General features: G+C 38.6%; 1 pseudogene; it reads left to right on the top strand.

Annotated features, from left to right (window-relative positions):
- Positions 1-30,771: 30,771 nt before the first annotated feature.
- LOC148012613 (uncharacterized) lies at positions 30,772-63,457 on the top strand (annotated as a pseudogene).
- Positions 63,458-72,089: the final 8,632 nt, after the last annotated feature.

The raw sequence follows: 72,089 nt of genomic DNA, 5'->3' as shown, positions 1-72,089 counted from the left end.
CGGAGGATCATGAACTCAAGGAAGGTTTTCTTGGACGACCTCCAGCACGTATGAACGCTGCAAGCTGGTACGAGCTGAAAATGGTAAACCCGGAATCACATCCAAATGGAATGCGACGGTTCTCAGTTTTCTACGAGTTGCCATATTGGACCCACTTACAGGTCAACCACTTGTTGGATCCCATGCATATTTTCAAAAATGTGGGCAGCTTGCTATGGGACCACATCACAGGAAAGAGAGACACTATAGGGTCACGAATGGATTTAAAGGAGGTAGGTAAGATGGAGGCGCTTTGGCCGCAGTCGAGTGCTGAAGGGGGAGTGCAGCTTCCTCGCGCTCCCTGGGTTTTATCTACCAAAGAAGAGCGCATTGTGAAGCAAGTAATCAAGTCTATCCGCACTCCGACAGGTATGATGCGTTCTCTCAGGTCCGCATTTTCTAAAGATGACCAAATGTCTGGGCTAAAGTCCCATGATTGGCATAAGATATGTCAGGTTTGTGAACAGAATGGATTTTAATTAGCGTGGACATTTTGAAATTTGAAAAGTGATCATTATTCTTAATGCTTTCTCATTTGTGGCAGTTTGTCCTATCGATCGCGATCGCGGGATGTCCAACTCTAGAAATTCGCGGGGCCATTTACAAGCTGTCGACTTTGGTGCAATGGATCTCACAGAAAGAGATTAAGACATCCTCTATTGAATCCGCAAGGCGGGGAGCAGTTGAGACGGTCTGTCTCTTTGAGAAATACCTGCCCACTAGCATGCTCACGATACAAGTTCACCTTCTTGTGCATCTTGTGGATGAAGTGGAGATTGCTGGACCTGTCCATACGCGATGGATGTTCTTCCTGGAGCGCTTCATGAAAACCCTGAAAGGCTTTGTGCGACAACGAGCTCGTCCGGAAGGTAGCATGGCGGAAGGTTGGTTGGTGTCAGAGGCGTTAGTGCATATCTCACAATGGCTACCAACGGTGGAACCAGACAATGAAATGCTATGGACGCTGAAGGACGATGACAGGCTGACTGGAGATGTGGTGGTTGGAAATGGGGTAGAAAAAAGAATGGATGCCTCAATGGAAGAGAAGGTGAATCGCTTTTGTATGTTGCACCATGCCTCCATGGAGACGTGGCTCACCAAGTACCAGATTGCAAGGCAAGATCGAGAGGAAGCGTGAGCTGAATTCCGACGTAGTACGCGTCACCGACCGATTCGATATCCCGAAGGCATGGAGGAGATGCCGCGGTTTATGTCAACACGATGGTTGCATGGAGCCTTGACCGCAGCATCCAGCAAAGGGACAGAGGTCTCAATGGAGGAGTGGGAGTTCTCGAGGGGATGTAGTCCAAAGGTAATGAGGGGTTTAGAATGTGTCGTATCTAAATTTGCTTGCTACATCTAATTTGAGTGTTTCAATGTGCAGTACAAAATATATAGTGCAGCGTGGTTGCGCGGACGGCATTTTCGGGTGGAGCGTATTGACAAAATGCACTCCACAATGGACTGTGGTGTCATGGCAAGGTTTGAGCAAGAGAGCCGGCGACGAGCAATGGATCCGAACACGGTTGTGGATGAGATGGAGTATTTTGGGAATTTGCAAAGTATTATTATGGTGGATTACCGTAGCTTCTCCATGATAATATTCGATGTGCAGTGGTTCAAAGTGGTACTTGGAGGAGCTGGCGCAACAGTTCGACGAGGTCCATCTGGATTTCTCGAAATAGATTCCAAAAAAAAATGGATGGATTTGCGCGACACCTTTGTGTTGCCGGCCCATTGTGAACAGGTACAACTAGTCATTTGCTTGCTAATTGTAATAAGACATGGTTTATGTCACAATGGTTTGAAGACGGTTTGTAAGTGTTTGTGAATAGGTAATCTTCTATCCAAATCCTCGACAACCTCGATGGTGGTATGTTATACCTTCAACTCCTCGAGGTGCGAGAGTATACGATCAAAGCGATGTTCTAGGCATAGATGAAGAAAATATGCAAATAGAGGGATCGAAATTACAAGGGGTGGAGGCCACCGCAAGCTTGGAGCCCGCATCGGCTAACAATGATGGAAATACAGAAGTCGTAGAATTTTTTGAGAACAAGGCAGACTCGTTTTTTTATGGTGACATGTCTATCAACCTTCCAGTGTATGCAGAGTTATGTCAGGAGATTAACATGGGACCATAGAATACTTCATTCTTGGAGAATTGTATTACTCAATTCGTTGTTTAGATCTTCCATAAAGGTTGATAAGATATGCATTTTAAGAGGGATTTTTTAAAAATGATTTATATTAATGTGCTTTGTATAGTTTAAATTGATTATTCTAATATTATTTTTTATCTGTGCAGGTATCGACATTTTCAGGATGAGTCGAGGGATGAGCGATGAGGAGTTTCAGGAGATGATGGCACGTATGTCTCCAGATCAGCTCGGAGATTCAGAGAGATGGCAGATCAGGAGCTGTCTCGTTCTTCGTCAGGGCACTCTGCTAGATCAGCTTCAGCGCGATCAGATGCTTCAGCTTCGAGCAGACGATCTCGACGCTCACGACTTGGGCCAGAGGGAGGGACTGCGACTGCAGGAGGATCAGGGGGGTGCTGCTGTGGAGACACGGACGCGGTGTCTCCGTCTCGTCGTTCAGCTGGAGCTCGGTCATCTCCAGGATTTGTCACACCTGTGGGGACGTCCACTCCAGTTACTCCGGCTTTTGCGCAGCCGTCGGCAGATGTCACGCCTTTTGGTGGCACTCCCTCTGGTGGCACCCCCTCTGGTGGCACCCCTTTGAGTGGCACTCCGGGAGAGGGTACCCCCGTCGGTACACCGGATGTTCAGGGGTCTCCTGGATATGCCTAGGAGTGTGGACGGAGATGGGAGAGGGCCCATACAAGGCACACTCCTAGGGATTATGGATACCTAGTGGATGGTAGCTCAGGAGCCATCATCATGAATGATGAGGGGAGGAGGGTGATGGCTCGCATGAGGGAGTTGTGCCAACAAGTTTTTCGGCACAACGTCCTGGATCATTGGAGGAACATATCGGAGGGGAGCAAGGAGTACATAGTAGCATCCTTGCACGAGGAGTTCCCAGTGCCAGCCGCAGTGGATAGATTCTCTACGGGCTGGATGATGGATTGCATGCGTGCATACATGTCACATAGACGATCCGACGCACGCAAGGCAATCAAGAGTGGGGCTCCAAAGCCCGAGTGGTTAGATGGAGACGACTGGCGCCGACTGAGGGAGGAGGCTACAAATTCGCCAGGAGGTTGGAGTCAGCAGCGGGAGGCGGCGAGGGCACGAATCAAGGCCGGATCGGTACATCATCTTGGGAGTGGCGGCCATAGGACATATTTGGAGGACTTTGTAAGTTTCTCTTTTGTTTTGCTTATTTGTTTTTTTGAGATATTCTTTGTACTGACAATCATGTTTCTAACAGTTAGCATTTTGTTTTCTTTGCAGCACTCCATTACGAATCGTGATCCGCAAGGCCTTGAGACTCGATATGCAGAGAGGCATGGTCTCAGATCATTGATCGACCGATTGTATAGACGCGGCGGCCCAGTAAGTCACTCATCTTTCTTGTCTGTAGTTACCATGAGATATTTGAATGCATTATTGTATGGTGGATTGATATGTTGTTTCTTTTTCTGCAGAATCCGTTTGATGCTCCTTTACAGCGGGAAGAGCTTTCGGGGGACGACGATTTGTAGCTCGCCCTTGGATCCTTAGAGCTCACATACCTTTAGTTTTTAGTCGCCCGATCTATGTAGACATTTTCTATGTATTAGTGATATTGTTTTATGATTGTATCAATCGCATTTTATGCGACATCATGTATTTATTTCATCTATCAGTTTTATGATTTCAGTATACATTCTTTTTGTTTGCAAACGCTTTGTATGCAGCAGTGCAGAAACTATTTTGTATGGCTCTCATACATCACACAGTGCTATATGTGGCAGGGCAGCTTGCTGCCCTGCCACAAATTTTTTTTTTCTCTGTTACCGTCGCTATTTGTGTCGCAAATTTACTGCACGCGTCGCTATTGTCGTCACTATCAGCGTCGCAAATTCTCTGTAACCGTCGCTATATGCGTCGCTGACGCATATAGCGACGCATATAGCGACGATTCTATGGCGTTGTCAATAACGACGCTTTTTGCGACGACGGGGGCAAATTTTGTTGTTTGTATTTTCGTCGCTTTAAACGTCGCTATAAGGTCTATATCTTGTAGTGTATAAGCCTTGTATACCCGACTTTGAGCTACGCTCATCCCGCTAATCAGATTTCGAGAGTGTGAGGTTCTTTGGATTTTTACAGGATGACGGAACAAAATATGGACGATTTAATGGCTGAAGGTGATCTTCCCGAACCAACGATGGAACAAAAATTGGATTTAATTATGATGCAGTTTGATGAAGAACAAAGAGCCCGACAAGCTTTGCAAGTTCAATTGGCCAATTTGCAATGATCTACCACTGACAAAGATGAACCGCAACCCGAAGATCTTATACGACGTACCATCGATGCGACACTGAAGCTCAATCCATTCGCAAAGAAACAAAGATAAGCAAAAGAAATTTCAAATTTCGTACTTTCAATGGAACTTAAATGTGTCACTAATCATTTAGTCAATCGAGCATCTCTTTAGTGGAATGTGGTTCGCAAGAGCATTGATTGTCCCACTACCTGGGAGAGTTTCAAAAAGAAGTTTTTGCAGAATTTCCTTCCTCCTCAATTCCATGGAAAAGCCAGAAAGCAATGGGATCTTCTACAGCAAAGAGAACATGAGCCTATTTTCCAATACACTGAACATTTCTGGAATGCCTTACTGCAACTACGCATGCTAGAAGATGTACCTGAAGCGACTCACAAACGCAAGTTTATGTCTAGCTTACTTGGACATTACTACGCTGAAGTCAATATGTTCAAGGCAACAACCCTTGAAGATGTAATTTCTTTGGCTCATGACACTGAAGACAAGATTCGAGGAAGAGACAAGCATCCACAACAATTTCAAGCAAATGGTAACTATGGTTTCAAGCAATTCAATTCAAATTTTAGAAGATTCAATCAAAGTCATTTTCTTCCATCATCATTTCGTAAGTCTTGGACATGACCACCTGCTTTGCAATCAAATACCAATCCAAACCCTAAGCCATCTTCACAGCCAAATCCCAATATTCCTAGACTTCCTGCCATTGCCAACAATGTATCTAAAGCCAAACCAATAGTTTGTTACAAATGCCATCAACCTAGACATGTAGCAGCCAATTGCCAATCGAAGAAACCACCTGTCCATATCAATTATCTTGGAGCAATGGAAGAAGAAGAACGTGAGGAAATGCCTGATTTTACGGAAGATGATTACGACATTGCTACTCCTTCGGATATTTTACCAGGTATGCCAACTCCACATTCTTTGTTGACAATGAAATGTTTAGTGCATGGTAAAGAAAAGATTATTTTGCATGATGATGGTAGCACACATGATTTTATTTATGTAAAGTTAGTGAAAGAATTGAAATTACAAACTGTTTCTACACATTATCGCATTAAAGCAGCATTCTTAGGCAGAAGATATAATGGAACACAAGAGGTGCATAACTTAGAAATTAAAATTGGTGAATACACTGAACGTAGAAATTTCCTAGTTGTACCTTTATAGTCTAGTGATATTATCCTAGGTATGCCTTGGCGTCATCAGTATAATCTTGACATAGATTATTCCACGCATTCAATTAAAATTTATTTTCAAGGAAAAAACATCACATTGCATGGTGTGCACGCTTCTAATAATTTTCCACTGCTTACTCATACTCAAGCTAAATGTGCATTATGTAAAAGTAGTAAATCTTATTTAATTTGGGTGAATGAACTTCAAGCTAAAGAAAAACATATGTATCCTAGGCATAAACAATTTCTTGCACAATTTAAAGATTATTTTGCTGATGATTTACCACCTGGACTACCACCTTCACGTCTTGAAGATCACAAAATAGATTTAATTCCTGGTACACAACCACCATGTAAAGCACCGTATAGGCATAACCAAATTGAACAGAAAGAAATTCAAAATCAAGTAGAGGAATTGTTAAACAGAGAATTAATTAGACCTAGTAGTTCTCCATTTGGCGCACCTGTTTTATTAGTAAACAAGAAGAATAATACTTATCACATGTGCATTGATAATCGTGCCCTGAATAAAACTACAGTTAAGAATAGATATCCAATTCCTAGGATAGATAATCTTATGGATAAACTACAAGGTTCTGCCATATTTAGTAAGATAGATCTTAAATTTGGTTATCATCAAGTGAGATTGGATAAATCTGATATATTTAAAACTGCATTTAGAACACAATTTGGACATTATGAATTTTTAGTAATGCCTTTTGGATTGACTAATGCACCTGCTACATTTAGTCGAATGATGAATCGCATATTCTTGAAATATCAGCATTGTGTTATAATATTCTTTGATGATATCTCAATATTCAGTAAAAATGAGAATGAGCATTATGAACATCTGTCTTTAGTTTTCAAGTTGTTGAAAGATAATCAGTTGTATGCTAATCCAGAAAAGAGTGAATTCTTTCAAACAGAAATTGAATATCTAGGTCACATTGTTTCATTAGAAGGTATTAAGGTTGACCCTAAAAAGATAGAAGCAATTTTAAATTGGCCCATACCCAAAAATTTGCATGAGTTACGTTCTTTTCTAGGTCTTGCTAGTTTTTACAGAAAGTTTGTGCGAAATTTTTCATTACTTGCCTTGTCTTTGACTAAACTTTTAAAGAAATGTATTTTTTATAACTGGACTGATAATCAACAAAAATCTTTTGATTTATTGAAACATCCATTAACCCATGCTCCTATATTACAACTACCTGATTTCAATAGACCATTCTTTTTAGTAGTTACTGATGCTAGCGGATCTCGAATATGATCCGTTCTTATGCAAGATAATCATCCCATAGCCTATTCTAGCTGTAAACTGAAACCATCTGAACTTAAATATTCTACATATGATAAAGAATTCCTAGCTGTAGTACAAGCCTTACGACAATGGAAACATTACTTAATGGGTTCTGAGTTTATGATTAAAACTGACCAACAAAGTATTAGACATCTTCTTAGTCAACCCCAAATATCTGACAGACATATCAAATGGACAGCTTTCATTCAGAGTTTTCATCCCCTTATACAATATCAACCAGGAAAAGAGAATGTAGTAGCCGACGCTCTGAGTAGAAGACCAACAATTCATAATATTTCTGTCATATCATTTGATTCCCTTATCCCTATGAAAGATGCTTATTATCAGGATATTACTCTTCATGCTAGTTGGAATAAATTAGTTGCAAATAATTGGATTCCTATTGATTTACTATCTTACAATAATGGATTCATGTTTTATGAAAAGAGATTATGTGTTACAGTTCCATTTAGACCTTTTATTTTGAATGAGATTCATTGTCCTCCATATCAAGGTCATAGAGGTATTATATCTACTTTGCGTACATTGACAGAAGATTTTTATTGGCCACATATGGACACAAATGTATCTAACTTTGTTTTTGAATGTTTAGTTTGTCAACGAGTTAAGAGACATCATGGTAAACATCATGGTTTACTGATGCCTTTATCTATTCCATCACGACCATGGGAACAGATTTCTATGGATTTTATTACTGGTTTACCTAACACTAAAGCTAATCATGATATGATTTGGACTGTTGTAGACAGGTTTAGCAAACAAGTATATTTCATTCCATGCAAGAAAACTTTAACAGTATTTCAAACAGCTTAATTGTTTTTGAAAATTGTTTTTACTAATCATGGTTTACCAAAAGTTATTATTTCTGATCGTGATTCTAGATTTTGTAATAATTTTTGGATTACTTTGTTTGCTAACTTAAGAACAAAGATTGATTTTTCATCTGCATTTCATTGTGAAACTAATAGTCAAACAGAAATTATTTTTGTATGCGCATGGGCACACGATTTAGATATTTGTATTTGCACATTGTATTGGGTATGCCTGACTTCTTGGGCGCCCGCCCACTAGCTTTATTTCCACTTGGCACAAAAGCAAACTCAAAAGCCAAAAGCGTGCTATTTTGTAATTTGGGCTATTATTTGAGCTTGAAGATGATTAATACATAAAATACATGCTTTGTGGAGTGCTCACACAAGGCATGGGGGGAGATTGCACCCAATTGGTCTCTTGTTCATGTTGTGCATGCTTTCTACATTGATTTGTGTGCAAAAAGTAGAGTTCTTTTGTTCTTGGGGACCTTCTGACGCTCACTACGTGCACTTACGGCATCCGATCTGTGCACCAGATTTAGAGTGATGTATGGTTGTTAGTGGAAGTGTTTGAGAGTGTTTTGGATGATATTGATTTTGTTTTGAAAGTTCATGATGATTTTCAATAGAGATATGAAGCTCTGTGATGTTCTGATAGGTTCTGTTGAGGTTCTGATTGGTTCTGTATACCTTCTGTATAGCTTCTATTTTGTTCTGATTGTCTTTTGAATGCAGCATGGATTGATAATTGATGAAGATTGAGATATTTTGGAAGCCTATTGAATAGTTTTTGATCTTGGGAGGTGCATCCACAACCTAAGAAGGATTATTGAGAGTTATTATGAGAGTATTGTAGTGAGGAGATGATGTACTATTGAGAGAGAGAGAGAGAGAGAGAGAGAGAGAGAGAGAGAGAGAGCCAGAGATAGTCAAATCTATCAAAATAGTGTAACTGTACATGAGAGATTGAGAGAAAAAACTATGAAGACATTGAAGATGAATATTATGTGATTGATTTCCATTCAAAAGATGGTGTATTATTTTATTTTCTTTGTTACATTGAAGAATTCTATGAAGATGTTGAAGATTATGGTTGATTCTATCAAATCCATGGGAGATATCTACTATGATGCTGCATGAAGATTTGCTGTTTTCTTTGTTTTGATGTGGTCAAAAGAATGAAATAAAAGCTTTTTGATGTTACAAGATAGATTTTATTGCAGTAAAATCCCCTTTTCCTTGGTGTTCCTCTTGGGGCTCCAGTCTTGTAGACTTTGGGGAGCTGAAAAAAGTATTGGCTAAAGTTAGCAACATTGAGGGTCTACTTAAAATAGACATGACTTCCATTCCATCATGGTATGTTGTCATAATGCACTATCCATAGAGAGAGTGGATCCCTATGTCTAAGGTCGAGAAAGGAAAGATTAAATAGAAAGCCTTGAAGTTTTCTTTAATTGCAAGAACTCTATATCAACAAGGGGTAGATGATGTTTATCATCATTGTATTATGCATGTTGAGGTTCCATGTATCTTGGAAGAGTGTCATGATTGTGCTTGTGCAGGGCTCTTTGCTAAATGGTGACTACAAAAAAATCCTTAAGAGCGGGATATTTGCATATGTAAAGAGATGTGATATATTCCAAAGGCATCATAGTCAAGAGAATTGAAAGCACCCATTGACTCCTATTGTGGGTTTATTACCATTTGAGAAGTGGGATATTAACTTTGTAGATCCAATTACCTAGTATTCCTCTACACAAAAGATGTATATCATAGTAGCAACTGACTATTTTATAAAATGGTCAAAAGAAAGAACAACAAGAAAGGATGATGCAAAGGAGATTGCTAGCTTTCTTCTTGAATAGATAATCTATCAATTTGGCTTGCCAAAAGAGCTGGTATCAAACCATAGAACTCATTTTGTGAATAAGGTGATCAAAAGCTTTGGCAGATAAAGTATAACAATATAACACCTTATAATCCACAGGTGAATGGGCAAGTTGAGAGTACCAACAAGCTACTTGTGGGAATCCTATCAAAGATCATTTCAAAAAAGAAACAAAACTGGGACAAGAAACTATACGTGGTTGTATGGGGGTAGAATATGACCTTTAAATGAGCCACTAGCCACACTCTATTTAAATTAATTTATGGAGATCATCACTGTGTTTTACCCCTTCAGATTGAGTTGTCCACAATACAATTCACGTATAACCATTCTCTAGGAGATGAAGATGCACTTTTTCAAAGTTTAATGACCTTACCACATCTCAATGAGCTTAAACTTTAGAGTTTTTTATAGCAACATGTGGCTAAGTATCGCATGAAAAAACTTCATAACATAAAAGCAAAGAAATGTACCTTAAAACAAGGACAACTGATCTTGTACTATGATGTGCATAGGGAAAATTTTCATGGAAAATTAAAGCCTAAGTGGGATGGTCTCTACAAGATAGTTAGAATAGGTAAAAATAAGCCCACCACATTATTAGCAGATTTAAAGGGACTCAAATTTAAGAATAAGATTAATCTTAACAAGATTGAACCTTATTAACTATAACCATACTAAAGAGACAAATTGTTTGTAGATTAATGCCACATTGATATGAAACCTGCAAGAGAGGTTACAACTGGTTGATGGGGCAGCTAATTCCCTATTTCAAGCACCCATACCTAGAACAAAGATACTATCGGGGAAGGATCATCTAGTAGAGCAAAGGGTATAAGATGATTGAGAAAGAAGATGGGACATTTTTTTGGGAGATTAAGGTCTTTTTCCATTACGGCTTGAGCATCCTACTGAGTATTCCTATAGGCTTCAATGAAGAAGATGGGATAGAGCCTTTGGTTCATCCTCTCAGTATCCTGAATTTTGATGATCATAGTTAAAAGTAGAGGAATTGATGATGGGTGGTTGTGTAAACCCTTTATGGAGGTATATACAGTATTTTGATTGAGCATCCATAGATCCCAATAAGAAAGAGAGCATCGTGGTAGTTACTAGAGATCCTCAGTGTAGATTCATGATGAGATTAGCTACCTACCTTGGGGTAGGATTTACTAACAATATGGTAGAACATAAAGCTTTGATAATGGGAGTGAATGTTGCTAAGAGAGACATGATATGCCATTTATTGGTAAAGGAAAAATCCTAGGCTGATATTGAATAAACTAAATGGGATGTACATAGTACACAATCCAATCCTTCATATGTATTCTTGAATTCCTATAGACCTTATCGGCGAGTTTGAAAGGGTGTCCTTTGAGCAAGTTCCACAACATTGGAACGCGTTTGTTGATTCATTAGTAAATTATGCTTATGAAGAATACCTCTTTTTCAATTTTGGTCATGCATCAATATATCTCTTGATGATTAGATGGAACTTTCTTGATTATGGGGACTGTTATCTAAACATGCTTTATATGGTAGGCAGTGGTTAGTTTGGGTGATACAAAAAGTGGCCGAGACCCATCTACCATTATTATCTTTGACCCATAGACTCATTAGACAACATAATATGTGTATGCCTATTGCTACATATGTAGTAGGTATAGGTCATAATTTAATGCACTTAGTTTAGCCCTATTTTCTCCTTGAAATGGTGTATCTTGTTTTATGTCTAGTATCACTCCAAGGAGAGATATTGTATAACACGTATTCATTTATTTTGTTAAGGCCAAAAGGGCCATGTGTCTATTTGGTACATGTGTGTTTAATGGTTCTTTGTTCTAGTATTGCATCCTATAGATTTGAAGAATCATCTAGAGGGATCCACTTACTGTGTGGGCGCTGCTTCTAGCAAGTACAAGTGATGTCTTTGATTTCCAAGTTCCTTCTCTTTAAGAAAAATTTGACAGTGTAGTTGGGGGAAGGGTTTTTCTTTATTGGGGATTAGCAGCAACACTCAAGGCATGAAATCCCAGCATTAGGTTAGGCATTATCGAGGGAGGTGTTAACCCTCAAATGAACAAAGGTGGAAAATCCAAAAAAGCTGAAGTAGAAGACAAGGCAAAGGCAAAAGTGAAACGGAAGATGAAGGCGCGCCAAGAAAAATCTAGAAACACAAGAAGCACATAAAAGTCCTAAATAAGGGAAAAGGCGCACAAGGAAAAGAGCAAGTCAATACTTTTGTAAAAGAGCACAAGTGCATCGTGATTTAATTTAAGGAGTGCTGGGCTCTCACCCGTGCAATTTGTAAATGTAGATAGGCGGTGGAAAGGAAGCTAGGAAGATAGGAGGACATGGAAAAAAGGGCCTAGGCTATGGCCGGCCATGTAAAAAAGGGGATAAGGGGATGACCACCCAAAAGGGATTTAGGGTTTTGTATATAAAGTTGAAAAGTGAATGAGAAGCTCATTCTTGTGTGTGGTCAAAGCTTCTTCTTCTTCTTCTCTTGTTTCTTGCCTTCTTGCTTGTGCTTGAGTGAGGGATTGAGGGAATGTGAGGGAGTGAGTGTGTGAGAGTGAGGGATCGTGGAGAAGAAGCTCCCCATCTTCTCTTCTTCTCTTCTCTTCTCTTTTCTCGCGTGGCTATGGAGGATGGAGCTTGATGGAGAGGGCTTGAGGTTGCTTGAGCTTGCCGCAAGGATCGTGGAGCTACCGAAGTGCAAGAAAGAGGAGGGAACTCGATCGAGCATCAAGGTAAGCTCACTACACCTATAAGGTAGGCATTGCACGTCAGCTATGTGAGAGGTAGCCATGGCCACTCGGCTTGAAATGCTTGATTAATAAGCGGTTCATAGGTCTCGGGGTAGAGCTCCATAGCTCCTCTTCATTTTGGTTCCGTTGCCGGGATCGATGGACCGTGCACATCGAATCGAGCATAGAAGTAGGGTTTGCAGCCCGAATCGGTGCTCCAGATAGTTAGGAGATTTAGGAGGTTTTAGTCCTTGGAGTAAGTAAATATTTTTTTGTTGTTGAATATTAGATTAGGACCATCCATCTCCATCTCTGTTTTTGATTTTTGTTGCATTAGGTTAAGATTAGGATAGCAAAAGGAAGGAAAACAGAAAGGGTTTTGCTGTTGTTGGAAACACGGAAATAGGGGCACAAATTTGAATTTCTGGTTGGAAGATTGTGAGGGATTAGCTTCTAAGGTTACAACAGGCTGGGATGGGGCAATAAGAGGCCTAGGGAACCAGGAAAGACCACATTTGACATTCTGCTTTGTGAGAAGAGAGTGAGCTTGAGAGCTAGGGAGAGAGAGAGAGAGAGCTGCAAGGAGATCCTTTGAGCGCCGATCGATTTGAGTACCATAGTGAATCCAGGTATGTCTGGCATTTCCTTGTAGTGTTTTGCACCTATTTGGAAGGCACTAGATGATTCCATGGAGTAAGCGTTGAGCTTGAGGCATCACGCGCAACCTGTGGGCTGTCGTCTGCGTAGTGACCAGCCCATCCGATTCCTAGAATTGCACCACCTGATTTCTGAAGTCGGACTATCCAACTGCGAGAATCGAACCACCCCGTCCGACTATGAGAATTGGACCAGTGCCAAAATTGGACCATGTGTCCTAGTCCCAAAATCGGACCAACTGCAAGGATCAGACTACTATTTCCTAGTGTGAGAATCGGACCACCTTGTTCGAATTTCGCAATCGGACCAGTCCATCCGATTCCCAGAATCAAACCACCTTGTCTGATTCCCAAAATCGGACCACTTCACCAGAACTTTAAATAGAGGGTTTTTGAACCTGCCTGACAGTCCTGGCCACCTTGTTCACATCTCTCACCCCCCCTGGAAACCCAATTTAGCCCTTAGAAGCTAGAGACTAGACATGATAACCGAGGATTCACCCCAAACAGCTAGATACTGAGCGCACCGAATTTAGAACTTGACTTGACTTTCGATAACCAACCAACCAACCCTGAAGCAGAATAGAGAACGCAGCATGGACTTTCAGTAAGACCTTAGATCAGCCAAAACTTGTGCTTAGAGCCATATCAGGCTACGAACGTGAGAGGAAGAGTGGAGTTTGCATTGAGCATTTCTTGCATCTGCACCTCACTTTTGATTTTATCACCAAAGGTGCACTACAAGAAAAGAAAAAGCCTGTTTTCGCACTGAGCACTAGAAAGCACGAAGCACAACTTGTGAATAAGATTGACAACTGCTTCTATTAACAAGGAACTCATCAGGAGATATAATAACATCAATAAACCCACTATTAGGAGAAGATCCCAAAACAAGTTGGGTGCATGAGAGCCCCATCAGTAGGACCTTAAGAGGATATGAAGATCCAGAAGGTGACAACATAGAGGATCAGATGCTACCGGAGCTACTTAAATTGATTGACGACCTTGTGGAGCTGGAAGTGGGAGCAATGTCAGGATCACGAGGCAGACAAGGAGAGGACCGACTGGACTTGGGAGAATTCCTAGTCTTAGTGCATGAGTTAGTCAATGAGTACGACTCATTGACTAGGATGGTAGTTCAGGGCAGACTAGTAGAGGAAGTGGTAGCAAGCCTAAAATAGGAAAGAAAGGCAATTAGAAAGGTGCTAGAGAGCATAATTGCCTATAACCACGAGCAGAAGGCTAGGAAACTCCAACAAGATGTAGACATGTACGAGGCCTGGCATGTGCTAGCCTTGGTTGGTGCAGCAAAAGCAGGGCCAAATGCAGAGAGAGAACGAGCAGCAGAGGCTGACTTATCGTTGAGTGAAATCATAGCCAATCGGCTCATGGACAATATGTCCGCTGAGCAGAGCACAACAGCCTTAGCCACCGCATTACTCTTGGGATTCGGGGTCACACAAGGGGCAAAGGGGCAATCTAGAATCCCTATTGTAGCAAAGAAGCTAGACAAGTATGAACCTAGCAATGACCCATATAGCTTTGTGGAGAAATTTGAACAAGTTTGCGAAGCAAACGGTCTCACGGACCTTGCACAACGCTCTCAAGCTTTCGGTCTCTGCTTAGGTGATAAGGGGGGAATTTGGTACGCTAGTCTAGATGCAGCTGAGCGCACGAACTTTGCTCGTCTTAAGGACCTCTTTATCAAGAGATTCTCTGAGGCAGGGTACTCTGACAATCTCATCGTCCGGTTGATGAATGTCAGTCAAAGGGAAAAGGAAGACATAAGGGACTATGTCACTCATGTGCGTAGCCTCTTCAAGAGGATCCCTACTAATGAGCGACCTAACGAGAAGACTGTGTCTACTGCATTTATAAATGGAACTCGAAGCGAGGAGCTCTACAAGGCTTTGGCTAGTAACTCCACTCTACACCTAGACGTGCTAGCTAGAGTCTTTGAAGAGGCAATAAGGGTGGACGACCAGCTTAGGGAGCAAAGCATGAGGAACACCAGTCGGGACAGTACAAGTCAGAGAGCTCTAGAGTGGTCAACAGTTTCAGGAGAGAGAGAGAACTCTAGCATACAGAATAAGGGAAAGAGTGTTGACCAAGGCTGGGAGCTGGCTGAGGTGAGAATGGAGCTTGCATGATTGCAGGACCAAATGAGGAAACATGTGCGGTCGCATGTGCAGTGTATACACTATGGTGGTAATCACCTCCCAGCCAAGTGCCAAGATTTAGATCCTTCTTCCCTTGCTAATCCTAAGAAGGATTCCTTTAAAACTTAAGGAAAGGGGGGGAAGCAAAGTGAGAGCCAAGTGGTGTAGTGTAGTGATGGATGAAAATGATCAACTGAATTTAGATAGGAAAGAATGCAAGGAGGAAATAGATGTTTCTTTTGAATTATTCCCAAGTTTCATACCTCTGAAGCAGCACGAAAAATTGTCACACGCATTCTTTATTGGTTTTTTGTTAGTGATGAGTCAATTCATAACGCTAATATTGGCATGGTGTAATGATAGGCACCTACCATGGCAGGACAAGAAAAGGGGGGTAAACTTCCATTCACTGAAGAGGAGCTGAAAAAGTATGGGATCAGTGTTGAGACATGTGGATTTAGCTAGTTCACGTTCAAATATGCCCAAAAATCTAGACGATGCCATCCTGTAAGAGCCAGCAGTGAAGGAGTTGGTGGATAAGTGTAACTTTCGAAAGTATGTGGAAAAGGTTGGACATGCTGTAGATTACAACATGTGTGCTAAATTTTTAAGGAGCTTTGATGAAGGTACGAACTGTGGCACGGTCACAGTAAGGACTGGTGACCAGGAAAGAAGGGTGCAAGTGCCCCTTAATGCAGCTATTGTCGAGAAAGCCCTAGGGCTTGTGTCCAAGAAGGAGAGGCGCCCAAGAAGAGATGTATACACCATGATGGGAGTAAAAAAATATGACGTGCACACAGTGGATGGAATCAGTTTGACTGATATTCCAGACCCTGCAACAAAGATCCAAGCTAAAATGGTCCACGCACTTTTGTCAGGACAGAGATAAAACACTTTAATGAGCAGAATCCGAGTGCCATTACTAGAAAGTATCGTTGCAGGAGTTCCAGAGGAAGTGGATTGGAATGGTTTTGTGCAGAAAACTATCAAGAGTTCAGCTGCGCTCTTGGCTCCAACCGCAACACTAGCTGGTGGGGAGTCTCCTGCTTCTACTGCATGATCCGCAAGGAAAAAGCCTGCCTCGAAATCCTCCACAATCAGATATGGCGATGTCAATCATCAATGAGGCTATCAAGGATGCTGGTGTAGATGAAGAGCAAGCTGTGCATCAAAGCTCACCTCACCGTGAGGAAGAAGGCTAGAGTGAAAGGACAAGAAGCGACAAAGGAGAGCCGGAGGTACCACCTACTCAAGCAGCTAAACCACGGGAGCAAAAGAAGAGTGACAAGAGCTAGAAGGAGAAGAAAGAAAGACTAAGCAAAGAAGAGCGAGCCGAGATGAAGAGGGCTCAAAGAGAGTCAAGAAGGGTGGAGGAGGAACAAAGGAAAAAAGAAGAGGAAGAACTCGAAAAAACTAGAGAAGAATCAAAGAGGGCAGAAGAAGAGAGGCAAAGAAGGGCAGAGGAGGAAGTCGAAGAACTAAGAATGAAAGAACTTGCTGAGTTGGCAGAGGCCACTCATAGATCTGTCGAAGAAACCCATGGGGGAGGAGAGATCGATCCTTTGAGTCCCCGCCATGAAGCTGAAGCAAGTGGCAGTGTGGAAATGGCCCCAATAGTTGTAGGCAAGGGCAAGTCCCTGTTGCACCCCCTGCCTTCTTCCTTTGTGCCAGTACCAATCGACACCACAACCACAACCACCCCGCAACCCAAGCCCTCTCTAGACACGGCCCAATTGATGAACATGATGCAGCTACTTGTCAGTAAAGTGGCTGAAATTGTACCAGAAGCCGGAGCAAAAAGGCCTATTGCCACAAATGCCGAGTCTAGGCAAGATCCAAAACGACAGAAGCTAGAGGCATCAACCACTACAGCCCCTACTCCCATGCCATCTGGTGTCGACTACGATGCTTATGTGGCTGAGCTTCTAGCACAATTGGACAAGGCAAAAGAAGAAAAGAAGATAGCCTTGGTGGAGTTAGAGAAAGAAAAGAAAACTTCGGCAGCCTTAAGGTTAGAAGTTTCAAAGCAAGGAGTCGACCGAAGAAGATAAGTGAAAAATCTACAAGATCAGATAGAAGCAAAGACCAAAGGAAGCCTAGGACAATGAGAGCCGCCTAGGAAAAAGGCTGGAAGATGAAGAGCAAAACCTGGTGGTAGAACAATGAAGTTTGAAGTTACTAGTGCAATAGTATGCTGACTTGGAACAAAGAACTGCCAAATTGGAAAGGTACAGACAGATAGAAGCTTAGGAGGGCGAGCCAAGTGAGCAACAAGAAGATGCCATAGCTTTCCAACTATGGTATGAACTTGAAGAACCAAACAGATTGGAGAGGGAAATTGATTTCCTAGAGCAAGAAAGGTCGGGAGTTTCCCAGCAGAAGCACAAAGGCTGCAGAATGAGGGACAATGACTGCAAGATGCATTGGAGATTACCAAGGGAGACATAGAGGCCCTCATGGCCATGGCCTTCACCCAAAGAAGATTGCACCTTGTAGAGATCCAAAGTCACGAGCAGCTTGTACAAGAAAAGTCAGAGCTATTTATTGAGGCAGAAAAAATATTCAGCATTGCAAATTAGGCAAAAGAAATTGCTGAAGAATAGCTGGCTCGAAAATCTAGGGAAAGGAACCAACTCTGGTTCTTAACAAATGAGCAGCAGCAGGTTGTGACAACCTTGGCAAGTGAGCTGGAGGAGGGAAGAAAGAAGATGGATGAGAGAGCCAGTGAGTGGGAAAGAAACAATTTTGAAAGAGTTAGGCATTTAATAGAACACTTGGCGGTGGCTGAGTGCGAGAGAGTGCTTCCGGAGTCTAGGGCAAAAGTTGCTGATGTATGCGCCAACGTACAAAGGCAAGCCTTCCTTAGCACAATACTACATGTCACTCAGGCAGATGGCAATGATTCAGTGGAGAAGGTAAGAAGGAAGCTAGAATTGACCACCTGAGCACTAAAGTATGGCCTTCAAGAACGAGAGCTTCCAACAGGCACACAGGAATCACAAAAGAGTAGCAATTTCACTACCTATGCCATGCCAGCCTCTCCACTGTTGAGCTTAAGGGACTTGGGTTTGAAGATCAGGAGCAACCACCACCACCACCACCACAAGTGGTTCCATCAATTGTTGAGCAGAATGTGGAAGAGGGTCCGGACTTTGAGCAGGATGCTGATCCATCCTTCTTAACTACCTGTAATTATCTTAGGCTTATCAAGTTCCTACTAATGCAGAGACCCATAGCCGAGGAAGCCCACCTCCCTCCACTCTTTTTTGACATCAACCTAGGGATAGATAGTAGAGCCATGACTAGACTAATGATGAGGGCAACCATGCTTCCCTCCTTTTGTCTAGAAATCTTAGAGGATATGAGTGATACCCGCTTTACGAGGTGCAATCATCCTTTCTTGTCATCCACACCTCTGAAGGCCCGAGCCGGTATTAAAGAATATCTACAAAGTCGTACATTCCTATCCCAATGCTTGCGACCACCTCGTAATCCAGGTGAAGGTGATAGGCATTAGCCAATACATCTTCTTTGTATGCAATTCTTCAAAAAAAAAGAGAAGAAAAAAAAAAGCACGAGGGCTCACTTCACTCACTACACCTAGGGTTTACACCTAGCCCCTCCCCCACTTCATGCTTAGGGCACATCAAGGACAGGACTTACAGACCTGTCACCCTAAGTTTTGCATTGCACCTCCAACAACGCACGAACTGGGTCCTCAAGTGTGGGACATTACCAAGGGCTTACCCAAGGTTAGACCCATCTCCCAGTTCCACTACACATGCACTTACACCACACTGTGAGACAAATACACCCCTTAGGGAGTGCACAACTTTCTCTTGCAGGCTATGATCGTGACTCAGTGAATGGCTACCCAGCTAAAGAAGATCATCCAGACATCCGTTAATGACCAAGAATTTTTCCCTGAGTCGGACAAGACACCACTACAACAGCTTCAGGAGCTTTGGCATACTCTGATGGTAACCGACCATCTGCCTGTTGATGGATACCATGACTGAATCAAATCAAGCAGAAGGAAAACTCAGTGATGGACCCACCATTGGCATAGATTTTGGAACCTCATATTCTCCAAATGATTAGAGATGCCCATGCAAAACCTTTATCAACCGTCACAGAATGGGAGCTACAACTGTGTGAGAAATGTCGAGCATCTTCATGAAGTCTAAAGCACGCCGGAATCTCTCCCGATCATCGTTAATCAAACTCCATCACCTCTCATTCACAACAACACATTTTGATTGTGTTCATCTACCCACCAATTCCACTTAGCAACAACCCTAACTATCCCACTACTCCCCACCACAGTGCCATAGGACTGGCACTCGTCTAGGAGGGGGTTAATGCTAACCCTCAAATGAACAAAGGTGGAAAATTCAGAAAAGCTGAAGCAGAAGACAAGGCTAAGGCAAAAGTGAAACGGAAGATGAAGGCATGCCAAGATAAATCTAGAAATGCAAGAAGTGCATAAAAGTCCTAAATAACGAAGAAGGTGCACAAGGAAAAGCGCAACTCAATACTTTTGTAAAAGAGCACAAGCGCATTGTGACTTAATTTAAAGAGCACCCAGCTCTCACCTGTGCAATTTGTAAATGTAGACAGGTGGTGGAAAGGAAGCTAGGAAGATAGAAGGACAATGGGAAAAAGGGCCTAGGCCATGGCCGGCCATATAAAAAGGGGATAAGGGGATGGCTGCCCAAAAGGGATTTAGGGTTTTGTATATAAAGTTGAAAAGCTCATTCTTGTGTGTGGTCAAAGCTTCTTCTTCTTCTTCTCTTGTTTCTTGCCTTCTTGCTTGTGCTTGAGTGAGGGATTGAGGGAATGTGAGGGAGTGAGTGTGTGAGAGTGAGGGATCATGGAGAAGAAGCTCCCCATCTTCTCTCTTCATCTTCTCTTCTTCTCTTCTCTTCTCTTTTCTCGCGCGACTATGGAGGATTGAGATTGACGGAGAGGGCTTGAGGTTGCTTGAGCTTGCCGCAAGGATCATGGAGCTATCGGAGTGCAAGACAGAGGGGGGAACTTGATTGAGCATCAAGGTAAGCTCACTACACCCATAAGGTAGGCGTTGCACGTCGGCTATGTGAGAGGTAGCCATGGCCGCTTGGCTTGAAACTCTTGATCAATAAGTGTTCCATAGGTCTCGAGGTAGAGCTCCGTAGCTCCCCTTCAGGAGGTTTGAATAGTTGGCAGCCTCTTGTGAAGACATTATCGGGCATGAAAGGATTTGTCTTAGTAGTAGTCCTAGTGACCCTCTCTTACTAGCCTACTAGGAAGCCAGTTCTAGGAATTTCTGTTAGTTGTGAGATGGTTAGGGAAGCCTAACCAATAAAAGAAGAAAACAATAAATATGTCTGAAATATCTACAATAGGAAGATGTCCATTTTCTTGTGAAGGCTTTGTAGGTTCCTAGGACAAGTTTGATGCCTTATCCTCTAGCCAAAAGAAATTAAGAATGGTTGGAGTAAAAATAAAAGTGAGTGGAAAAAAGATCTAGTGTCGCCTCACGAGAGCTTGGTAGGTTGTTGGGTACCGAGATACTAGACCTAAGATTGATAACCTATTCTCTCTAGGTTACATTATGCTCAGCTCCCTCCTTTTTACACATTCAAGTACTAAGTACTAAACAATAAAAAATACCAAAACATGGAAAACTATATGAATTCAAGTGGACTATGCTATAAGAGTCCTCACCTAGTAGGAGTTCTTGGTCCAATTGTCCTATGTCAGGTAAGTAGGTCGGTGGACCACCACTTTGAATGACTTTCTCCCATGATCAACCAATAAGAGGTGTATTTAAGCTCCAAAACTGAAGCGAATAATAGAAAATGTGCAGTAAAAATGAAGAGGCATCAGAGTCTCTAAGCAAAAGCAGGTGACTTGAAACGCAATGGAAGCATCCATTTGTCAATTGGAGTTCATTAGACAACCCATTTGAAGAGGTAACTTTTATGTTACAAAGTAGCTACTTAATCTAGAAGCTGAAAAAAGCATCCAAGGGGCCAACTTACTATAAAATGATGCCACAAATGTGCTTATGCTTTTAAATTTGGAATCTAAGTCCATTTGGATCTCCAATTTTAAGTAAATCACTTGCTAATAGTGTGAACTAGCAAGAGATGAACCAATTTTTTAGTAAATACTTGATTAAGAAGCTTAAAGAAGTTTAAAAACCTCAAAAACTCAACAACATGGAAGGATGCATTTTTTGACGCACCCTCTCATGGCCTTAGAAAATGAATTTTACAACAAAACGAATTAGAATGAGAAGCCCTATTGGGCATAACATGTTGCATTTTTTCACCTCAAATCACCCCAACAAGTGTGACAAATGATGTAATATGTTGAAAGTTAGAAACCAGTATTTCTCTCTCCTCTTTTCCACTCGCCATAATTGTTATTAATATCCCAATCCCACTTAAACATGATGAACTTGAATGATTTATACCATGCACTTCATTGTTGCAATTATATAATATGTGGTGTAAACCATATATATGCACGACCCAATTTAGTGTGTTTATTGAGTGCAACTGTGGGTGCACATGTAAATGGTGGGGTTTCCCTTATTTTTATAAAATTGGGGATGGTAGTGCAAGGTGCACACATAACACTGGAAAAAAGTATGATAAAGAAAAGCAAAAACACATAGAGATTTCTAAGGGCAAAGGATATGGTTATTAGATTTTATGTGGTTTCATTTTTTCTTTCTAAATGTGTGCAATTTGTGGTGTGGGTTGCTGGGTGTTTTCTTCCTCTCTTTTTCTTTTGTGTTGTTTATGATCTTTGTTTTGTTTAATTTTTCCAAATTAATTTGTGCATGACATTAGTTAAATTGATAAAAGAAAGTTTGTTGGAAGGTTTGGTATTTTGTTGTTATTATTATTATTATTATTATTATTATTTTGTTTTTTGTTGTCATTTTAAATAGATTTTTGCATTTATTTTTTATTTTTTTTAAATTATGTCCCATTTAGAGAGAGAGAGAGAGAGAGAGAGAGAGAGAGAGAGAGAGAGTGTGTGTGTGTGTGTGTGTGTATGTGTGCTGGCTTTTTTTGGTGGTTTTTACAATTTCTTTTGGATTTCTTGAATGTGAATTCTATTTTTTATTTATGTGTGCCTATGTGCTTTTTTTCTTATGTTTTCAAAAATTAAATATTTTGTTAGTCCCTCCCCATTTTTCTCAATTTTATGTTTTTAAAAAATGCATTTGACCAATAAAATAACATACAAATTAATGATGAGAAAATGGCATATATTGAGCAATAGAGTGCAAGAGTGCACATTCATACTACATACAACAAGAACAACAAGTCCACAGAAACAACCAAAAAATAAGTGGCATGTGTACAATAATAGCTAATGTGCATCAACACAATCATGAGCACATGCATGCGAACAACTTCTATGCAATGGTGTAGAAAAATGCCTCCCTACACTGCCAAAAAAAGAACACACTTGTGAACAGGGGTTTTGAAAGGAAAATTGGGTGTTGGGGGAAACAAAGGGAGAGGGAAATGGGTAGCTAAGGAGGGGGTGGGAGGGTAGCCAGTAGGTGTGGAAGGGGAACGGTGGGGGAGGTAGGAGGGTTAGGCATGTTGAGTGGGGAAGGTAAGCGGGACATGCAAGAGGAAGATAGGGGCACGACAAGTGGCAGGGCACATGGGGCAGCTAGAGTGCTACAAGTGGGGCATTTTTTGGGTGGTAGTGCATGCTAGAGTGGCATGTTCATATAGGATGGCTCATAAGGGTGTGGTCAAAGGTGGGGTCGGATCATCAATAGCAAATATGTGAAGAGAATAGGGGTAGTGTGAGCTTAGGAGAGGAGGAGCGAGAGGAAGAGAAGGGGAGGATGATAAGAAATAGAAAGGGAAGGAGGAGGTAGGAGGAAAGAAGGAGAAGAATGAATGGAAGAAGGAAGGAGGAGAGAAGGGAGAGGGTGAGGGGGGGCAAGTATGCACACACACATAGAGAGAGAGAGAGAGAGAGAGAGAGAGAGAGAGAGAGAGAGAGAGAGAAGAGGGGGAGGAGAGAGAAGAAAGGAAAGAAGAAGAGAGAGGAGAGAGAAGAGGGAAAAGAGAGAAAAATGGTAGAAAGGAAAAAGGTTTTTTAAAAATTGAAAATGTTTCTTGTTTTTTCAAAGAGGAAAATAATTAAAGATTACTAAGTAAATTGAATAAAGTACTTGAATGGGTTTATTTTTCTTAATATACTAGCTAGAGGGGAAGGGCCACTCCCCCCTGGAATGAGTAGGGAATCACAAGCATGGCCGATGAAGGATTTTTAAATAAATAAAATAATATTCCATGAGGTTTTCTAAAAAATCCATGGTAGAATTGAAAGAGGATTTGGCAACAAAAATGACAAGGTGAGTTCATGTCAGATGGTTGGGGCAAAAATTAAACTTGAAAAAAAAAAAACTAAGCATATGGAAAAAGACACTAACAAACCTAAAACTACACATACCTAACTACTACAAAAATTAATTTCTTAATATCTAGAACTCTTATCACCACACAATAAAAATAATATGTGGGCGATTTCAAGGGACAAATAGGTCTATCGCATTATAATCTAGTTTTGGTACCAAATGGGTGCATTCATATGGAAATGTATCAAATCTCCAGAGAAACATGCAAAATCCTTAAAAAATTAATACAAAAAAATCCATAACATCAAACAAAATATGGTAAAAAGGAAAAATGTCAACTTCAAAGGGACAAATAGGATTGTAGGGTGAAAATCACTTCTAAGTATAAATAGGCATGTTTGCATACAATGGAAAGAAAAATGAAAAAATAAAACAAAAACACATTGGAAAGGGGTGAAATCATATTTAGGTGGTACGAATATAGGTTTTCTAGGACATGACTAGACAAAGGTTATATTAGTTGTAGATAGGTTCATGGTTAGAATGTTAAGGAATAATGCTTGGCACCTTATAAAATTTTATGTCTTCTTTTCAAAAATATGCATGAGTCCACTTATTCGCTTCAAAGAGAGTCATGAGTCCACTTATTAGTGATTCTTTTCACAAATTTTTAATTGTGGCCGAATATTGACTTCAAGATGCTCTCTTTATCTCTCTCTTTCTCTTGTCTACCATCCTTCTTTCTCTTCTCCATGCTTTCTTGGAAGGCCAAGTGGAAGGATCCTTCTCTCTTTATCATCAAAAGTACCTAGTAATCAATAGAAAGAGGGAGTTCAACTTGATCCTTGTCCAGGAGAGGATCAGCATGACACAAAGTAGATGAATTCAAGGGGTGTGCTATTGGCATAGATGCATTTTTTAATGCTTGTTAAGAGACACTAATCACAGCACAATAGAGCTATGGGAATCGCCAAACGTCATAGTATGCTTGGATAAGACTATATGACGTCTATTAGCTTGGTATAGAGCATATGAATTCAAGGAGCACACTTAGCACAAATGCATTTGTTGATGCTCATCAAGAAGCACTATTCACAACAAACCACAACTATGAAAATCAACAAATATCAAAGCATGCTTGGATAAGACAACATGAAGCAAACAGAATAATAGAATAATCTCCAAAAGTTACAAGAAAGAAGACTACAACAAGTTACATGTGAGGTGAGAAAGGAGAAGAGGAAAAGGGTGGCTAGAGATGTGGCCAGGTTCTTTGCCAAGGAGACTTTTTGTATGGATGAAGTAATAGTGAATGATATTTATAGCCACTTTTTCTTTCTTCCATCAGTCAAAAAATTCACACATTGGCTACATGGATCAGAGGCCAAAGCAAATGAGGTGCTTGTTTCGAGAATGTGGTGTACCTTGGACTCAATAAAGCAACCCAAGTGTTCAAGTGAACTAATTTTCAAAAGGTCCAGCATGCAAATACTAATGAATGAGCCCTCAAATGATACCACAAGGCCTCTTCTACCATCAACATCTAGAGGTTTCAATATATATCCTATGAAACTTATAGAGCAAGAACAAGGTTGGCTACCATGGATGATAGAGATCTTCATTGGGATGTTTACAAAAGAAAAGAACGAGCAAGCATCACCACTATTGAATTAAAGAAGTCAGCTTTCCAATAATGTGTTGCAAATACATAACTCTCTTGAAACAAGAAGAATGTATGTAGAAAGTGCCTTTAAAAAAAATCATGCAAAAAACATCAAGTTCACCATCTCAAGATGTCTCAAGTCTTGACTATGTTATTGATTGAAATTTCCAAGTGATTGGATACATTTTTAAAAATCGGTTGGCTTTATTTGATTATGTTTAGAAAGTGCACTAGCCATGATCTTCATAAGCATCATCTTTGCTTCTTGAAGCAAAAAAATCTTATGATTTATTATTAGTAGTTAGTAGAATGCATGTTTTCATGTTTGGGATTTTAAAAGTGTACATGCACTATCATGCATATAAGAAATCACATGCCTATTTTCAAGATGGAGCTATGCTACAGGTACCATTTCCCCTAGCTCTAGTCTACAAAGTAGGCATATTCTTCCCAAACATTGATTCCTTTTTCACGATGTGAGGATCTCTTATTGAGAGTAGTCTTGGCTAGATTTTTCTTTGTTTGAGCCATCTCTATAAAAAATTAGAAGACATGATATATAATAACTCTAAGTTAAGATTATGTCTCGATACCCTAGATTGAGTCTCTTACAACTTATATTCCCTAAATAGTGCAACTAGATATCTAACCCCTAGTTTCTATGTATCTTGATGGTTATAGTCCATCCTGACCCTGAAAGTTTTTTCCCTTTAAAAAAAAGACAACTGGAGGGACTTGAGAGAGTGACTCAGGAGTAGGGTGTAGAGTACTACTTTGTCCACATTATAGTAAGAAGATTAGGTGAAGACTATGGATAGCATGTTGTCCACTACAGACCTAATGAGATAAATCTTCCATAACTTTTGATGGGCTACTCCAATTGTCGCATGTTGCATGTTGAAATGGAGCTTATGATGAGCAATTTTAGACCATGTAGAAAGCAAATGATTGCAATTGAGACAAGTACAAAACTATTCTAAAACATTGTGTAGTCTCCATGTAGTGTGGGGTCAAAAAGGGACATAACTAGCTAGTATTCAATCCATTGGGACTTGTCGAGGTGAGGAACACTACAAGGATAGCGGTGTCGCTATTAGAATTGCAAATGCGACAAAAATAGCAATGGTACCCAAAGCAAAAAAATGTGGGCCAAAACCCGAGCGCATCATTTTTCACGCATTCACGAGAGCGAGAGGGAGAGCGACCATCTTGCTGAGAGGGAGAGAAAGAGAGAAAGAAGGCTTCTCACCACAGCTGCCGCTGTTCGCGAAGAAGAGGAGGAGATGTACAAAGGGCGAAGAGGAGCCGCCAAGCCCTTCTTCGAGTCTTTACGGTGAGTGCATTGTCCATTCTTGCTTTGATTTTGTGTTTTCTCTCTCTCTTTTACTTGTTTTTTGGTGTAATTTATGTATATTGAGAGAGAGGGAGGAAATGAGAGAGAAAGAGAGGGAGAGGGAGAGGGAGGGAGAGGAAATGAGAGAGGGAGAGGGAGCAAATGGGAGAGAGAGGGAGAGAGAAAGAGAGAGAGAGGGAGAGGGGGAGGGAGAGAAAATGAGAGAGGGAGAGGGAGTTTTCTCTCTCTCTTTTACTTGTTTTTGGTATAATCCGTCTGTATTGAGAGAGAAGAGGAAATGAGAGAGAAAGAGAGGGAGAGGGAGAGGGAGAGGCAGGGAGAGAGAGAGAAAGAGAAAGAGAGGGAGAGGGAGTTTTCTCTCTCTCTTTTACTTTTTTTTGGTATATAAATTCGTGTGTATTGAGAGAGGGAGAGGAAATGAGAGAGAAAGAGAGGGAGAGGGAGAGGGAGGGAGAGGAAATGAGGTATAATTCGTGTGTATTGAGAGAGAGAGAGGAAATGAGAGAGAAAGAGAGGGAGAGGGAGAGGGAGAGGGAGAGGGAAAGAGAGGGAGAGGAAGAGGGGGAGGGAGAGAAAATGAGAGAGGGAAAGGGAGTTTTCTCTCTCTCTTTTACTTGTTTTTGGTATAATTCATGTGTATTGAGAGAGTTGAGAGGAAATGAGAGAGAAAGAGAGGGAGAGGGAGAGGGAGGGAGAGGGTGGAAGAGAGAAAAAGAGGGGGAGGGAGAGAAAATGAGAGAGGGAGAGGGAGACATTAAACATAATAGGGAAATGAGAGAGAGAGAGGGAGAGGGAAACATTGAAAGAGAGAAAGAGAGGGAGAGGGAGAGGGAGGGAGAGAGAAAGAGAGGGGGAGGGAGAGGAGAAGAGTGAAAAAACATTAAACATAATAGGGAAAGAGAGAAAGAGAGGGAGAGGGTGAGGGAGGGAGAAGAAATAAGAGAGGAAGAGGAAGAGAGCAAAAGGAAATGAGAGAGGGAGAGGAGAGAGAAAAAAAGGGAGAATGAGAGGAGAGAGAAAAATAAAGAAAAGATGTTAAACATAATAGGGAAAGAGACAAAGAGAGGGTGAGGGTGATTGGTGAGGGAGGGAGAGGAAGAGAGAAAAGGAAATGAGAGAGGGAGGGGAGAGAGAAAAAGAAATGAGAGAGGGAGAGGAGAGAGAAAAAGAGAGACAAAACATTAAACATAATAGGGGAAGAGAGAAAGAGAGGGTGAGGGTGAGGGAGGGAGAAGAAATGAGAGAGGGAGAGGAAGAGAGCAAAAGGAAATGAGAGAGGGAGAGGAGAGAGAAAAAATGAGAGAAGAAGAGGAGAGAGAAAAAGAGAGAAAAGATGTTATATATAATAGGGAAAGAGAGAAAGAGAGGGTGAGGGAGGGAGAAGAAATGAGAGAGGGAGAGGAAGAGAGCAAAAGGAAATGAGAGAGGGAGAGAAGAGAGAAAAAAATGAGAGAAGGAGAGCAGAGAGAAAAAGAGAGAAAAGATGTTAAACATAATAGGGAAAGAGAGAAAGAGAGGGAGAGGGTGAGGGTGAGGGAGGGAGAGAAAATGAGAGAGGGAGAGGGTGAGGGTGAGGGAGGGAGAGAAAATGAGAGAGGGAGAGAAAGAGAGAAAAGGAAATAAGACCTTACAATAAGCTCATCCTAGGCTCATAGGGGTTAGGCCGATCCTCAAAAAACCTAAGGGATATATGGCTAGAGAACCCTAGCTCATAGGGCTCATCCTAGGCTCATAGGGGTTAGGTTGATCCTCAACAAACCTAAGGGATATATGGCTAGAGAACCCTAGCACACTTGCGCCTCCTAGCATAATGTTCTTCCTACAAAGAGACCTCTCATATATGGGGCTTGTCCTAGCCTCCACCACGCTAAAACTATCCCCTTGGTGAAGGGATCTAGCCATTAACCTTGGGGGAGGTTTAGTGTGTAATTAAATATCCACCTATGAGGGCATAAGAACTTTTGTAGAAGTATACAACGAAGGCAATCAGCCTATCAGTTAGAAAAACATTCATTTTTCATAATGTAAATCCAAAAATAAATTTGGATATTTCATAAAAATCAATCTCTTCTTAAAAAGACAAATACAAAAAACTAAAAGAGGATCATTCATATGCTTTGCAAAAAGTAAAACAGCATCACCACAAGATCTCTTAGAAAACTCATCTTCAACTATCAAATTTAATTAAAAAATATAATATAAAATCACTTGCAAGGAAGGATACTCTTTTATCATTAACCCTCTTTCATCCTTAGAATAGTCTTACGAACAAATTTTTGCTCTAACAAGCATATATTTGAGCATAATAACTATTTTAAGGTTTCTTCCATGAGTAGTAGCAGTATATATGCAACCATCAAGCTAGAGATCATGCTTTGGTATCTATGGAGATCCCAATCTCATGCCCTCATAGAGATTGTAGTGTGTAATAGTGTGGAGAGAAGGTGGGTGAGTTGTAGATGGTAAAGGAGAATTCTATTGATGATGGAGAGAAGATGAGGTGAATCGCCAATTCTATTCTTAGTGAGTGCAACTTACCCATAGTATGGCATCCATGACCGATTGAAGTTAGTAAGACTTTGAAATCCTACCTCAAGTATTATAACTATTGTTTTGTGGTGGATTTTCTTGCCATAATTCAATGTCAATTTGTGCTTGTGTTCTCCATGGTGTGTTGGCTATGGGTGTCAAATGCTCTAGTCGGATCTCTCTCTCTTTCTCCTCTCTCTTCTCTTAACCATTCTCTCTCCCTCAATCTTCCCTCTTTCTCTCTTCCTATACTCTTCCTAAATCCTTCTCTCTCCCCCTATCTCTTTTCTCTCTCTATCTCTCTTTCTATTTCTATCTCTCTCACTTCTCTCCTCTTCTTTTCTAACTTTACTCTCTCGCTAACTCTTGTCTCTCTCTTCATCTCTATATAAGTAGTCATAGTCGTAGTCGTAATTGTGGTCGTGGTCGTGGTCATGGTCCTGGTCGTGGTCGTGGTTGTGGTCGTAGTCATGTCGTAGTCATGGTCGTAGTCATGGTCATGGTCGTAGTCGTAGTTGTAGTCATAGTCGTAGTCATGGTCACGGTCATTGTACTCATAGTCGTGGTCATGGTTGTGGTTGTGGTCATGGTCATAGTTGTGGTCGTGGTCATGGTGGTAGTTGTGGTCATGGTAGTCGTAGTCCTGGTCGTGGTCGTGGTCGTGGTCGTGGTCATAGTCATCGTAGTCGTAGTCGTAGTCATAGTCGTAGTTGTGGTCGTGGTCGTGGTCGTGGTCCTGATTATAGTCGTAGTCGTAGTCGTAGTCATGGTCGTCGTCGTCGTAGTTGTAGTTGTAGTTGTAGTCGTAGTCATGGTCGTCGTGGTCATAGTTATGGTCATGGTCGTGGTCATGGTCGTGGTCGTAGTTGTAGTCGTGGTCATAGTCATGGTCGTGGTCTTCATCATAGTCGTAGCCGTGATCATTAAAGAAAATGAGAGAGGGAGAGGAAGAGAAAAAAGAAGAAGGAACAAGAGAGAGGGAGAGGAAATACATACATCATAATAAATAAAGAGAAAGAGAGAGAGAGATGGAAAGAGAGGAGAACAATTTAAGAAAGAAAAAAAGAATGATAACAAAAACAAATTGTTTGTCGTAATGTAGACAAAATGGAAAACGATGAAGGTCTTGTTATTCAAGATCGCGAGGCATATCTAAATCAGTGTGTCCCATATCCTTGCTCTCAATGCAAGCTGGCAATTAGACAAAAACGTTGATTGTCTATAGAACACGTACGACGCTTCGACGAGTTTCAATCTGAGATCATTGATCAAACGATTGCGGATTTTTAGCAAACGGTAAGAAAAGTTAATATCAATCATGCATTGTACTCGCAAGCTAATTGAATACCATATACAAGAAGATTGGGTGTGGCTGGCAAATTTTCTATCCAGGGTGGTAACGTCTCATCCCAAGGAGGAGTGCACCCTTTGCGGCCAATTAGAAGAGTTCATGGGTGTGCGATGGATGGAGTGCATGAGCCAATCCACCACTTGGAAGTCACTACCCATTCTATACCGTCAATACTAGAGGAGACAGGGAGCCTTCCAGACCTACCTACAATCTTGGAGCTTGAGATGGAGGCAGTGATTGATGCATTGATTCCCATGGATGTCGAAACTTCTAATCTGCTTAGAGAGGAAGCATCCATACCATTATATGATGGGTGCCGAGTATCTCTCCTGAAGACATTGCTTGCACTCCTAAGTGTGCAAGCAAAATACGGGTGGAGCGATGCGAGTGTGACCGAGTTGTTCAGGTACCTTGTATGTACACTTCGTTGATTTTTTTTCGGCACTATTATTAAAAACATTTGTGCTTTTTCAAGGTGTTTTATGATTTTTTAAAGGTTATTGAAATATCATATATTACCGCCTGTAAAAACCATGCCTGAGTCTCGTGATGATGCACGACATGTTTTACAAAAGCTTGGCATGGACTACAACAGCATCCATGCATGTATCAATGATTGCATACTGTTTCAAGGAGAATACAAGACTATGGAGACATGTCCAAAGTGTGGTGCTCACAGGTATCGACAAGACTTGCAAGGGCAAACTATCTCTCAAAAAGCTCTCAGACACTTTCTACTTATCCCCCGAATAAACCACGTGTTTCGTACATTTGGCATGGTGAACTTGACAACGTGGCATGCGCAGAATAGGTCCACAGATGGAGTTCAATGAATATTAGCGGATTCACGGGCATGGAGCCACATTGACTCTACCTTTCTAGGCTTTGCCCGAGAGCCAAGGAATCATCGGCTTAGTCTTGCAATGGATGGCGTGAACCCATTCGGTCTGCGCTCAACTTCTTACAATGTGTGGCCTATAGTCGTTGTCAACTACAATATCCCTCCATGGCTCTCTACGAAGAAAGGACATCTCATCCTTAGCTTACTCGTCCCTGGCCGCTACAAAGTCAAAAATATGGACGTGTATCTTCGTCCATTAGTCGATGAGCTTAAGATTTTGTGGGAGGAGGGGGTCACTATGCAAGATATGAGCAAGCACGATGGTCGAGGGTCCACCAATATTCGAGCCATTCTCATGTGGACAATGCATGACTTTTCAGGATTCGGAGAGTGCTCAGGTAAATAGGCTTTCGTTCTCGTTGGTAGTATCTATATTTATCTCGTTCAAGTTTGTATTCACTGGATAGAGGTGTTGAAACAGGTCTAGTTACCTCAGGTTATCATGCATGTCCATTGTGCGGGTCACAGTTAGACTCCCAAAGGTCACGAACTATGAAGAAGATGGTATATCAAGGACACGCCACTTTTTTGCCATAGGATCATGAAATCAGGGAAGGTTTTCTTGGACGACCTCCAACACGTATGAATGCCGCAAGCTGGTACAAGCTGAAAATGGTCCACGCGGAGTCACATCCAAGTGGAATTCAGCGGTTCTCAGTTTTCTACGAGTTGCCGTATTGGACCCACTTACAAATCAACCACTTGTTGGATCCCATGCATATTTTCAAGAATGTGGGCAGCTTGCTATGGGACCACATCACAGGAAAGAGAGACACTATAGGGGGACGAATGGATTTAAAGGAGGTAGGCAAGATGGAGACGCTTTGGCCGTAGTCGAGTGCTGATGGTTGCGTACAGCTACCTCACGCTCCTTAGGTTTTTTCCACTAAAGAAGTGCGCATTGTGAAGCAAGTAGCCAAGTCTATCCAGACTCCGATGGGTATGATGCATTCTCTCAGGTCTGCATTTTCTAAAGATGACCAATTATCAGGGCTAAAATCCCATGATTGGCATAAGATATGTCAGGTTTGTACTACGAATGGATTGTAATTGGCGTGCACATTTTGCTATTTAGAGTGTAGCCATTGTTCATAATGCTTTCTCATTTGTGGCAGTTTGTACTACCGATCGCGATCGCAGGATGCCTTACTTCAGAAATACGCGGGCCCATTTACAGGTTATCGACTTTGGTGCAATAGATCTCGCAGAAGGAGATTAAGACATCCTCTATTGAATCCACAAGGCCGGGAGCAGTGGAGAAAGTCTGTCTCTTTAAGAAATACCTGCCTACCAGCATGCTCACGATACAAATCCACCTTCTTGTGCATCTTGTAGATGAAGTGGAGATTGTTGGACATGTCCATACACAATGGATATTCTTCTTGGAGCGCTTCATGAAAACCCTGAAAGGCTTTGTGTGATAATGAGCTTAGCTAGAAGGTAGCATGGTTGAATGTTGGTTGGTGTCTGAGGCGCTAGTGCATATTTCACAATGGCTACCAACGGTGGATCTAGACAACAAAATGCTATGGTCGTTGAAGGATGATGATAGACTGACCAGAGATGTGGTGGTTGGAAATGGGGTAGAAAAAAGAATGGATGCTGCAATGGAGAAGAAGGTGAATCACTTTTTTATGTTGCACCATGTCTTTATGGAGATGTGGCTCGCCAAGTACCAGATTGCTATGCAAGATCGAGAGGAAGTGCGATCTGAATTTCAACGTAGTACCTGCCATCGATCGATTTGATATCTCGAGGGCATGGAGGAGATGTTGTGATTCATGTCAACGCGATGGTTGCATGGAGCTGTAACCGCAGTGTCTCGCGAAGGGGTGGAGGTCTCAATGGAGGAGTGGGAATTCTCGAGGGGATGTAGTTCAAAGCTGATAAGTGTTTAGGATTTTCCATATCTATATTTTATATGCGAAAACTAATTTGAGTGTTTCAATGTACAGTACAAAATATATAGTGCAGTGTGGTCACATGAACGGCATTTTCACGTGGAGCGTATTGACAAAATGCGCTACACAATGGACTGTGGTATCATGGCAAGGTTCAAGCAGGAGAGCCGACGATGAGCAATGGATCCAAACACGGTTATATATGAGATGGAGTATTTTGGGAACTTGCAAAGTATTATTACGGTGGATTACTGTACCTTCTCCATGATACTATTCGATGTGCAGTGGTTCAAAGTGGTACTTGAAGGAGCAATTTGATGAGGTCCATCTGGATTTCTCGAAATAGATTCCGAAAAAAAATGGACGGATTTGCATAACACCTTTGTGTTGCCGGCCCATTGTGAATAGGCGCATGAACTCATTTGTTTGTTAATTGTATTAGGACATGGTATATGTCACAATAGTTTAATCTCTCTTGTATGTGTTTGTGAATAGGTAATCTTCTTTCCAAACCCCTGACAACCTCGATGGTGGTATGTTATACCTTCAGCTCCCTGAAGTGCGAGAGTATATGATCAAAGTGATGTTCCGAGCATAGATGAGGACAATATGCAAATAGAGGAGTCGATATTGCAAGGGGTGGAGACCAGCGAAAGCTTGGAGCATGTAGAGGAGCGAGCATCGGCTAACAGTGATGGAAATACAGGAGTCTAAGAATTCTTTGAGAATGAGATGGACTCATCCTTTTGTGGTGACATGTCTATCGACATTCCAATATATGTGGAGTTGTGCCAGGAGATTGATATGGGACCATAGGATACTTCATACTTGGAGCATCCACTTACTCAATTCGTTGACTAATCACTTATAAGGGTACATAAGATATGCATTTTAAGTGAGATCATTATTTTAGGATTTATATTACCGTGCTTTGTATGATTTAAATTGATTATGCTAACATCATTTTTTATCTGTGCTAGTAACCTTTTCAGGATAAGTTGAGGGATGAGCGATGAGGAGTTGCAAGATATCTTCATGCGCATGTCTCTAGATCAGATGGCGAGATTCAGAGACATCGCAGACCAGGAGCTGTCTTGGACATCATCAGGCCGCTCTACTAGATCTACTTCGGCGCGATTAGATGCTTCGGCTTCGAGCAAACGAGGTTGACGCTCCAGACTTGGGTCAGAGGGAGGGAGTGCTTTAGGGTTAGGGGGATGTTGTAGAGATATGGAGGCAGTGAGCCTGTGGTCGACACAGGATACATGTACGACTCCTCACTCTCGTGGCAGTTCCAGGGAGCGTGGCTTAGGTGGATGCTATGGAGGCACGGATGCGGTGTCTCCATCTCGTTGTTCTGCTAGAGTTGCATCACCTCCAGGATTTGTCACACTTGTGGAGATGTCTACTCCAGTTACTCCGGCTTTTACTCAGTCGTCTGTAGGTGGCACCCCTATGGCTGCTACTCCGATAGATACTATCTCGGTCTGTGTACACCGGATGTACAAGGGTCTCCCGGATATGCCCAGGAGTGTGGACGCAGGATGAGGGGAGGAGAGTGATGGCTTGCATAAGAGAGTTGTGCCAACAAGTTTGTCGGCACAATGTCTTAGATCATTGGAAAAACATACCGGAGGGGAGCAAGGACTACATAGTAGCATCCTTGCATGAGGAGTTTTCAATTCCAGCTAGTACAGTAGATAGATTTTCTACGGGCTGGATGATGGATTGCATGCGTGCCTATATGTCACACACATGATCAGATGCTCCGACTGAGGGAGGAGGCTACAGATTCTCCAGGATGTTGGAGTCAGAAGTGCAAGGTGGCGAGGGCACGACTAGAGGCCGGAGTGGTCCATCATCTTGGGAGTGGCGGCCACAGGACATATCTAGAAGACTTTGTAAGTTTTTTTTTTTCTTGCTTATTTTTTTGCAATATCATTTGTATTGACAATCATGTTTCTAACAGTTAGTATTTTGTTTTCTTTGCAGCACTCCATTACAAATCGCGATCCGACCGGCCTTGAGACTCAATTCGCAGAGAGGCACGGTCTCATTGCATTGATCGACCAATTGTATAGACGCGGTGGACCTGTAAGTCACTCATCTTTCTTGTCCGTAGTTACCATGTTTAATTAGAATGCATTATTGTATGGTGGACTGATGTGTTGTTGTCTCTTTTTTTGTAGAGTCTCTTCGATGCTCCTTTGTGACGGGACGAGCTTTTGGATGGCGAGGATATATAGCTCGCCCTTGGATCCTTGGAGCTCACACACCCTTCTTTTTTGGTTGCCCTATCTGTGTAGACATTTTCTATGTAGTAGTGATATCTTGTCATGATTCTACCAGTCACTTTCATTATGCGATCATGTATTTATTTCATGTATCAGTGTTATGATTTCAGTACACTTTGTTTTTGTTTACACGAGCATCATAACAATGCAGAAACTATTTTGTATGGCCCAAATAAAGCACATAGTGCTATATGTGGCAGGTTAGCAAGCTGCCCTGCCACAATTTTTTTTTTCCCTTGTTACCGTCGCTATTAGCGTCACAAATTTACCTGCACGTGTCGTTATTTGCGTCATTATTTGTGTCGCAAAGCGTCGTTATATAGCGACGCTATTTGCGTCGCTATCAGCGTCGACGCTGATACCGATGCAAATAGTGGCGCTGATAACGACTGTTCTATGGCGTCACCAATAATGACGTTATTTGCAAGGATGGGAAAAATTTTTGTTATTTATATTTTTGTCGCTTTTAACATCGGTATAAGGCCTATATCTTGTAGTGGAAACTAGTCAAAAATGGTAGTTGGATGCTAAGAAGCTTCTTCCAAGGGTAGGACTTGCCATTTGATGAGGTATTCCTTCATGGATCGAGATCCCAAGTGTTTGTCATGCTTCCAAATGATTGCCTCTGGGATATACTAAATGATGCCTTCTTTGTTTATTCAAGGTAGCTCTTCCACATACTCCATTGAGGTGCTAATGAAGGGCTTCAACTGGCTGACATGAAATACATTGTGAATCTTTGTGGTGAGAGGAAGCTCTAATCAGTAAGCCAAGTCACCAACTCTCTTGGGGATTCAATAAGGATAATAGAAATGGTGGGCTAGCTTGTTACTATAGTTCTCCTTGAGAGTGGAGTAATAGGATTTAGGAACTTTCAAGAGGACCATCTCTCCCTCTTGGAATCACAAATTCATTATTTTCTCATCAACGTAAAGCTTCATGTGATTTTTTGCCTTTTGAAGATTCACCTTGCATTGCTGAAGCATGGCTTGCATGCACTCCAACTCCTCTCTACTCTAGGGATTGATCTTATCATTGAACAAGACTCTAGGGAGGGGAACCTTATACCCATATAATGCCTCAAAAGGAGAAACTGCAATGCTAGAGTGGATGGAGTTATTCTATGAAAATTCAACCAAGTGAAGCTACATATCCCAACTATGTTGTACATCATGGCAAAAGTTTCGTAAGTAGGTCTCAAGCCATTTATTTACCCTTTCTATCTAGCCATCAATTGTGGGTGATATGCAGTGGAGGGAGCAAAGCTCTGTGTCCATAAATGTGAATACCGCTTACTACCGAAAGTTACAAAAACCAAGACTCATAACAATAAGATCAATAATCCAACCTTCAACAAGAGGTTTAAACCAAAAGGCATTTTAAGGGGAAGACCTAAAGACATTGCAAGCAAGACCTAAAGAAACTAGGTAAAATGAATATAACTAGGGAGAGATTCAATGGTGGAAAACTATTTAGTTTAGGGTTTTGGAAACCCTAGAATACTATATTGGGGAATTTGGAAATTCTAATATACTTTGGAAATTTTTAATATTGTTAATATTTTTCCATATCATCTAATCTTGTTCTCCTACTTGAAGGTGGAGTTTACCTTAAATACTATGTAGGCTATATTCACAAGTTCCACTTTCCAACACATATTAAGATTTAGCCACATGGTCAAATCCTTACTTCTTATTTGAAAGTAGGACTTCAAAAATTCCCAAATTCTCATATCTATGTTTTATGAAAATTTCCTAAAAGGAGACAAAACAAGTTAGAAATGTACCCTACGTTAAATCCTACTTTTGGTTGCCATCTTCTTTGTGATTGAAATAGTGTTTGCAAAGGATTGCTTGTGATTATAAAGGTGCTTGCAGAACATATAAGATACCATGATAGTTCAAAGAAAATGACATTTATTTTAGTAAAATTTATAAGATTATATTTACAGAAGGGATTTTTATTATAAATTTAAAAAAATTGTAAGTTTAGCAAAGTAAAAGGAGCTATTTTATGGCCTTATAGAATGCAAAGAAAGGGTATTTCTTAATATCCTTTCAACATAGGTTATATAGATGATTTTTTATAGGTGCATCCTCAATCTTATACTCCTACAAACAACCCAATCCCTACCTAACTCAAGATGTGGACTTCCTAAGAGCCCTCTTACTAGTTAGGAAGGAAGAATCTTGGTGGAAATAAGACATTCAAGTCATTCTTTATTATGGATAAAAGGTGGAAAATTGTATAAAAATCCTTATAATAAATAAAATATATATTTTTAAAGGACTATTTTATATGTTTGTGTACTTTGACCTAAGTTATGTGAACGAACACTTTGATCTAAAAGACTAATTGAAGAAGCTAGTTTTATATGTTTAAAGCGAAATGTGTTAGGTAACTAGTTAACTAAAATTAACCAATTGAGAGAAGCGGAAGGTTGAGATTCCTAAGACAAATCCGTCCTACGGTAGGGTGGTCTTGGTATGCCAAGAGCTTCTTCACAATTCAAAAATTGAATACATATTAAGCTAGCGGCAACATTGGCCAAGTAGAAATTAGATAGAATCCTAGTTGTATGTCATTTTAGGGGACCAGAGTGAGACTTCGCCCTATGGGTAGAGGCATCAACCTGCCTCTTCTTTCTCTTATTTCTCACTCTCCTTGAACCAAGTGCGACATGAATTGGCTTTATTTTGAACGATCTAGCACAAGGGGATGCTTGAAGATTGATGCTACTTAAACTAATAGATGATCTTAATTTATTTTTGGAGCCCATGATTTAGGTTGATCCTCGTGGGTATAGTTGAAACCTTTCATTGTGAAGTGAACTTGAGAATGCCTAAGTAACAAACCTTATTCTATCTAAGAGAGTACTAAGAAATTGCTTGGTAAAATATATGAGTTCTTCTTTGATACCATGCTTGTGTATATGTAGTGTGTCATGTCCTAGTGTGCTTAAACAGCCTCAACTAAAAACCATCCATGTGATGTGCAAAGACATTCTTTCCATGCTTTATTCTAATGTATTATGGTGTTGAGAAGACGGAATCGGGCTAACCTATGATTTTCCTCCTTTAGATATTCAACACAACCTAAATGCTATACTTCAATGCACAATCATCCCATATGTGTCTCAATTTCATGACAAAAATAATAATTGAATTAAGATTCATTTAAAACTGTGACTTATTGTAAGAAAACCACTTAATTTTTCATGATTTTGAAGACACATAGGCCACCTGCTAATGCTCCACATAGTCTTTACTTACCACCTTTGCACTCCCTTGCTCCATTTCTTGCATGTTGTCATGATTCGACACCCCTTCCCCCTTAGATTTGAGATCTAAAAGCGCAAGTGTGTTTGTGGTATCCTTTTTTACTAGCTTGGCCTCAGAGATAGTTTCTTTGGCTTCTAGATCAAGTAGATGATTTGTAATGTGAAAGTTGCAACTCTTTAAATGGGTTTTCTAACACACTCCAATTGACAAACAAATGCTTCCAACCCATTTCGAGCTACATACTTTCACTTAGAAAACTCTAGTGCCTCTTGATTTTTACTATAAATGCTCTTTTTTTTGCTTCAAAATTTGTGCCCAAATACACCTCTCATTGGTGCGATACAAGATAGGGCGATTCATCCTGTCGAATATACCAACACATCTACACATAAATACAACATAGAAAACATCCTTTTTTTTTGCTCAGTTTTATTTTCACTCCAACCATTCTTATTTTCTTTTCGCTAGAGCTTACCATAACAAAAGGGCAAGGCATCAAACTCATGTATAGGAACCTATGAAGCCTTCACAAGGAGATGAATATCCACTCTTTTAATTTTTTCTCTTTATTTTCTTATTTTAGTGGTTACAACCCCTTTTTACACATCTTTGTATTATAGTAGATATATTTATCATTTTCTTCTCTTATTTGTTAGGTTGTCCTAACTACCTCACAATTAATAGAAATTCCTAGAACTAGCTTCCTGGCAAGCTAGAAAGATAGGATCACTAGCACTACCACCAAGACAAATCTTTCCATGCCCAATAATGTCTTCATAGGAGGTGGCCAACTACTCAAACTTCCCTAGACTTGTCTAACGTAATGCTAGGACTTCATACCTTAAGGACTATTGTAGCAGGTTAAGATATTAAATCTTTCGATTGAAAGAAGGGTGTTTTGAAGCTCCAAAATAGTGTGCTAATATTGATTTTAGTAGAGTGCATGGATATTGAATTGTTCTAATGCATATTTGGGCCTCTTTTTGAGGCTTAGACATATTACATGTTGATGGTTAATCATATGTATGGTGAACACCAATGCATATGGGATGGATTAAATCAGATTTTTGCTAAAACATAGTCTCAATTTTTAGTCTTAATGTGGATGTATATGCTTTCAAAGGATTAAGCACAAGCTCTTATATGGTAAATCTATTCTATAGTTAGGTTTGCGTTGTCTCTTGGATTTCTATTGCTTGGTACCTCATGCTTCTACATTTTTTCTTTTCTCTATGCTATGAAATTTTCTTACCTAAGTCACAGTGGCTTTTGACCATACACAATGAATACCTTGACATCTTTGGATGTCATATGGTTACATGTCCAATGGTTGAAAAATCTCAGCCAATTTGAGAGTAATGCTATTTTGCTTGTGTGCCTATGTATTAATGCTGAGTATAGACTATTTGTAAATATCAATCATGAAAGTTGAAGTGGATTTTATATGCCAGTTAGATTCATAAATGCTAAGGACCTTTGCTTAATAGCAAAGTGGCAAACTCAGTGGACCTTGGATAAGTTGGAGAGGAGAGTCCAAGTGTGAAAGCACTCTAGGCTATCCCTCACTTTTCGTGCCATGTTTTTCAAGTAGGATCCATACAACTAAATCCATAACTACAAACCTTGAAGAAATCACTATTAAATATATGATTGGTGGTATGATAATGGGGGTAGTCTATATTGTGGTACTCTAGGGCACCTACACAATAATTAAGTTGCATGGTCAAAGGGTTTAATCAATACTTCATATGTTTTTGTCCCCTTGACCAAATGACTAGTAATGTCCCAAATTTTTTCCAGGTTTATCAAATTCCACTAAACATCTAACAATCCCTTGCAACTTCAATGGGGGATAACTCCTACTCTCATAATCAATTTCTTAAAAAGAATTCTATCATTTTCCTAGGTAATTAAGGGGTTGAAGCTTGTTGAACAATAACTACTCTTTGGCAGTGACAAATTCCATGGCTAAATATAACTATTATAAATGCGCTAAGAAACTCCTAACTTTGGCCTTGCAAAAGCAATACAATTTTTTCTCCCAAACATACTTTCTATGGAGCACCTTACTTGGGATAGTAGAGTGGACTATTCTTACGCATATGAATTCTATGGTTTTTCTAGTATGTTGTCTTCAGGCCTAGAGAAGTATCTTGCATTGGATGAAGATGATTTTACCTATGTGTTTGATCCACAAGTTCAGCTAGCATGCTTTATAGAGAAGTTTGATAAGAGCAGAATCATCTTTGTATTTGATCCATGTACTCGGAAAATTTTCTTTATTGGTCATCTCACGATGAGAGTGGGACTAGTTTTATCTTTGATTCAAGTAAATTGCTACACATAAATGTTTGGGGACTCAAGGGAGGGCTAAAATGTCACTCATTTTTGTGATAGCTCGATCTATCTCAAATAAGTTGGAAACTACATCTCGATGAAGTAGAGCAAGCACACACTAGCTTGCAAGTCGGACATAAGGTATTCATTTTGTAGAGATTTAGCAAGTGGAGAATTATGGTAACTTGTAGTTGCATGGTTTAAGAGCTATAGCAAGCACAAAATTGATTGTAGAAATAAGTTGGACATAAGCTAGAAGGCATCGAATATTGAACAAGAAGAAAGTTTTAACGGGTTTGTTATGACAAAGATATATTTTGACATTTTGGTGTGATTGTTGGGGCTAACTGCATACCGAAGACTTGTGAATACGATTTGATCTTTTTAGTTAAAAAAGATATGATTTTATTATTTTTAGGTGATGGATTTACGGGGGATTTGACAGATTCCTCAAAATTATAGCGCTAAAACCATGAGGCTATTTCGCAACTAATGTAGGCATGATCTGCTATGCGCTTCTGAATAGTTAGCATCACGATAGTCAAAACCTTATCTACACACTGCCCGCGTTGGGGTCGAGGCTTACATTGCTTACATTTTTTATAGTGTTTGTAGGCTTACATCGCTTGCGTTGCAGGCCATCCCTTGCCTTGTTCCCCTGGCCAGACACGTTTGACGGCTAATGGACATATGGAAAGCAGAGGCAATCCGCTTGTTTTGAGGTGGCTGATAGGTTGAGACTAAAGTGCTTTATATAGGAGGAGATGTTTTATTCTAAGGAGTCATGAATAGCCAAAGAGGCGTGTTTTTGCATCCACTTTGTGAGTTGGCATGTCTATGTAAATGGACATATTAAGAGGCCACTCTGCCTACTCCAATCATTTAAGAGAAGACTATCTTAAAATGATATTTTTAAAGGCTAAAGGACTTATTCCAAACTTGTGTGCTACGACAAAAGATACAAGATAGTATTTTCTGGTTAACGGTGAGGTGCAACTGAAGAAGCATACTTTAGTGCATGCATGTTAACTGTTCCACGGGATAGATGAGATTGTTTTTGAATACCTATGGTTCTCCATTTATTTACATGTATAGAAGATTTTGAACTCCTGTTGGGTGGTGGTGTTAGGGAAAGAAATTGATGTGCTCTTTTGTGTCACGAAGGTTGCTATTCAAATTGTTCTGACGAGATTGCAAGTTATTAGAGGCTAGCACCCAGCCACTAACCAATATTGATGTTGCTTTGCTTTTGTGTCCTTGGGTGGTGTGAGAGGATTATCCTCAAACATTGCTCATGATACAACATCACCCACCAATTGCCAAGGCATTAGCAAAGGCATGGAGAGAAAAGATACAAGAGTGGCCACAGTTACTTCCATATGCTTTATAGCTTGATCACACTACTCATAGTGCTACAATAAGATATATGCATGTAAAGTTTATATATGGCCAAAAGTCAATCATTGTAATAGAGGAGGTAATTGAAACATGATGAAATCTACTACCATTTGAAGATGGAATGAGTAGAGAAGATTTGCTAGCTCAAAGGATTCATGAATTGGGAAGGAGAGCCATAAGATATAGATCTTGCAGTTCAAAGACTAAAAAAACCTAGGCTATGAAACAAAGATAGGTTTGAGTGGGTAATTGTTTATAATAGAAAATTAGATAACTACCATAGTACCATCAAGAAGTTCTTTAAGAGAGTTTGGACCTTACATTGTAAGACATGTATATGATAATGTGGCATGTTCTCTTTGTTAGCTTGATGGGATCAAGTTATAGATACCCAAAGTTAGAAAATTATCAAAGCACTTAAGGGAAGAGATCTACCACTTATGAAGAAGAACAACATGACATTAGAACCACTGAGGAAGCATAGAAGAAGAGGAAGAGAAAGATAATGAAGATGAAGGTGTTGATCTTGATTGTGTTATAGACTAAGATATGTGGCACATATCATAATTTGGTAACACGTCCAATGGTTGAAAAATCTTAGTCTATTTCATAGTAATAATATTTTACCTTTCTACCTATGGGATTGAACTTCTAGTGTTCATGTTGAATACATACTATTTGTATACATAAGTCATGAAGTTCAAGTGGATTCTATATATTGAGATAACAAGCTCTACATAAGCTAGCATCCGCTACATGCCTTGATGATGTGGTAGGATATTATTCATTGGCATAATAGGTAATGGATATGAGGATACATAGTGATTCTACAAATGGACTACACCATAGTCACTTTACTAGATGATCAGGTAGCTGCAACTTCTTCAATATTAATCTTAGCCCCTCTACATTTGCATTAAATACTACCGTCTCATATAAGATATAATGCCTAAATTTCTTCATAGCAAAGACTATTCCTAGGTACTATTTTTCCAAATACGTATAATTGAGTTGAGACATCCAAATTTCAACTTACAAATGTAATTCGATGGTACCATTTCTCCTCCTATGTCTCATCTCTTTTGGATACTTTCAAGACTAGTACTTTCGCTAATTCTAGCTTCACATCCTCGAAGAATATTTTACATGTGTCACTCCAAACAAATGAATAGTTGAAAGATAATAAATTTATCAATAGTAATGTCCTTTTAGTAAGTCCATTAATGAATCATTCATAATATTGGATGGACAATAGGAAACTATGCACTTCCTTGGGGTTTCTCTACGGACTCATAGTAATAATGACTTTGATATTTTTCAAATCAGTCATCATTCCAACCAAACTAACCACATGTCCTAGTATTAATTTGTAGGGTACTCCGATGACACATTTCCTCGGATTAAGAGCAATATAAAACTATTTGCAATGCTTAAAGAATTTTCACAAAATTATCAACTACCTTTCCCTAGTGGTAGTTGCCCCTAGATCATCAATGAAAACTTCTGGCTTTTCTAGGAAAATGTCACCAAACGTTTTATCAACTGCATGTTGCTAAGAATCAGGTGTGTTACATAACTCAAAGGTCATGACATGATACACAAATTAGGTTCCAAACACGGTTAAGAATGTCATCTTTAGCTTATTCTCCTCTACGATGGCCATTTGATTATGATTGGTGAAACAATCCATAAAGGAGTACATATCTCTACCACCTAACTGATCTAACATTTGATCAATGAATGACAACTCATAATAGTCCTTGACTGTTTATTTGTTGAACTCTCTAAAATCAATGCAAAGCCATATTTGATTATTCTTCTTAGGCTAGGAGTACTTCTTTGATACCATGTTTTGTGCATATATAGTGTGCCATACCCTAATGTGGTGAAATAGTCTCAATTAAAAACCAGCCATATTATGCCCTAACTTGCTAAAATAGTCTCAACTAAAAACCAGCCATGTGATGTGTAAATACATTCTTTCCATGCTTTCTTCTGAGGTTGTGCGATGTTGAGAATATGGAAATGGACTAACCCATGCTTCTGCTCCTTTAGGTATTCATTTTTTCATAAAAGAAAACTTGGCATTGTAGCCTTCATTGCACATTGATTCATTATATGGACTATTCTTTAGGTTATACGATATGTTGAGAAGATGGAGCTGGGCTAACCCATGCTTCTTCCACACTTTGATACACAATCATTCATTTTCTCATAAAAGAAAACTTGGCACTGTAGCCTTCATTGAAAATTGATTCATTATATGAACTATCCTTTACATTATATGATATTCTCCATAAAAACACTCACTAAATGGCACTTTAACATGCAAATGGATGTATACTAAGGCTAAACGTCATGCCCTATAGTCCACCATATATGTGAACATGTTTTACTATTTATTTATGTATTTTGAATTAAAAACATTTTTTAATTTTTTATTAAATTATTTAAATAATTTTTATTATAAATACTCATTATTTTGAAATTTCTAATCATACAATAGCAAAGACTAACCATCGCAACTAGCATACACTATTTTATCCACATACAACATTACTTCCATCAATTTTATTAATTATCATCATATTTCTCAAATTTATGTGTTTTGAGTGTACTAGATAATTAATTTCCAGATTATGACAACCACACGTTCTAAAATTTTGAGCTTGTAGCCCTTAAACACAACATATATTACTTCCATATTGAAATTCAACCCATATGTATCTCAATTTCATGACGAAAATAATAATAGAATTGAATTTCCTTTAAAATAGCAACTTAGCATAAGTTTATTTTTTCATGAATTTTGAGATGTGTAGGTTGCCTGATGATGCTCCACATAGCCGCTACTGGCCACTGATGTGCTCCCTTGCTCCATTTTTATCTTATCACTATCTAATACCCCTTTCCCCTCATTCTCTTAGTCCACATGAACAACAATTATACTGAGAGAAAAAGAGAAGAGAGAAATATTGGTTTTCAATTATACAGTACTATTTTAGATCTTCTACGTGCTTACACTATTTCTAAACCACAGACATGGGACACACATTTAAATTTACTACAGTTTGCATATAACAATACACCATACACATCTACAAAGAAAGCACCATTTGAAGTGATTTATGGTTATAGATTGTCTACACCTGTTGCATCTTTATCAAATAGAATTCAGAGTGCTGATGATATTGCTACTATGCACGCTACTATTTTTGATGAGGTTAAAGACATGATTGCCAAAGCCCAGCAATCATATACCAAACAAGCCAATAAGAAAAGACAAGCAATGAATTCCAAAGTTGATCACTATGTTTGGTTGAGAATAGAAAAACGTAGATTACAAAGTGTAGATAGACACCCAGTTGTCAAATTAGCACCTAGATTCTATGGACCATTTAAAATCATTCAGAAAATCAATGACAATGCATTCAAGTTAGAATTACCACCTCACTGGAAAATTCACAACACATTTCACATTAGTTTATTGAGACCCTTTAGAGGCCAATTACCTGTACACCCTGTTTACAAAAACCCACCTTTGTTAGAAGAAGAGACTGAAATACTTGAACCTGAAGCTATCATAGATACTGACTTTATGACCACTAGAACTGGCCGAAGATATTCTAGATATCTAGTCAAATTTAAGAACCATCCTGTAGAGGAAGCCCAATGGATGCACGCTAGAGACTTAAATGCTTTCCCCACTTTGCTAGCTCCACATTGAGCTAATAGCAATTGAGGTCAATTGCTATCCCACCTCGGGGATATGATGCCAGGAGGCATATTTCACGGTGGATTCCGTGCCACGGTGGATTCTGTAGACTTTGTTGACCGAGGCTCATACACAAAGTGGATTCTTTGTGCGAGAAGTTGATGGGGATGCATATCCTTTTCCGGCGTTTCATTAATTTAATGTGTACATGGGCATGATTCCATAGCGGGTGATTCAGCAAAATGCATATTAAATTAATAAACGTTTATGAGTTTAGAATGCGCACTCGTAATAAATTAAGGTTAGGATTGATTTCTAACCAGTTGATTTATTTATATAGCTAAAGACTGCTATTCACTTTTTTCGATTTAATTGTATTATTTTACTAACGATTGTGAATGCTTCAGTTGATGTGTAGAGATAGCAGCAGTGGCGGAGGAAAGCATTGGAGGATAGCGAGTATTCGAGTTATCACTTATATTTTGATGGGCGCATACCTTAGGCATGGCACCTATATTTTGTCGCACCTATTTATTGAGGCATTGGATATTTATTTATTATTTTGTATGCGCATGGGCGCATGATTATGTTATTTGTACTTGGACATTGTATTGGGTATGCCTGACTTTCTGGGCATCGCCCATTAGCTTTATTTCTATTTTGTGCTAAAGCAAACTCAAAAGCCAAAAGCTTGCTATTTTGTAATTTGGGCTATTATTTGAGCTTGAAGATGATTAATACATAAAATACATGCTTTGTGGAGCGCTCACACAAGGCATGGGGGAAGATTGCACCCAATTGGTCTCTTGTTCATGTTGTGCATGCTTTTTACCTTGAGTTTTGTGCAAAAAGTAGAGTTCTTTTGTTCTTGGGGACCTTCCGGCATTCACTACCCGAGCATACAACATCTGATCTACGCACCAGTGGTATCAGAGTGAAGAGATCGAGAGCTTCCAATCGCTACCCATCTTGTTCGAATGCGGAGCTCCTAGAACGATCGAGCTCTACGGTCAATCTCATCGTGAACGGTCGATACGGGTGGATTCCTGGCGGTCAAGAACCTCTGTTTTCATCATCTGATCGCGAAGGACCGCCTGCAATGACGGAGGACCATTCCTACATCCTCTTCTTCAAGTCGTCAACAAACAGAGAGATAAGTCTTCAAGTAAGCTTAATAAGCTTAATAAGCTTAGTTCAAGCTTAAAAAGCTTATTTCTTCAATTCGTCAAAAAACGGCAACAGGGCGGCATCCTGGCGGAAATTTGGCGTGAGAAAACAGCCCCCCCTCTACAAATTGACGATTTTGTTTTACTAAGCTTAAAGCTTAGTCTCTTAAGCCACAAATCACACAAAGCTCCAAAAGTTGATCAAGTTCTGCAAGTTCTGTTAGTCAACAGTCACATAAATCTATCAAGTTGATCAAGTTACATAAGTTCTGGTACTCTGCAAGTCTCATAAGCTTGCAACTCTGCAAGTCAGACAAGTCACTTGAAGTCAAAATTGACTTCTGTCCAAAACTCCTAGAAAGACTGTTCCTGCGCAGAAACTCCGTATTGCAAAGTTGTTCTTTGGAAGGTACTGTTCGCATACGCAGATTTGCTGAACCAGTTTTAGCACACGCAGAAGGTCAAAATGTAGATTTTTCGAAGATTACAAATCCCGCAATAGTCAAAGACGAAGATTGTGAAAAACACACATAAAAATATATAAGCCTTGTACACCCGATCTTGAGCTATGCTCATCCCGCTAATTGGATTTTGAGAGTGTGAGATCTTTTGAAGTTTTGCAGGATGACAGAACCACATATGGATGATTTAATGGCTGAAGGCGATCTTTCTGAACGTACAATGGAGCAAAAGCTGGATTTAATTATGATGCAGTTGAATGAAGAACGACGAGCCCGGTAAGCATTACAAGTTCAATTGGCTAATTTACAAAGATCGACTACCGACAAAGAGGAACCACAATCTAAAGATCTTATTCGACGTACCATCGATGCGACTCTCGAAGCTCAATCCATTCGCAAAGAAACAAAGATAAGTAAAAGAAATTTCAAATTCTGTACTTTCAATGGCACCCGAGATGGAAAAACTGTTCTTGCATTCATAAGTCAGTTTGATGATTACTTTCATGAGAAAACATATGCAGAAAAATATAAAATCAAGTGTGTCACTAATCATTTAGTGGATAGAGCATCTCTTTGGTGGACTGTGGTTCGTAAGAGTATAGATTGTCCCACTACCTGGGAGAATTTCAAGAAGAAGTTTATGCAGAATTTCCTTCCTCCACAATTTCATGAAAAAGCCATAAAGCAATGGGACCTTCTTCAGCAAAGAGATCGTGAGCCTATTCCTCAGTACACCGAACGCTTTTGGAATGCATTACTCCAGTTACGCATGCTTGAAGATGTACTTGAAGCGACTCACAAGCGCAAGTATATGTTTGGATTACTTGGTAATTACTACACTGAAGTCAATATGTTCAAGCCTACAACTCTTGAAGACACAATTTCTTTAGCTTATGACACTGCAGACAAGCTTCGAGGAAGAGACAAACATCCACAGCAATTTCAAACCAATGGTAACTATGGATCTAAGCAATTCAATTCAAATTTTAGAAGATTTAATCAAGATTGTTTTCCTTCATCATCTTTCCGTAAACTTGGGCAAAACCACCTGCTTTACCATCGAATACCAATCAAAACCCTAAGCCAATTCCACAACCAAATCCTAATATTCCTAGACTTCGTGCCATTGCAAACAATGTAACCAAAGCCAAACCTATAGTGTGTTATAAATGCCACCAACCTGGACATCTAGCAGCCAATTGCCAATCGAAGAAGCCACCTGTCCATATCAACTACCTTGGAGCAATGAAAGATTAAGAACATGAAGAAATGCCTAATTTCATAGAAGATGAAGACGACATTACCACTCCTTCGGATACTTTACCAGGTATGCCAACTCCACATTCTTTATTGACAATGAAATGTCTAGTGCATGGAAAAGAAAAGATTATTTTGCATGATGATGGTAGTACTCATGATTTTATTTGTGCAAAGTTAGTGAAAGAATTGAAATTACAGACTGTTCCTACACATTATCGTATTAAAGCAGCATTCTTAGGCACAAGGTATAATGGAACACAAGAGGTGCATGACTTAAAAATTCAAATTGGTGAATACACTGAAAGAAGGAATTTTCTAGTTGTACCATTACAGTCCAGTGATATTATTTTAGGTATGCCTTGGCGTCATTAGCATAACCCTGATATAGATTATTCCACACATTCAATTAATATTCATTTTCAAGGAAAACATATTACATTGTATGGTATGCATGCATCTAATGCTTTTCCACTGCTTTCTCATACTCAAGCTAAACGTGCATTACGCAAAAGTAGTAAATCTTATCTAATTTGGGTGAATGAACTGCAAGTTAAAGAAAATCATATGCACTCTAGGCATAAAGAATTTCTTGCACACTTTAAAGACTGTTTTGTAGAAGATCTACCACCTGGTTTACCTCCTTCACGTCCAGAAGACCACAAAATAGATTTGATTCTTGGTATATAGCCACCTTGTAAAGCACCATATAGGCATAACCAGATAGAGCAAAAATAAATTCAAAATCAAGTTGAGGAATTACTAAATAGAGGATTGATTAGACCTAGTAGTTCTCCATTTGGTGCACCTGTTTTGTTGGTAAAGAAGAAAAATAATACTTATCGTATCTGCATTGACTCTCGTGCTTTAAATAAGATCATTGTAAAGAATAGATATCCAATTCCTAGAGTCGATGACCTTATGGATAAACTGCAAGGTTATGCCATATTTAGTAAAATAGACCTTAAATCTGGTTATCATCAGGTGAGATTAGATAAGTCTGACATATTCAAGACTGCATTTAGAACACAATTTGGTCATTATGAATTTTTAGTGATGCCTTTCAGATTGACTAATGCACCTGCTACATTTAGTAGAATGATGAATCGTATATTTTTGAAATATCAGCATTGTGTTATTGTCTTCTTTGATGATATTTTGGTGTTTAGTCAAAATGAGAAAGAACATTATCAACATTTATCCTTGGTTTTCAAGTTTTTGAAAGATAATCAACTGTATGCTAATCCGGAAAAGAGTGAGTTCTTTAAAACAGAAATTGAATATTTAGTTCATATTGTATCATCAGATGGTATTAAAGTTGACCCTAAGAAAATAGAAGCAATATTGAACCGGCCTATACCTAAAAATGTGCATGAGTTACGATCTTTCTTAGGTCTTGCTAGTTTTTACAGGAAATTTGTGAGAAATTTTTCATTACTTGCTTTGCCTTTGACTAAACTTTTAAAGAAAGGTATTGTTTATCATTGGTCTGATAATCAACAGAAATCCTTTGACTTATTGAAACATGCATTAACCCATGCTCCTGTATTACAACTGCCTGATTTTAATAGACCATTCTTTTTAGTAGTTACTGATGCTAGCGGATCTGGAATAGCAGTCGTACTTATGCAAGATAATCATCCTATAGTCTATTCTAGTTGTAAACTGAAACCCTCCGAACTTAAATATTCCACATATGATAAAGAATTATTAGCTGTAGTACAAGCTTTAAGACAATGGAAACACTACTTAATGGGTTCTGAGTTTATGATTAAGATTGACCAACAAAGTATTAGACATTTACTTAGCCAACCCTAAATATCTGACTAACATATCAAATGGGCAGCCTTTATTTAGAGTTTTCATCCGATTATCCAATATCAACCCGGTAAAGAAAATGTAGTGGCCGATGTATTAAGTAGAAGACCTACTATTCATAATATTTCTGTTATATCATTTGATTCTTTAACCCCTATGAAAGACACTTATCATCAGGACATTACTTTTCATGCTGATTGGAATAAATTAGTTGAAAATAACTGGATTCCTATTGATTCACTGTCTTATAATGATAGATTCATGTTTTATGAAAAGAGATTATGTGTTACAGTTCCATTTAGATATTTTGTTTTGAATGAGATTCATTGTCCTCCATATCAAGGTCATAGAGGTATCATATCTACTTTACGTACATTAACTGAAGATTTTTATTGGCCATATATGGACACTGATGTATCTACCTTTGTTTCTGAATGTTTGATTTGTCAAAGAGTTAAGAGACATCATGGTAAACAATATAGATTACTTATGCCTTTATCTATTCCATCAAGACCATGGGAACAAATTTCTATGGATTTTATTACTGGTTTACCTAATACTAATGCTAACCATGATATGATTTGGACTGTAGTAGACAGGTTTAGTAAACAAGCATATTTCATTCCATGTAAGAAAACTTTAACAACATCTCAGGCAGCACAATTGTTTTTGAAAACTGTTTTCACTAACCATGGATTACCAAAAGTTATTATTTCTGATCGTGATTCTAGATTTTGCAACAACTTTTGGAATACTTTGTTTGCTAACCTAGGAAGAAAAATTGATTTCTCATCTGCATTTCATCCTGAAACTAATGGACAAACAGAAGCCATTAACAGTACTATTTTAGATCTTTTACGTGCTTACACTATTTCTAAACCATAGACATGGGACACACATTTGCATTTACTGTAGTTTGCATATAACAATACACCACACACATCTACAAAGAAAGCACCGTTTGAAGTGATTTATGGTTATAGATTGTCTACACCTATTGCATCTTTATCAAATAGAATTCAGAGTGCTGATGATATTGCCACTATGCACGCTACTATTTTTGATGAGGTTAAAGACATGATTGCCAAAGCCCAGCAATCATATACCAAACAAGACAATAAGAAAAGACAAGCAATGAATTTCAAAGTTGATGACTATGTTTGGTTGAGAATAGAAAAACATAGATTACAAAGTGTAGATAGACACCCAGTTGTCAAATTAGCACCTAGATTCTATGGACCATTTAAAATCATTCACAAAATCAATGACAATGCATTCAAGTTAGAATTACCACCTCACTGGAAAATTCACAACACATTTCACATTAGTTTATTGCGACCCTTTAGAGGCCAATTACTTGTACACCCTGTTTATGAAAACCCACCTTTGTTAGAAGAAGAGACTGAAATACTTGAACTTGAAGCTATCATAGATACTGACTTTATGACCACTAGAATTGGCCGAAGATATTCTAGATATCTAGTCAAATTTAAGAACCATCCTGTAGAGGAAGCCCAATGGATGCACGCTAGAGACTTAAATGCTTTCTCCACTCTGCTAGCTCCACATTGAGCTAATAGCAATTGAGGTCAATTGCTATCCCACCTCAGGGGTATGATGCCAGGAGGCATATTTCACAGTGGATTCCATGCCACGGTGGATTCCGTGAGGTTTTACGGTGGATTCCGTAGACTTTGTTGACCGAGGCTCATACACAAAGTGGATTCTTTGTGCGAGAAGTTGATGGGGACGCCTATCCTTTTCAGGCGTTTCATTAATCTAGTGTGTACATAGGTGATTTCGCAAAATGCATATTAAATTAATAAACGTTTATGAGTTTAGAGTGCGCACTCGTAATAAATTAAGATTAGGATTGATTTCTAACCAGTTGATTTATTTATGTAGCTGAAGACTGCTAGGTATTCACTTTTGTCAGTTTAATTGTATTATTTTACTAACGATTGTGAATGCTTCAGTTGATGTGTAGAGATAGCAGTAGTGGCGGAGGAAAGCATTGGAGGATAGCGAGTATTCGAGTTATCACTTATATTTTGATGGGTGCATACCTTAGGCATGGCACCTATATTTTTTCGCACCTATTTATTGAGGCGTTGGATATTTATTTATTATTTTGTATGCGCCTGGGCGCACGATTATGTTATTTGTACTTGGACATTGTATTGGGTATGCCTGACTTTCTGGGCACCGCCCATTAGCTTTATTTCTATTTTGTGCTAAAGCAAACTCAAAAGCCAGAAGCTTGCTATTTTGTAATGTAGGCTATTATTTGAGCTTGAAGATGATTAATACATAAAATATATGCTTTGTGGAACGCTCACACAAGGCATGGGGGGAGATTGCACCGAATTGGTCTCTTGTTCATATCGTGCATGCTTTTTACCTTGAGTTTTGTGCAAAAAGTAGAGTTCTTTTGTTCTTGGGGACCTTCCGGCATTCACTACGCGAGTATACAACATCCGATCTGCGCACTAGCAAATCTATTTTTGAAGGCCATGAGAGGGTGTGTTGAAAAATGTACCCCCCATGTTGTTGAGTTTTCTGAGGTTTTTAAACCTCTTTAACCTTCTTAATCAAGTCTTTACCAAGAAACTTGTTCATCTCTTGCTTGTTCGTACTATCGAAAAAAGTAGTTTGCTTAAAATCGGAGGCCCAAATGAGCTCGTATTCAAGATCGAAAAGCGCAAACACATTTGTGACATCATTTTTTACTAACTTGGCCCCCTACACACTTTTTCCAACTTTTAGATCAAGTAGCTACTTTTTCAAGCAAAAGTTGCATATCTTTAAATGGGCCATCTAACAAACTCCGATTGATGAATAGAAGTTTTCAACGTGTTTCGGGCCACGTGCTTTTGCTTAAAAAATCTCTAATGGCTCCTCATTTCTACTACAAATGCTCTATTTTCTACTTCAGTTTTGGTGACTGAATACACCTCTCACAACTTTTCCATGTGTATTTATTTATGTATGTGTTTGGGCTTATTCTTGTGTAGTCTGGATGGCACATTTGATATTGGTTTAGCATGTTTGACTACTGGTCCATAATTACTCTTTACTATCGGATGTAGATCATATTCATCTTGTGGGTCTACGTGAGTTTATGACCCTCTAATTTTTGCTTGTTGATGTTGCCATGTATTACTTCTTATTATATTTTTATAAATGATATAGGACTCGCTAATGGTATTTTCAACTATCTCCTATAAATCTTAGTGATACCCTATCTTTGCTAATCTCTATTCCATCCATACCTAGTGCTACCTAGCTATTTCAATATTACAAATTTTCATTGTGCTACAAAAGGAGAGATATATGTTGAGATGGCGAGCTCAACACGTGCGGACATTGATGATGGACCGCCTACCTAGATTGATCGGTACGTCTACACTTAGCATGTTTGTGGTCATTATGATACTCACATCGCCACTAACTTATCACTTATTATATTTAGGTTGTTACACCCACCTACAGATGGCAAAGATATAGCGCCAGTCAATTAGTGTAGTTTGTTATGCACTATTTGACTTAGTAGGCCACTTTTCTTTATGATGTATCTTATCTATAGTTTGTGTACATTGTATAGTATGTGAAAGAAGAAGAAAAACTTAGCAAGAAAAAATTTTGGCCTCCATCTCTCTTCTTGTGTTCTTGAGTGAGCTTCCTCTTGTGTATATAATGTGTGTTTGCCGGCCGCAGCAGCTCAAGCAAGTCCCCCCACCATGCGATTCTTTGACAGGGTATCAGAGCGGCGCCATTGAGAGAGGTTAATTTTGAAGACTAAAGTGAAGGAAAAGAAGCAAGGTTCGAGTAAGCAAGCAATAGGTAAGAAGCTCTCCCATTCTTCTACTCTTTCTCTTGGATAGTGCCTATGGAGGCACCAGAAGTAGGGTAGAGGAAAAATCTCAAATTGCTATGAGATTTGGTGTGCCAATAGAGCAATGTTTTTTTGGGCATTTGAGGTCATTTCAGGCCCCATTTTAGAGCCACAAAGTTGTGGATAAGAGTTTTAGGATACATTGCGATTTCGGCTATATTAACCGAAAGTTGGTGCACATGTTATAGCTTTTGAATCTGGAATTTTTGAGGTGTTTGCCATGAAGCAAACATATGGTTTATCTACAAATAGGTTTTAGATTACATGTACTATTGAGCAATCAATGAAAAAGGTTGCTTGGTGTATTGTTGTGCACTTGTTATGAAAGGTTGCAAAAGACTAGCTTGCTGTGTTGTATCTTTTTTTGTGATAATGGCAGAGAATAATGGAAATCCCATTATTGAGAAGCTTGACAAGAACAACTACCCTTCATGGAAGTTTCGTGTGATGAACTTTCTCATTGGAAAGGGCCTTTATGAAATTATTTCAGGTGAAGAAAAGGAGGTAGAGCTAGGTATCCCTCCGATTGCAGATAAATTAAAGGCATTGAAAGATGAAATGCAATGTTGGCCAAATGGTAGAGTAAGGGTTGTAGGTTCGATTCAATGCAAAAGGTTGTTTTGTAGAAGACTTTAATGATAAGTGCAGGTTGGTTACAAAAGAAAGTCGAGTTGGCTGCATGTTCACTTTAGATGCTAGAATTCCTACAATGGATGTTGCTATGTATGCTAAAGAAAAAGGAGTGGTTTGCTGACATTGAAATATGGCATAAACGTATTGGACATGCAAATGTGCAAAGGCTGAAATTTATGCAGTCCGGAGGATTGGTTATAGGGTTTTCTTCTTTTATAGTTGGCAGAATTTCATGAAGTATGTGAAGCATGCCAGTTTGGTAAGCAGGCGAGACAACCCTTCTTGCATGACAGAGAAGAGAGAAGAAATATACTTGATGTAGTGCATACAAATGTTTGGGGGCCTACACAAAATGTATCTCTTAGTGGCAGCAACACTTTGTCACATTTATTTATGACTATATCAAGGAAGCTATGGGTATATTTCATGAAGAAAAAGAGTGATTTATTTGAGCACTTCAAATCTTTCAAGGTAGCTATTGAAATAGAAACAGGCTTTAAAGTGAAGTGCTTGAGATTAGATGGAGGGGGAGACTGCCTCTCTAATGAGTTTACTAGCTTCTTGAGGACTCATGTGATAAATAGGCAATTTACTTGCATGTATATCCCACAGCAAAATGGGATTGCAAAAAGAAAAAATCGGCATATTGCAAAAGTTGCATGGGCATTAATGGTTGAAAATAATATGCTAAAACTTTTTTGTTGTGAAGCTATCCATACTGTTGTTTATATTATGAAAAGAACTCCCATAGCTACAGTTCATGGGATGACTCCCGAAGAATGTTGTACTAGCCAGAAGCCCGATGTATCACATTTGAAGGTATTTGGTTGCGTTGCATATTTTCATGTGCCAGATGAGCTATGAAAGAAGCTTGATCCAAAGGCTGAAAATTTTATTTTTATTGGATACTCTTTAGAGCAGAAAGGGTATGGTTGTTATAACCCTGTCATAGGTGAGTTGAGAGGGAGTAGGGATATTATTTTTGATGAGTTGAGTAGTTGGTATATGCACCTACTGGTGATGTATTAGATAATGATAATGATCATGATAGCTATGTGCAGAAAGAAAAGCAAGAATCATGGTCTTAGCGGACCAGAAACATCATCTAGTACTACATCTACAGTGAGCTCTTGATCTGGGAGACTAAGAAGTAGCCCCACATCTTCAAGTGGATCTATAAGTGTTGCAGGCAAAGACAAAGGAAAGAAGAAAGTTCTGGATGGTAATGATGCATCTACTAGTCATTTGGGATTTGATGGAGATTCTAGTGTTTTAGAGAGTTTGTCTATGCAACCATCTCCTCATCCATTGCTACATCCTAATGAGCATGACCAACAGCATCCTCAAAACAAGTGGGCTCAACATCCTCAACTAGTTTCACCATATAAGCATAATAGTGAGTTGCATAACCTTCAAAACCAAATCTTTTAATAGGGTATCTGACCCTACTAGACCTGTCTACCACTAGATCACTTAATAGAGCCTTTACATTACTATGAGCTCTCTATATACTTGGTGTCTTGACTAAAGGAATACCAAGCTCTATAACTTGAGTTTATTTTGATTTTTTGTTAAAGAAATTGCTTATATGTCTCATTGTAAAAAACTAGATAGAGAGACATGTTATAAGGGTAGTAGCCATGCTCCCTCTTCAAATCATTATCTTTCACACAGTCAACTGTAAGTCAACAAACCACACATACAAAGATCAAGTAACCTAGATCTAACTATGGTTAAGTTAGTATGACTCAACCTTATTCAAATAAGGTAGACAAATGAACCAAGGTTTATAAGCTTGACTCTCAACACTCCCCCTCAAGCTCAAGCGTGGTACTTCACTCCAAGTAGCTCTCTGAAATGCACAAACTTATCTTTACCCAATGACTTGGTAAAGATATCTACAACTTAGTCTTCTGTCCTCACATGGACCAAATCAATTTCACATGCAATCACTTTTTGTCTCATAAAGTTATAGCGTACCTCAATGTGCTTAGTCCTAGCATGATAGATAGGATTACTGGCTAAGGGCACACTACTCATGTTGTGCACAATAGAATGTGACAGGCCTGACTCCCTACATGCCCAAATCATCAAGAAGATTCATGAGCCATGGTGCCTCACATGCAGCTAGTGCAGCACCTCTATACTTTGCCTCAGTACTACTACAGAGTGCAACTCTAGGTTGCTTCTTACTACTCTAACTGACTATACTACTACCATGGGAAAATTCATATCCACTAGCAGACCTCCTATCATAGGTACTTCCTGCCCAATCAGCATCTCTATATCCTGTAAGCTCAAAAGGCTTACCATGTTCATAGAATAGACCATAATCTGATGTAGCCTTCACATATCTCAAGATCGTCCTCACTGCATTCAAGTGAGGCTTCATAGGCTTCTACATGAATTGGCCAATCAGTCTAACTGAATAGCAAAGATCCAGTCTAGTAATGGTAAGGTAAATCAGGCTACCCACCATTTGTCTATACATAGTGACATTCTCAATCTCATGTCCAACATCTACAAGTAGGTTAATATTTTGCTCCAATTGACTGCTTAAAGACTTGCAATCCAACATACCATAGTTGATTAACATGTTTTGTCCATACTACTTTTGCAAGAACCAAGTACCATGAGGTGTAGAGACAACCTCAATCCCAAGGAAATACTTCAATTCACCCAAATCTTTGACTTGAAATTCAACATTTAACATTTCCTTGATGTCTCCAATTCCCATGACATCATCACCTGTAATGATCAAGTCATCCACATACATGACTAATATAACATAACTAGCCCTTGTCTTCTTTGTGAATAGGCTACGATAAGCCTTTCCCATAGTGAAACCAAGTTTCTATAAGCATGCACTTATCTTAGCATTCCATGCTCTAGGTGCTTGCTTCAACCCATACAATGCTTTCTTCAATCTACACACACGTGTAGGAAAATTTGGATGTACATAGCCCTCGGCCTGATCCATGTATAGTTCCTCAACGAAATCACCATTGAGAAAAGCATTCTTCACATCCATCTGATGCATACTCCATCCTCTAGATGCTGCCAATGCAATCACTGTTCTCACGGTTGCCATTCTAGCAACGGGGCTTAATGTCTCCTCACATAATCAAAACCATATCGTTGTGCATACCCTTTTGCCACAAGTCTTGTCTTGTATCTTTTCACTCTGCCATATGATTTGTACTTTATCTTGTATATCCATTTGCAACCAATAGGAAATTTTTAAAAGGCAAATCAACCGAATCCCAAGTGTCATTTTCAGCCAATGTTGAATACTCCTTATCCATTTCCTTACACCAGTGATCATCCAAAATAGCTTCAAAAAACTTTTTGGATTCCTTGAAGCTAGTGACTTTTGCCATATATGCATAGTGCCTCACTGTGTAGCCACTATATGTAAGCCTGTCCACAAGCTTCTTGACTCTTTCTGATCTCCTCAATTGAGGTGTAGTATGAGACTCTTCTCTCTCATGAGGTGGTACGTATATATGTCATCATCATTCATCAAGATGGTCTTCTTCTCATGCCATGATTTCAGCTAATCAAATACTACATCTCTTGAGGTCAATGTCTCATGAGTAGAAGGATTGTAGCATTTATAAGCCTTCCTATCTTGTGCATACCCAATAAAGATGGCCTTTTTTGCCTTTGGATCAAGTTGCTTCCTCTTCTCATTTGGAACATCTACATATGCTAAATATCCAAAGACTTTAAGATGGCTAATGTTAGGCTTTATCCCATAAAGTGTTTCATGAAGAATCACCTCATGTATCCCTGCTGTTGGTGTACGATTCATGACATACATAGCAGTCATTATAACCTTTGCCCAATATGCATTTGGTAGGATCTTCTCATTTAACATGGCTCTAGCCAATTCCATGATCACCCTGTTTTTTCTTTCTATCACACCATTGTGTTGTGGTGTGTACCTGCATGTCAACTACCTTTTTATCCCATGGGCTGCCAAGAAGTGATCAAATTCTTAAGATACATATTCTCCACCACTATCAAATCTCAAGCATGAGATGTATCAAGCCAGTTCTTTCTCCAAATGTCTCTTGAAGTCCTGAAAATCATCCATTATATCACTCTTGTGCTTCAACACATACAACCATGTGTACCTACTATAGTTATCTATGAATGACACATAGTAACGTGATCCCCCAAGAGACGCATTCTGTGAGGGTCCCATTACATCAGAATGTACAAGCTGTAATGGTCTAGTAGTAGTGCTTACATGCCTCATAAATGGAAGCCTTGATTGCTTCCCATATTGATTAACATGACTGACATACATGTCCCAATTTCAAATCCTTGAGCTTAGGGAGTCCAATTACAACTTTCTTATGCTACATATTCTTCAGCTTTTAAACATTTACATGACCAATCCTTTTATGTCATATCTCAATGTCCCTTATTGCAGCATTGTCATGTTAGTACATAGCAACATTCATCTCAATGTCCCTTATTGCAGCATTGTCATGTTAGTACATAGCAACATTCAATGCTGGAATTTTTGTATCCAATGTAAACATCATGCCATTTCTTTCGCCTTTAGCAATGAGTTTGCATCCTTGACCATACTCTTCAATATAGCATCCATCTCTATTGAATCTAACTTGTAGATTTTGTTCAGCCATTTGTCCCACAGAAAGAAAGTTTTTGGTTATGGAGGGTACATGTAACACATCATAGAGATTCTTTTTCCTATCACCATGCATCATCAAGGGAACAGTACCTATATGCTTAATGTCATGCTGTGTATATATTGCTTGAAAGTCTTATTTCTATTAGCCATGTTGTTAATAAAGACAATGTGCAAATGAAGAAGCATATTTGTTATTTGCATTTTAGCATGCAAGGTGCAAAATGAAAATGTTTAAGAAAAGGGGTCCACTTGCACTCTCATTTGGGTTTGTGGGCAGTGATCTTTGTTGAGAGCCATAGTGTAATGAGGGATGTGTCCTTTTTAATTTCCTTGCTTTCTTGCTTTATGATTGGGAAACTCTCTCAACTTGTAGGTAGAGAGGAAACAACATGTAGCTCTTGTCCTTGTCTTAAACCACCAATGCATTTAACTTTCAAGTCTCCGACAAAGCACTATTATAAAATTTCTCAATCTCAATCTACAAAGATATTCTAGCCTTATTCTTGTTGTTTAATGGTTTTTTCATAATATGTTATTGGGAAGGCCCAAGTCAATATCTTATAGCTCTTTTTGGGGAGAAAGGCAATAAGGCACCATATTTGTTTCTTTAATTGGACATTGTAAGCAACATGATTTTTCTAATTGTGCATTTTAAGCAATGTGATAGATTCATTTTAAGCAATGTGCATTTTAAACAAGGGCACTCTCCTATCTATATGCAATAACAAGCATCTATTTTCCTACTCAATCCTATACCATTGATATTACCACAATGGATTAGGCATGAGTGAGCTTGAGGCCTTGTAATCCTTATTTTCCTTAAGTTTTGGTTATAGGATAATTTTCATGAAAAACGGAGGTTTAATTTCAAGCAAATTACAAAATTGAAAAATGCATATAAATGTTTGAAAATGAGATTATCATAATGGATCATGATGAGCTCATGTTAGTTATATTAGAAACTATTGGGACCATTTCTTGATTTGTGAAAAGGCATATACTTTGTGTGCATTTCTACATACAACTCATGCACATAGTAGGACACATCCATATTCATAATAGCACACTCTTGCACCATGCATTGTCACCTAAGTGTGTTCACCATACATTCTTGTGCACTATATTTGCAGGCTGATTGTGCATCTCATGCAATGTGTTCTTTCACTAAATATTCTTATACGATACTTGCAGGATGCATTTGCATAATCGAGGTTGTTGAATTTGTTGCGACTTGTGGTCCAATTGTCAATTACATGATTTGAATATGTTTGTCCTTGATATTTTTTTTGTAACTCTTTTTTGTAGAAACACCTCTACTAGGACCATCCTTTTTGTAGAAACACCTCTACTAGGACCAATAAGTACAAGCATATGTCACGTAGCTTGAGAACCAACACCTTCAATAATGTTGAGATCAGTGCTATGTTACTCATAGATTCCATTCAATTTTATGAAAATTTCACAATAGATATTCGTCTTGATGCATGATTTCATTATAGTAAGCATCCTAAAATGATTTGTTTGAGGAGATGTCTAACCATGCTTGGGAGATGTCCTTTGCTTGTTTGAGGAGATGTCTAACCATGTTTTACGAAAGGATAATTGTTGTGGTGGGCCTTTTTGGCCCTAGGGACACGATCTTCCTATCCAAACAGGGGTTATGGTTCTCATGTTTACTTTTTACGCTAGGTTATGGTTCCACATGGGTGCTATGTGGGTTTGTAAATGTGGATTAGAGTGTTTTTTATGTGCTTCCCTAGTAGTGCCTAAGTCATTTTCTACTTCGTATCCAAGTGATGTGATGGGTCTTTTTGGCCCAAGGGACACGATCTTCCTATCCAAGTAGGGTTTCGTAATCTCTCCTTTGCTTGTTTGAGGAGATATCTAGCCATGCTTAAAAAAGGATAACTGCGAGAGTAAGATGCAATACATTAGTCCACTTGTACATATCGTGTCTGGAGAAATTTTTATAGAACATGTCCTTTGCTTGTTTGAGGAGATGTCTAATCATGCTTTGGGAAATGATAACTATTGTGATGGGCCTTTTTGGCCCTAGGGACACGATCTTCCTATCCATAGATTCATTAGACTTGTCACCACATTTTCTTACACTCAAACAGGGAATAGTTGATGAAATCAAGGGCAATTGTTTAATATAGTGGATAAATATTTAACACGTACATGCTTACGAGTAGACCTCATGTTCTTTAAAGAAATTAAACTATGCCAAATGTGTGCCTCATGTTCTCAAGCATAATTTTATTATAGTAAGCTCCAAGTATCACTTGTTTGGTGAGATGTTTAACCATGCTTGGAAAAGTAAGCTTGAAAACTATAATTGTTAAGAGATTATATAAAGTTTTAATTGAATGGTATTCTTGTGGCACAGATGGCAAGTTCCTCAAGTGATATGAGAAGATGCTCATGCTTATACAAGTGTTCAAAAACTAATCAAGGATGGCAGATGGTTAGTCGAAGTACTTTCTACCATCATAGCCGCCAAGATTTACTTGGTAATATGCATAGGAGAGTTGGTTTACAAAATCCAAACTTGACTATGGCCGAAGATGAGGAACAATTAAGTGAAACTATAGATGGGCCCACAGAGAGGAGACAAGTTTGGTGCAATTGCATTTTATATTGTCATGGTGGAAGATATGTTGTTCCTTCTACCTTTGCTATTCATCAACAATTGAGGTTGAAATATCGAGACTTGGGACTCGAGATAGGATTAACACCACAATGCAATGATGATATAATAAGTGATGTTCATGATCATGGAGATCATGCATATAGTGACCCAGATCAACATTGTGAGGATAATGCTAACAATGTTGAGCAGTTAGAAGAACATGATGAACATATAGATATGCATGAAGACGTTGATCCAAGTACAGAGTCTTTACTATGCATCCAGATACTTGAGAAAGTAATTGAGTTACAAGCTCTTTGGGATAAACGTAGAATATCTATCACAGCCCAGGATGAAATGCTTCAACTTTTGTTTGGTGATATGGGTGGCCAGAGAGTTGGAAAACGAGATAATGAGCCTTTGAAACCAAGCTTGAGTAAGCTCTTAGTTCAATTGCCTGAGACATGGGATGGGACCTTGGATGGAGTAAGGATTCTTGCATGTTGGGAGCAATTGATTACAATGTACAATGGACTTGGAATGATTCAATCTTAACGCTATAAGATTTGTGGAGGTACACGTGATAATCCTCATGAGATAGAGCTTTTTGAGCCGAGTAGAGAGGATCTGTATGTGGGAAATGTTGAAAAGTGTTCTTATTTAGGAAATAGAAGACAAAGCATCTTGAAACGTGATTGCTTGATTTGTTCTTCCAAGTGTCCAAGGTGTCAAAAGACATGAAAGGATATGCTTTCATTTGACTATTTACCTATTAAGAATCAGCTACAACTTTTAGTAAAAAGTCAAAGCTTTTGCCATGGATTTTTACAAATGTGGCGCCACAAGGAGAGATGGCTTGGACAAGCAGTTTCTATGCATCCAAACTCATCCTTTGAATTTTGGGATGGATCAAAATGTCGTGAGGTCCAAGATTTTTGGAATCCAAATGCTGGGTACGAGCTACCTATCATCTGCCAAAACTCAAGGTGTAATACTGTGTTTTCCACCTTTCCAAGAAAATCAGAAACACTTCAGCATGGATGGAGCGAATCTACCAAGGAGTATATATTTATATGCAATAAGTGTCGTACTTTGAATAAACACCATCAGCAGCCATGCAATGTACATATTTCACTAGTTATCTTTTCAAAATAACAGTTATATTTTACTAGTTATATTTCATAGAATCATATGTATACCAAATCTAGTTGTGAACACATAGAGCCATACTAGTTATTGCTCTATGCGTATTTGTACTCAATTAATTTTTTATGTAGGGAGAGCCTCGAAACTTCGCTCTACTTCTACATTGGGATGGATTCCAAGCTTCTCAAACAACTCAAAAGGATTGTGGAGCAGTAGGAATTATGATTTTAAACAGTGGCAAAAGGTCTAGGATTGGGATTCTTCCTGTATTATTTTTACCACTAAGTAGCAAGAAATTGATTCGCAATTCAAGCTTTGCATTCGGGATCCTTTTGAGACCATTAATAAAAGAGCTTGAGGAGTTATTCATTGAGGAAGTGGATGTGTTTTATAATTATCCAATTGAACGTATCTTTGATAATTCCGCTCAACAAACACAATTTTGCAAGATACGTGTAATGTTAATGATGGTCACAGGTGATCATCCAACCCAAGGCAAACTTGGAACGTTTAAAGATGGAGGACAATCCTTTTGTCGAAGGGATAAAGCTCAGGCTACCTTGGATAGTAATAACTCATCATTTTAAGGTCACTATATTTATGATGGAAATAGATATCAAGCTCGGTATCCTCTAGAAAAACGTACCATAGAAGGAATGAAAGAAGCACTTTTACAATCCAAAAAAGCATTCACACAGATTGAACGAGAATGTATACTCAAGGAAGTAGGATTATCAGGAGAGTCTATAATGTGGAGATTGCATGATCTATATGGTTTCAATTTATCATTGGATTTAGTCTATGATTCAATGCATATTTTTGCATTGAATGTATTCAAAAAATATATAAGTGCTCTTATGCAAGCTACATCCAATGAGACAAAGAGAGAAATAGATGCTTGTGTTGAAAAGGTATTTTCCCTCGCTCCACAATCCATTCGAAATGATCGTTGGCCATCCACTCCAAGCAAATACCATGATATTTTTAAGGCAGAGGAGAATCAAAAGTTCATCCAGTGGTGTTTACCATATATTTTACTAAGAATTTCTGACTTACATAGAGAAATCTATGACTTGGGGATTCTTCTAGTAGATATATCCCATGGGGTTTATAATTACAGTCGCGACAAAGGCTGGTCAAAGGAAAGCATAGAAATGATGCGTTCCTTGCTTCTTTCATGGAGAGTAAGAAAGGAAGAGTCTATGGGGGCAAATTCTTCTCCTCTTGAGCATGTTGCAGGTATGAATCTTTATTAATTCAATATATCAATTTCTCATAGCCTCTAATAATGTCTACTAACTTATTTTATTTACAGGGTTTGGAGAAATACTTGATGATGTTTGCAAGCATGGAATGCATGATATCTATTGGTGTTATGAATTTGAACGTAAGGTACTAACATATGTTGGTATCAAGACCAATAAAAAAGACATGGAGATATCGTACATTCATTATTATAGAAGAATACTATTTACAGAGGTTTTCTCAATATTACGGCAAGACAAGGATAGCCTTTTGCCACATGAGAGGACATTAAAAAGTGTTCATATGTGTTTGTCACTTCCTTCTTTTTTTGAGATAAGAAGTCGTGACAGCACATCTTGCCACGCAACACATGAACAAGGAATCTTGGAGGTTTCATCAGTCAAGAGGGCGAATGAGCTAAGGAGGGAGCTTGAAATAATAAATCAAGATATTGCATGTTGGAGAATGATAAAACAAAAAGGTATAGCAATACAACAAAAGAGAGGAATAATTAGACCACTTATTCAGGAGGAACAAAAGTATGTAGAGCACTATTGGTCTCTTGAAGAGAATTCTCTACAATCCCAACATGTGACAATGTATAAAAAGTTAGTGTTCAATGGGGATGTTTATAAGCTTGGGGATGATGTAGTAGTTAAAGTTGATGAGCCTAACACTACTGTTGAAAGCATGGGTCATTGGAAGGCTCGTATTACATCATTTTTTTCAATTCAATGGAATAGAGAGATCATGCTTTTCTTTGGGGCAGAGTATTATAAACAATGTATCACAGTAAAAGATAATAAAGAGTGCTTACTTATCGAACCAACTACAGGAATGAGTGTGTTACAAAGAGAACGTCTTCCATTTGATTGGGATTGTGTAAGGCCTGTAAGCTCATTATTGCACAAGTGTATGCTTCTCCCTTTCACTAATAAGCTTATTGCTTATGAAATAAAAGATCTCTCACCCAGGACAAGACTGCTTCAAGTAGGTGAAGTTGGATGTATTCCTCCATGGCTAGAGAAGAATGATATTGTGTTGGCATATATGGATATGACTAACAATTTAACCAAACATGCGGTGGTACGTGAAGTGGATAGAGAAAAAAAAGAATGCAAATTAGCATGGTTGGAGAAAGATCACAATCAAAATAACTTATGGAAAGTTTCTATGGAGGATAACTGCACGAGGGACTGGAATTGTTGTATCACAATAATACATGGATGGTTGATAAGGAAAAGGAGGAGAGCAATATTACCCTCTGGAGAATTATGTGATTTTCCAGTGTCATGGATATCCTAAATTTATGCAAAAAAGACATGTCTATATAGACTATATACATGCTTATAAATGTAAGCATTTTTTATAACATTTATTTTATTAGATCAATCCAAGTTTCATATATCTCTAAAACTAATATTTACCATTTTATGAATGATTATTTGTCTTAAATACTATGTTGATTTGACTTGTATGTTTTTTTTTCAGGTTATATTTTACGATGGCGTCTAATGAAGTATCTCATAGCATATTGTCGTAGTATACAAAACCAAATTTATTGTGCAAATCAAGCTATTGTAAGACGTTGGGTGAAATATGTGGAAGAAAAGTATAAAGATCTGTGACATAAGCTTGACTTGCAACAAGAGATAAAAGATTACATTGAGTCTAAACATCATGAGATTAAGCCACTTGAGTTTCCAGGGGCAACTTATATTTGGAGAAAAGAAGACATCTACCTATATTTCCTTCGAAATATGCAAACAAATAGAAAATTCAAGAAACAAAAGATGAGACACTTGTCAGAGAGCTCCTCTATGGTACACTCTTTTACATGTATTAGAACTTACTTTACTTTTTATACTCCTTATAATTCAATGTCTTTTACAGAAATCGACTACTTCTATAGTTGGAGAGGATGCTAAAGATGATCAAGAAGTTCAACAAGTTTATTTCAAAAATTTTATTTTCATTTTAGAGTGATGTTTTTTTAAATTATGATTTGGTGTACATAAATGTACTGACATAAATTGCACTTTTTTGTTATATTTAAAAATAAACATTGCAGCAATCCCAAGCTTTTAACAATGAAGAAAATGAGGGTTTGGATCATAATGCATGTGGCACAATAGAGGTTTGTCAATAAAACTATGATATGTACCTCATTGATCATTACTTTTTGAAATATTTATATTTTTTATTTGAATACTGAGTTTTCTTTCAAACAAGATGGAGATAGAGGATGTTTATCGTCCAGAACTACCTTCACATACACAAGATGATTCAAATCACACAAAAAATGACGAGAATTTTGATACGGTGAGCATGATATTTGTAATTATTTTTAATAAAAACTTTGGATAATTTTACTAACATGTTTCATTTTCTTTTAAGGATGACATGCTCAAGAATTATAAATCCTTTACCGACCTTCTTGTATATGCTACACAGGTTAGTTATTTTCAATGCTTTGTAAAAATTAAATATTAATATATATCATATTATAATTTAATAATATTATTTTTCAAAAATTATAGATTGAGGAGAACACTATGTTGGCAAATAATGTTATAGTTCTAAATCGAAAAAGCAAGCGAATCCCAAAGGTACTAAGATATTTCTCTTTCTTTTTATCTCTATAGTTTGTATTAAATTAAACATTATCTTTGTTTAATCAATTTATTTTTATCTTATAGTGGAGTGAAAAGATGAAAGATAACATGAAGGAAATGAAGAAAAAAGCTTCAAGGGATATAGAGAATCATAATAAATCCAAGGTATTTTGAGTATATCTTAAGATAAACATGGATGTCTTTATTACTATATAGATTATTTCTATTTATGAAGTTACTATATAGTAATTTTTTTAGAAAGTTACGATATAGATAGTTATGATAATCAACTTCCTATATAGTAAGCTAACCAAAAAAAGCTTTCTATATAGTAAATTAACTAGAAAAATCTTTCTATATTGGAAACTATCTTTCTAGATTGGCAATCTAGTAAAGTTTGATTTTTCCTATATTAGACTCTTTCTAGTTATGTGGAAATCTAACTAGAAAATTCTCTTTTTTTTTCTATATAGTAAGTGGTTTAGAGTTTCTTGTGTGTACTTTAATGACATGTAGTGCAACTAGTTTTAACTTAAATTTTACAGCTATAAACACTTACATTCTTAGCCAATACATGTGCTTTGTTCCCAAGTATGTGTGTGAGACATACATATATCTGACCACTTGTACTTGCCTAATTTAGAGCTCACATCACTCCAACAACAAGTCAATTTTTGCTCAAATAGCTTGCAATCTTCTTGGCATCACAAGAGAAAGGTTACTTTGTTTTAAATGACATGTTTATGTACCTATATGGGGAGGCACAACCTCCATAGCCTACCACTCCTTTCGCCAATGGAAATCCAAACCCCAATGAGGTATCTGATGTGCCAAATTTAGGTAATTGTAGAACCTTAGATAGGCATTCAGCAAGAAGTAAGGGAGTTTCCAAACTCTTCAATCGAGGAGGCTACAATCTATGAAGACAATTGTGGGCACAATGCAGAGGAAGAAGAGGTTGCCAAGCCAGAGGAAGTGCCTTCTAAAGAAACTGCGATACCTCTACTCTAACAACTGCACAGGAGCAAGCTCCTCTTCCTGATGAAGAGATAAATCCTGAGAAAGCACCAAAGAAATCCTATGACTCAATTTTGAGTAAAACAGGTTCAGGTCCATTTGTCCCCATTTCTCCGGTAGAGGACATGTTGCTGCTCTCTCTGTCTCATCCTTCCTCTATCGACTTGGGGCACATGTGATTTTCAACTTTAGAAATCATCTAAAAGCTGCGATTACAACACACGACTCCCACACAACCAGCAAGTCGAACACAAATATGATCAAGCTATTGGGCAGATCACGATGAAAGGACACCTCACTATATTGTGGCCCCTTCAAAACAGTAAACGTGTTGCCAAGCTGAGTGGCAGTCCATTCCGGGTTGAAGGACTAAATGTGCCCAAGTCTGCTTGTGTGAGAAAGAAAACTGAACTCCATTTCACCAATCGCAGCGCCAATTGCACCATCCCTCGGTGACCCAGATTACTGAAGGAAGCTTGCAGAAGAGTATGGGTTCACGAAAATTGGTGAGCCACTTCCACAGGGCATTACATTGAAGAACGTGAGTGATAGTTTTCCACCAGAGGTTTTTGTCATCAATGATCTCAAAGCATGGAGGACTGTGGCTCTGATACCATGTAAAAACCTAGAGAGAGAGACGCGGACAAAGACTAGGCCAGAAGGGTAGCAGCCATGCTCCCTCTTCAAATCATTATCTTCCACACAGTCAACTATAAGTACAACACACCACACATACAAAGATCGAGTAACCTAGATGTAACTATGGCTAAGTCAGCATGACTCAACCTTATTCAACTAAGGTAAACAACTGAACCAAGGTCTATGAGCTTGACTCTCAACACTCACAATATGGTAGGATAACCTATTTAGAATTAGAAAATAAAAGGATGTATAGGTGGCTATATGAAAAGTAGTAGAACTCAATCCTCATGATTTAGTTTTATTGATCGGTGAATGAGATAAGTCATTATATCTTCCAAAAAATAATTTCAAAAAATAAATAGAAGATACTAACTTGGATTGATTGGATTGGCCAATTTTGGAAGATACTAACTTGGACCTAGTTGTTCTTTGAATGAAGTATAGTTTGAAGAAGTTGTGTTTCAAATAAAGAAAGATATGTTCATTTGTCCATTAGTTTTAATTACATAAAGAGGACGGTCTTACATATCCTATGGCCTCAAAGTAGTCTCACCTAGAGATATATGATTGGTGGACTTATTACATTCATTACAATGTTTAAAGATCTCGCCAAGAAAATAGGTTAATGATTTTTAGCTCATCTCTTCTCCATCCTTCTTTTGAAGATATGTTTCTTTGTAAACATAATGGGCTCCAAGAATTTCTAGGTTTTTATGGGAAGGTAGCTTCAACATTTCACAACAAATGGGTTATCTTTATTCCAAAGATTACAAACATAAAAGATGGTGTAAGGTGCCACCACCTAGAAGTACCTCATTATTAAACTATATGTTATCCCTTACAAGAACCTTTGACTTAGTAAGATATAATTCTCGAAGAGTGGTACATGGATATGCTATCCCTTTAAAAAACCATTGACTTAGTAAGATATAACTCTATTAGAGTTGTACATGGAAAATGAATAATTTTAAAAGTAATGTGAGTAATGGGTGAAGGCTTAATTCACTTTATCTTGCATGAAAAATTGATACCATAAAATAATATTTTTTAAAAATGAGAACTTGTGTAGAACCAAAATCTTTTAATCTTTGGTGATCAAAATACTAGTAAAGGCATATGCCTCACATTTTTGCCATCATATCAAAAAGTGTCAAAGAACAACCTTATACACAACACCTTGATACTTAACATAGTGTCTTCGGCAAGTCACACCTAAAATATGCCAAGCTTTGCATTTCATATTCAATTTTTCTTCCCTTTAGACCACCTAAAGGGCTTAAGTGCTCTTGAATGCTCACAAGGAAACTTCACATTTGAACAACCAAAAACATAGAAAATAAGCTAGAAAAGACTTTTTTTGGACTTATACATCAAAAGGATCCCTTTCTTGGAAAAAGAAATATAACTACATTAGCTTAAGACATTGCATTTGTTCAAAACAAACATTAAGATGCCCTAAAAACACGTTTAGTCTTATAGTGGTATAAAAATAAAAGCAAAGCATACTATAACACTTCTTGCGATTCTTCGACATGTTATGAGATGTCCACTTGAAATGTTTACACTTTATGAAGTTCAAAACAATTAAAGTACTTAATCTTGCATGTTATCCTTCAAATGCCTTGGCTTCTGGGAGCAAAGGAAATTCTTAACACTTCTAGGAGTTCTTCGAGATGTTATGAGATGTCCACTTTTAATGTTCTTAAGTTGAAAGCAATGAAATCAGTCAACCTTGTAAATTAGCCTTCAAATGCCTTAGCTTTTGGGAGGCAAGCTTAGCTTGCCCACACATGTAAAGGAGACTAAAACTTGCGGAACAACAATAGTAGGTACCTTTTTGCGTATTAACATTTATAGATGACACTCGTGCATCATTTTGTCTATCTTAAAGTTGTATCTCCAAAATTGTCACCATAATCTTTTAGAAAAGTGCCGATGAAATAATTTTAATACTTGCTTAACATAATTAAAAACTAGATGACACGCAATCAAAGGAAGGATAAATGATTATAGGACACCATTTGCAAGAGAAATTGATTTTCTTTATGTATTTCTACTACTCGTGCAATGCTTTTCTTTAAATTGAACATAAGCTTGAAGTTCTAGGTTATTATGTCTCGATACGAGTTTTTATGTCTAATATCACAAAATCAATAGTAGTTCTAGCTCACTTAAAAATCATGATATTGTGAAATATATACTCTAATTGCATGATATATGATATGTTCTCTTTATTTACATCCTAGCTATATCAATCAACATCAAATAATTGGAGATACTTAAAATGATAGTTATAATACAAAATTTGAGAGATGTCATCAATCCACTTGATGTAGATAACGGAAGCTTGTGTTCTTTTCCAAATTATACAATATAGAAACTATTTTAATGCATGAGTACAATATGATCTCTAATATGGCATGATATAATATTCATGCTATCTGAGTTTAATTGATTTAGATGCACTCTTTATTTTCCCATCATAATAATGTAAATTTTTTAGAAAATAGATTTATTGCTGT

Source organism: Lygodium microphyllum, chromosome 27 (genome assembly GCF_053477565.2).
Source record: "Lygodium microphyllum isolate KBCC chromosome 27, Lygodium_microphyllum_v1.1.10, whole genome shotgun sequence".
NCBI lineage: Eukaryota > Viridiplantae > Streptophyta > Polypodiopsida > Schizaeales > Lygodiaceae > Lygodium > Lygodium microphyllum.
The sequence above is the reverse complement of the archived record's forward strand: the minus strand, read 5'-3'. Positions and strand labels throughout refer to the sequence as shown.